General features: G+C 41.9%; 3 protein-coding genes across 3 annotated transcripts; all 3 read left to right on the forward strand.

Annotated features, from left to right (window-relative positions):
- Positions 1 to 1,025: 1,025 nt before the first annotated feature.
- LOC139312968 (vomeronasal type-2 receptor 26-like) lies at positions 1,026 to 1,904 on the forward strand (the record flags this gene model as incomplete). Its single annotated transcript, XM_070938214.1, has 1 exon — positions 1,026 to 1,904. A coding segment is annotated over one exon (879 nt), but the record flags the coding sequence as incomplete, so codon positions are not given.
- Positions 1,905 to 32,486: 30,582 nt separating this feature from the next.
- On the forward strand, positions 32,487 to 33,215 carry LOC139308399 (vomeronasal type-2 receptor 26-like; the record flags this gene model as incomplete). Its single annotated transcript, XM_070931917.1, has 1 exon — positions 32,487 to 33,215. A coding segment is annotated over one exon (729 nt), but the record flags the coding sequence as incomplete, so codon positions are not given.
- Positions 33,216 to 51,916: 18,701 nt separating this feature from the next.
- On the forward strand, positions 51,917 to 52,618 carry LOC139308400 (vomeronasal type-2 receptor 26-like; the record flags this gene model as incomplete). The annotated part of the gene is made up of 1 exon (XM_070931918.1): positions 51,917 to 52,618. A coding segment is annotated over one exon (702 nt), but the record flags the coding sequence as incomplete, so codon positions are not given.
- Positions 52,619 to 72,089: the final 19,471 nt, after the last annotated feature.

Consider the following 72,089-nt stretch of genomic DNA (forward strand, 5'->3'; position numbering starts at 1 on the left):
TGGCAATCTATTTCTTTAGAACAGAATCTGAAAATAGGAGGAGGAATAAAGAAGGGAAATCGTAATGGGGAATAGAATGAGTGCAGCAAGTTCATTGCTTAAGTAATTTCAAATACTTCTCTTTTAGACCATCCCCTTTGCCAGATGTGGCATAAAGAGGTGCCATGCAGGAGAGAGGAAAAGAGTTCCAGAGGGAAAGCAGGTTTGCTGCTACCACTGTGACGCTTGTTCAGAAGGGACCATTTCTAATCAGACAGGTAGACAAGACTTCAAAAGTAGATCTTCCAAGATCAAAGAAGACATTCATTAAATCTATTTTGTTTTTTGTGATCATTTTTGATATGGTTGACATGCACTCATGCTTTTCAGCAGAACCTTTCAGTTGGTGGTTCTAAATTGCCCTGGCCACAGAAGTCACCTTTCCCAATCCTCAGCAGTTCCATGCAGGATAGTTTTAGAGCAGAATTTATGAATCTCCAACTTGCATTTCAACTCCTCCTGTAATATCTGATTGTGAAACCCAAATTCTAGTCTTTTCCTGAGGAAGTGGGGTTTTCAGTCCAAGCTTTAATTCTTATTACTTAATGCATGTTTCATCCATCAATATTATCAACCTCTGAGGAAATAGACCTGTCAGAGAAAGAGGAGATTCATCTATCTGTGCCTCTTTGATAGAGTAGGAGCGATCAAATAAGTCTGAATGAACACATCTGAAGCACAAAGCAGAGAGGTTAAGGCAAGGATAATGTACACATAAACAAAACAGCAACATTCCTGGATAACAGATCTATCGATCTTCTGTGGGTTCCATTATAAAGTAGGGGAGAAAACAGGCAGCAATCTCAAATTGAAAGACACATTATTCATAGAATTGCATAGTGAATAGATAGCTGAAATTGAACTAATCCTCGTTGCTGGCTAATCTATCCTAGAATCATTATAAATGCAGCATGATTTGCTTGAATGAATGAATTCTTAAACAAAGATTCTTGATTTCAGATGCTGCTCACTGTGAACCCTGCCCAGAAGTCCAATATCCCAACAAGGACAAGGACGAATGCATTGCCAAGAAGATCCACTTCCTTGCCTATCAAGACACCCTGGGATACACTTTAGTTTCTCTCACTCTTTTTCTCTCTGTGAGCACATCTGCAGTCCTGGTGATTTTCTATAAACATCATGACACACCGATTGTTAAGGCCAACAACAGAGAACTCACCTACATCCTCCTGGTCTCCCTCCTGCTCTGCTTCCTCTGCTCCTTCCTCTTCATTGGTCAACCAGGGAAGGTCACCTGTCTTATACGACAATCTGCCTTTGCCATTCTCTTTTCCCTTGCAGTTTCCTCTGTGTTGGCAAAAACTATCATGGTGGTTCTGGCCTTCATGGCCACTAAGCCAGGGAACAGGTCAAGGAAACTCTTAGGAAAACCACTGACTAACTCCATTGTCTTAGCTTGTCCCCTGGTCCAAGCAGTACTTTGTGCCACCTGGCTTGGAACCTCTCCTCCATTTCTCAACTTGGACTTCCACTCCTTGTTTGGAGAGACCATCTTAGAATGTAAGGAAGGTTCAGCTTTAATGTTTTACATGGTTCTAAGCTATCTAGCTTTTTTGGCCCTTGTCAGTTTCACAGTGGCATTTCTAGCTAAGAAATTGCCTGATAGTTTTAATGAAGCCAAGTTCATTACTTTTAGCATGCTGGTCTTTTGCAGTGTCTGGGTCTCCTTCCTCCCCACCTACCTGAGCACCAAAGGAAAGTCCATAGTGGCCGTGGAGATCTTCTCCATTTTGGCCTCTGGGGCTGCTCTCTTGGCCTGTATTTTTTTCCCCAAATGCTACATTATTCTGCTGAGGCCCGATCTGAATTGTAGAGAAAATATAGTAAGAAACAAGAATTTCTAACTAATGCCAGGATCTGCCTCATTTATATTTCTCTTTGTGGCATGTTTAGAATATGATGTCATCAAAGAGTAATTTCTCCATTAAAAAATTCCTTATCAAATGCTGCAACTGGTTAGAATTTACCTGTGGTCAACAGCAATCACCCAGCCTTTTGTTTATCATGCCTTCAAAATATCCTCGTGTTGTCCAGTGCCTAATGTTGATGGAAAACTAGTTATTAGAGATGTATTCATTATTTCAAGGAGGACATTTTCTCATTCCATTCTTTTTAATTTAATTATTTTTTAAAATAGTGTTTTAAAGAGTTGGAATCAGTGTTTTTAGGCCTATATGGTTGTTTCCTTCGACGTCTGAGGCTTTATAGAGTTCTCTACCAGTATTCACTTCTTTTTAAGAACATTTCCCTTTCCATAAAATGGCCTCTCATGTGGCAAATAGAAAGAATGGAGGAATGTGTGCTAGCTGGCCCATAAAATAGCAATTCTCTGGCTTTCAATAAGCTTTATCAACATTTCTATGGCAACGTAACTGATATACTTTTTTATTAAGAGAATATTTCTCTGTTGAAGATAGTAACAGTAGAAGAGTGGCAACATAATTGATAGTTTGTTAATTATGAATAGGTATGATTACACCACCTTATGCATAAATCATTTTCTCCTTCTTTCTCAAATGTATAAATATGAGTGCAATCTTTGGTCTTCAAGGGTTCCTCCCACTATTCTCTGGAGAAAATGTACCCTGGGCACACTCTTAACAAGCAATACTGCTGTGAGAATTGATTATTGATTTTTGGTCCTGCATTTGGAGCCTGAAGGCTTAAGCAGTTGTAATAACTACATAAACATGACAGATAGTGCTTGTTTAGCAACAATGATGAAAGAGTAACTTTGCAACCAGAGACAATGACTGAACGATCCAAGGACAGAGGCATGGGAATAGAATGCAAAGGGCCACCAAATAAGCATCAAACTTTAGAACTATTACCAAAACAACTAATGTCTAAGCTGGGACAGGCCTGACATTCTGTCCACCAGCAAGGCCAGCAAAGGCATTATGCAACCGGTGGTCCCAACGGGAGAGCCATAGATGATGCTTCCTAAATTAAAGGCTCTGTCACTCCAGGAGAGATTGAATTTTTTCCCCTCCCAGATAGTTGTACAGAGAGCACAGTCCTGCCCTGCATTGACAGCAGGCTACAGCTTGTGGGCCCCTCTTTGCAAACTGCACACCTCAGGCCATGGAATTGATCAGCAAACAGAAGCACTGAATTGGCTGCTGAATGGTGAGAACAGAAGCTGTCTGGCCCATGTGCTCACCCTTTGCATTGAACCAAAGTGGGGCAGCTCAAAGGGAGTCAAAAGGCCATCATGATCACTCCTGCCACAGCCTGGGATATCCAGTTTGCAAAGAGGGGAGCATCAACCATTGCAGCTAGGGAGGGGTGAATGCCATGGGTCAGCTGGGGTGAGGGGGCTGGGATGAAGTGGATGTAGCCAATTGTCCCAGACTTCACATTGACCATGTTCACAGGTCTCTGAAGCATAAACAGATGATGTTCTTCATAAATGTTGGGACAGATTCGCTTAGCAAGCACTTCCAGCATGATTTTGGTAGCAGCCACCAGTGGCCTCATTCAGTTGTGGTCCCTTGGAATATGGTGGCCGCTTCTGTCATTGCACCATGTGGCCTTGTGACAAAGTGATTCGTTCTTCTTCCCTCTGGCTGTTTGTGCAGCATTGCAGAAAACTCTGGAGCTCCAGTGAAGGTGAAGTTTCAGGTGGGGGTCAACAACGGTGATTTCATTTATTTATTTCATTTTCCGAGTGCAGAACATCTTATATCAAAAGTAGAAATATGCTATTTAATGTTGGCCTATTGACCTAAATTTTAAAACATCAAAAACTATATAACAAATATATAAATTAAACACAGAAGGAATTTAAAAACCGTATGTGACATTATACAGGCCATCCTCGTTCAAAGTTACAAAGGCACTGAAAAAAGTGACTTATGACCATTTTTCACACTTACGACCATTGCAGCATTCCATGGGCATGTGGTCAAAATTTGGGCCCTTGGCAACTGGCTCATATTTATGACGGTTGTAATGTCCCGGGGTCACGTGATCCCCTTTTGCGAACTTCCAACAAGCCAGGTCAATGGGGAAGCCAGATTCATTTAACAACCATGTCATTAACAGGGGGGCATGGATCTAGTTCACAGGGGGTCACAACTACATCCCAAGGACTCTGTCGAGATCCTTTGGATCAGTCGGATCAAAAACTGTTCCTAAATTACTGCAAAAGTCCTTTCCCCAGCCTTCTCCATAGGATCCACACCATGCTTGGCCTCCAACTGGGAAGAGATCCAAGCAATTTTATCCACCAGAATTCCTCTGTGAGTGTGAGAAAAAAAATCCCCTCACAGTTGCTGTGCCTATTAATGGCCTTTGGCTTAGATAATTGAATAGGCCAATCAGAGTGCAGCTCCTGGTTTTGAATCTCCGGGGCTTTTTCTATGCCTTCCCTAACTGTCACTAACTGTCACTAACTGTCAGCATATAAGGAGCTGCTTGCCAGCAGGCTAAACCAGTTTGGGATCAGAGGCAGAGCTGAAGTCCCTAAAGCCTCTCCCTTCTGAGGAAGAAAGGCCCAAACTCCAATCGTACAGGGCGATTGGAGAAAGAGCTGACAAGATACTTAAGGAAGAGACTGACAAAGGATATTCTGTTGAATAGGCTTTGTTTATTTTCATAAATAAAACAGTTTAGTTTAAAAATCTTCATGAGGGTCATTTATTTAATAGATTGTAAACATAGAAAGTTACGGTCCACCATCTTTATAACATCCTGTGAGGCCTGAAGGAAAACCTACACATGACCCTTACCCAGAAGGTTCCAGATCATCTTTAAAAAGGCCACGGGTGTCACTCAGTGTTATAAGAAGTGCAAAAAGAATGGAGAAATATTGACATTTTGAGGCTTGTAGTGCCATGAGGTAGGCCTTAATAGAAGCTCTAGCTCAGGTATGTCAAACACATTTGAAGATCATTTGACGGCCGTGGCCAGGGGTGCCTTTTTTCAGGTTCGCCTGATCTGCCAGTTGCGTCCCTTTCTGGATCGGGACGCCTTGCGCACGGTCACTCATGCCCTAGTTACCTCCCGTATGGACTACTGTAATGCTCTCTACATGGGGCTCCCCTTGAAAAGCACCCGGAGGCTCCAACTGGTCCAGAACGTAGCCGCACGGGTGATTATGGGCGCAGCTCGTTACGCCCATGTAACACCTCTCCTACGCGAGCTGCACTGGCTCCCGGTGGTCTTCCGGGTGCGATTCAAGGTGTTAGTTATCACCTTTAAAACGCTCCATGGCTTAGGACCTGGGTACCTACGAGACCGTCTTTTGCCACCAATAGCCTCCCACCGACCAGTTCGTTCTCACAGGGAGGGACTACTCAGGATACCGTCAGTCAAATTATGCCGACTGGTGACTCCCAGGGGGAGGGCCTTCTCTGTGGGGGCTCCAACCCTTTGGAATGAACTGCCCCCGGAGATACAGAATATCCCTGATCTCTGTACTTTCCGCCATGCCCTCAAGACCCTGATGTTCCAACAGGCAGGGCTAAACATACAAACATGTGAATGATTTTTTAAATGTTATCTAATTCTGGGTTTTATTTAATTGACCAAACTAAGTAATAATTTTAATTAGCAATTTTATGATGTTTGTGTGTCTATATTTTTCTTGACTGTACACCGCCTTGAGTCCTACGGGAGAAAGGCGGTATAGAAATATAATAAATAAATAAAATAAATAAATAAATAAACACAAGGCCAATCCCACCCCAGTCCACACACAGGAGGAGCCGAGTGCACAGGGTCCAACAGCGTCTGGCAGTAGTCACAGCCGAATGGAGCCCACTGGGGTTTATACAATCTATTAAGGCAGTATATCAGCAACAAACAGCACAAGTAATAATTAATGGTAGCTTAACAGAAACCTTTACTATAGAAAAGGGAACAAGACAAGGATGTCCTTTATCTCCATTATTGTTTATTTGGACTCTGGAACTTTTGTGGAATAAAATACGTGGTTCAGATAAAATAAGGGGAATTAAAATTAGAAATGAGGATTACAGGGTACGAGCATTCGCAGATGACCTGGTTGTGACTTTGACCCAACCAATAAATTCGGTTATAGGTTTAATGGATATAATTAACCAATACGGACAAGTCTCTGGATTTAAAATTAATGCAGAGAAAACAAAGATAATAATTAAAAATAGGGTTACAAGTCAAAAAGAAGACATTGAAAGAATAACAGGATTTGAATCAGTTAAGAAGGTTAAATATTTAGGGGTTTATATTACAACATCAAATGTGAAATTATATAAGTATAATTATGAAGTACTGTGGCAAAAAATCCAGAAAGAGTTGGAAAGTTGGAAAAAATTGCAATTATCATTGCTGGGAAGGATAGCTGCAGTAAAGATGAATATTTTGCAAAAAATTTTATTTCTTTTTCAAATGATACCAATATTGAAAAAAGATGGAAATTTGAACGAATGGCAGAAGGGTATTATCAATTTTGTGTGAGCAGGAAAGAGACCAAGGATAAAGCGGAAAATAATGCAAGATATACGTGAAAGAGGAGGTCTTAAAATGCCTAATTCAAGATTGTATTATGAGGCAGCTGTGCTCTCAGCAATTAGTGATTGGATTAATTTAACAGAAGAGAGAATATTGAATATTGAAGGGTATGATTTGTTATATGGATGGCATGCATATTTACTATATGATAAAGAGGTGGATAAGAATTTTAAAAGTCATATATTAAGAAATGCATTGTTACGTGTATGGAAAAAGTATCAATATAAATTAAATAACAAATTCCTGTTTGGACAATACCTAGACATATGATAGAAAAAATGTGTGGAGCAGAAACAAGATGTGACTACTTAGAAAGAGCTTCTTATTTTGGAAAGAGGTATATTGCAATTAAAATCTTTAGAGGTATTAAAGGAAGAAAGGAAAATTCAAACCTGGTTTCAATATGGGCAATTGTATACTAGGTGGAAAGAAGATCAGAAAATTGGTATTGTGCAAAATGAAGAAAATTTAATAAAACAAATCAGGGATCAAAGTCCAATGCATAGTAAAAGGTTGTATAATGCACTGATAGAAATAGATTCAGAAACTGAGTTAGTGAAGGATTGCATGATAAAATGGGCACAAAACTTTGGGGAATCAATATCTATGGATGTATGGGAGAAAATATGGGTTAGAAATGTGAAGTTTACTCAAGCCCAAAATCTAAGAGAAAATTTTTACAAAATGTTTTATAGATGGCACTTAGATCCTCAAAAGCTAGCCTGTATGTACCCGAATTTACAACCTACATGTTGGAGATGTAAATGTGATGATGTAACGTATTTTCATGTATGGTGGACACGTAAGAAAATTAAGGCTATTTTGGATTAAGATATGGTGGATTATACAAAATATATTTAACAGGAAGATAAAATTTACTCCACAGTTGTTTTTACTGGGTATAATTGAAGGATGTACAGTTATAGAGACTACTTTGATTTTGAATTTAATAACAGCAGCTAGACTTTTGGTGGCGCAATATTGGAAGAAGGAAGAAATACCTACTATTGAAGAATGGACATTAAAAGTAGCTAATCTGGCAGAAATGGCTAAAATTTCTGCATATTTGAAGGACCGTTTGAATGAAAGATATGTACTGGAATGGAGAAGATGGATTGACTATATACAAAACAAATACGGGACTAAAAAGTTGCAAATAGCTTATGAATGAAATATTTAGATGATTTTTTCCTCTCTACTTTGATATCTTAGTACCTATGGCAGAGTTAAAGAGTAAGGGGAAGTTAAGAGTTTATAGTTAGTTTGCTTATGTTAGCTTATGTTTGTTAAATGCAATACCCTGTATTTTGCTCTGGGAAGTTGCGGGGGGAGGGAGAGGGGGGGAATTTGTTTGTAACACATTTTAAAACTTTTCAATAAAAAAAAAAATCCAGAACATCTGTGTAACATTCAGAAATAGCTGAGATGGACACCTCCCTAATTCACTAAACTAGAAGGAGGTACAGAAAAATCAAGAGTTGTGTGTCAATGTTATTCTAACCAGTCACAATAAAAAAAAGTTGTAGGGAGTCCTAGGGAGTTGAATTGATTTAATTGCCTGGTCTATTTAATGACAAGTACCAGTGTGAAGACCTATTTCCCCAGGCTTTTTAATTGCCTTTTAACTGTAGTTTAATTGTTTTTAATTGTTTTATTGTTTTTAATTCCTATGGTTTTAGATGATACTGTCTTGCTTCTATCTGGTTTATATGTATTTTATTTTCCATTTTATTTGATATTTTTGTAGATGTTTTTATTCAAACTGTATTCTTCAGTGTGTTTTATTGCAAAGTGTCCAGGGACCTTTGGCTATTAGGTGATTAAGATATTTAAATAGGTAAAATAACTTGTCATCTGTTCTTGTAAGATCATAAATCTTACAATCCTATAGAACCTCCTGTACCCTTCAAATAGTATACTGTACTGTCATGGTCCAAAGACTTTAGGCTTATGTTCCCTGCAGCCTTCAACTGTGAAATGTATCCAGAAGTCCTTTGCTCTTACTACACTCTGCAAAACATTACCTACTGAAGCAGCTATCTAGCCAGTTCCCCATTCAGAGGGAGATGGGAAGAAGCAGCACCCTCCTTTACCAGATCATGCTGGTTATCCCTGTTCAGCTTCCACATTTTTCAGCTCACACAGCAATCGCTGGTCATACACCCTCTAACATAAAACCCAGCTTTTTAAAAATCTTTTTAAGGAAGTACATCTACAGTTTTTAATTCAGGAACTCCCCTCCCTACCCTGCCTTGCCTGAACCCAGCCCCAGAGCTGACCTACATGCCCTACACCAGCGTACATTGGGACCCCTCAGCCAGGCCACCACCCCCCTCACCCCCTGCCTCGCCTTCAAGCAGTGGCACCAGCAGTAGCAGAGCCCTCCAGCAGGAGACCCACTGTCCCTCAGCCCCTCCCCCCAGTCTAGGAAGGCCAGACTGGGCAAGGAGAGTGAGCACAGCAGCAGCAGCCTGGAGCAGAAAACAAGTGAGCCCAGGCATCCAATCAGGGAAGTAGGGCACGGCTGTGGAGTCCTGGTGCCCTGGGAACTCAAAAGCCATCTGTAGCCCGCGTGGCCCAAGATGGTCAGTGAGTCTCCTCTGGTGGATCAGCCTGGTCCCACCCCCCAACATGAGGGATATCAAGCTCGCCATGCCCACACTGCTCACACCCACCCAGACACCCACAACCACATGGCTATGCCACACCCAGCTCCCCGAAGGGCAACAACAATCCTGATCTGGCCCTCAGTGAAATGGAGTTTGACATCCCTGCTCCAGCTCAAGTTCAGTCAGCTTCATCCCTCATGTTTCTTCAGCAGAGCTCTGAATGGCTCTTGATCCTTTTCAGCTCCCTCAATCGAATCATGGGGCATGTTGGGAACAATGGATAAAGAGTGGTTGCATGCAAGTGATCCTATCCAAGGCCTCAATAGCTTTCCTATTCCAGGGAGTGGCCAAGGCCTCAGAAGGACCATGCAGCAGAAGCTCAGGTAAAATCCCCAGTTCATTTGGAATTCTATCAGTCACTAAGAGTGGACTGGTCAAAGAGATCCAGCCTCCCTGCAGAGAGGGGCAGCATAAAAGAATCTCAAAGTCATCAGGCCATGATCTGGCCAGGACAAAGGGGACCAGGATAGCTCCTCCTCAGATCAGGTTGGAAGTGGTCTGTTTTGAGTTGAGCCATGAATGATGGTGGCCATGTTGAAATGTCTCTAAGGGCAGCCCCTGGGATGGCAAATGGATATAGCTCTGTAGGGCAATGCGGGGTCCATTAACTGAGGTAAGACTAGGCTGGGCTCAACGGAACACTTTATTAGTTAACAGTAATGTGAACAGCTCAAGTAAAACAGAACAGCAACTGGGGAGTTTGACAGCTATTTATACTATAGCTGTCAAACTATGTAACCAATAGGGGATCAGGATTCTCCCGCCAGCAAGCCTGTGCATCTTGGCCAATCAGGGCCACGCATCGTAAGTGCGAGGACTTAACACCCCCTCCCCCTTGGATGGAGCAGGCGTAGTTGGCCAAGTATGCAGGGCACCTGCGCGTCCGCGTAGACCTTCGCAGTTTGGGGGCAGCCAATGGTGGAATAGGAGGTGCCTGTGTAGTCGGCAGAATTACCAGCAACTTTTCCAGAACTCCGGGGAGCGTCTCGTCGGCAGGAAGTGGGCCTGGTTCTCCTGGTAAGTTGGGCTCTGGTGGCGTGTTTGAAGTAGGGACTTGTGGTGTGCAGTTAGGGACTGGAACTGCTGTGTTGTCATCTTGGTTGGTTGTGTTTTCTGGCCTGGTTGAGTTGTCAGTGCCAGAGTCTGCCATCGGACAGTCTAACTTGGTAGGAGTAGGGGCTGGTGTTTGGTTCCACAGTTCCCAGGAGCCACTTCAGATCACCCCCGAAGTTTTGGGCATAAATGGGGTCGCCCACATTAAAGCTGCGGTGGCGGCCTGTGGAGTCTGGGGTCTTTTCGGGGGAGTAGGATGGGTGCAGGCGGTCAAGTATGAAGGCTATTGCTTAACACATTGTAAGCCACCCTGAGTCTCTGAAGAAGGGCGGCATATAAATCAAATTAAAAAAAAAAATTCTGCTGGGCTCCTGTTGGTAGAAGGGCAGGGTGTTACATGTTGTGCCAACAGGTAGCGAGCCACTTTTTCCGGCCAGTCCCCACAGTCAAATCGCACCAATGTCTCTTTAGCAGATCTCACAGCCCGTTCTACCAATCCGTTGCTGGCAGGGCAAAACGGTGCCACCCTGGCATGGCGAATTCTGTTTGCCAGCCAGGTAGACTTGGAAGGCAGCGGAAGATAGTTGGGGGCCGTTGTCAGAGACCACTACATTGGGTAGGCCATGGATGGCAAACAGTCTCTGGAGTGCCCTGATTAGGGCAGCCGATGCGGTAGATGCCATGGTGATTATCTCTACCCACTTAGAGTAAAAATCTACCACCACTAAGAAGGTCTGCCTGTGGAAGGGTCCGGCGAAATCCACGTGGATTCTGGACCAGGGAGACTTGGGCATTTCCCATTCCTTGACCGGGGCTGCTGGGGGCCCTGGGTGAGACTGTTGGCAAGACTGGCATTCTGCGACCCACTGAGCGGCTGCTTGGTCAAAACTTGGCCACCAGACATAGCTCTGCCCCAATGTTTTCATGCGGACAATGCCTGGGTGTCTGTTGTGGCTCCATTACCTGAGCCTGTGTCATCGGCAGGAGAGGACTCCGAGAGTGAAGGAGAGGAATTGGCAAGGCCTCCTTCTCCAGGACCCTCCTCTCTGGCAATGCCTTCGGTGTCCACCGAAGGGCAAGAGATAGGGCCGGGACCAAGCACGTCCACGCAGCCACAGATGGACAGTGATGAGGGTAATGAGTCTTGTCTGGATCCATGCCAGCATCGCAGAGATAAGCGTGCGCAACAGAAGAAAAGGCGTGCCCGAGATTAGGCTGAGTCACTGGACCACACCCCAAAAGGGAGCATGGTGGCCAGTCAAACCTTGTGACAAACAAAGCTGAAAGCTTTGCCATGTTTGCCAGGACAATAGACTAGTGTGTAAGAGTAGGCAGCAAGGAATTCGACCCAGCATGACATGCGGGGGGGAAAGCACCTGGGGCATTTAAATGTTGCCAGCCAGGAGACCCAAGAGGGGTTTATGGTCAGTGACTAAAGTGAATGGGCGGCCATATATGTAATCATGGAAGCACTTAATGGCTGCCACAGCAGCCAGCGCTTCCTTGTCAATTTGTCCATAGTTGTGTTCGGTCGAGGAAAGGGTGCATGAATAGAATGCAATGGGCGCCTCGGTGCCATCTGGGAGGGCGTGGCTAAGGACGGCCCCAATTCCAAATGGGGAAGCATCGGCGACCAAAACTAAGAGGAGGCTATCACTGTATTGGGCCAAGAGAGCATCTGATGTCAAGAGGGATTGGACGGTGGCATCTGATGTCAAGAGGGATTGGACGGTGGCAAAAGAGAAGGCGTCCCGGGGGCCCCAATGCCATGGAGTTTTCTTGTCTAAGAGACGGTGTAGGGGTTCTGCCACCGAAGCCTTGTGGGGCAGAAAAACGCTGTAAAAATTTAAAAGGCCCTGGAAGGCTTGCAATTCGGTCTTATTAGTTGGGGTAGGAGCTTTTTTGACAGCTGCGACCTTAGATGGTGTGGGGTGGATGCCTGTGGCATCAATCAAGTAACCTAAAAATTCTACCCTGGGCACCCCTATTCTGCACTTGTCTTTTTTGAGTTTAAGGCCGGCCGTTTGGAAATGGCGCAGGACCGCTCTTAATTTGTCCTTTAATTCTGCATGGATAGAAGCTGCTATGAGAACGTCGTCAAAATATGGAACAATCCCCTGCAGTCCCTGCAGCAGTCATTCCATAAGCCCTTGGAATATGCCAGGGGCGACACTTATGCCAAACTGGAGGCGGCGGCACTTCAATGCTCCCCGGTGGGTCACGATGGTTTGGGCTGCAGCAGTGGCATCATCCACCGAGAGCTGCTGGTATGCTTGCGCCATATCCAGTTTGGCAAAAATGGAGCCCCTGCCAAGGGAGTGCAACAGATGTTGCACTACAGGCACTGGGTACGGGTTGGCCTGGAGCGCCCTATTGACCAAACACTTATAGTCCGCGCAGATGCGGACTGACCCATCTGGCTTGATGAGTATGACTATGGGGGTCTCCCAGGGGCATGGTCAGTGGCCTTCAGCACGCCCTGAGCTATGAGCTTATCTAGCTCTTTTTCAACTAGGGGTCTGAGTGCGAAAGGCACCCTTCTCGGCTTCAACCTAATGGGGGCTATTTTAGGATCTAGATTTAGGGATATGGGTGACCCCTTATATTTACCCAATTCGCCATTGAATACGTCAGCAAATTCGGCCATGATGTCCTCGTAATTGTCGTGAGTGGTTGCATGAATGCCAGTTATGCCAAAGCCCAAGGCGCCAAACCAGTCAAGCCCCAGAAGGCTGGGCAAGGGGTCTTTTACGATTATCAGAGGTAGGTTGCCTGTGAAGTTCTTGTGCTCCACCAGGAGCTTGGTGCGACCCAGGATAGGAACGTCATTTCCTTGGTAGTCTCTAAGATGCACCTGGCATGTTTGGAGAGACTTTTTTGTCATAGTTGGTGCCATCTTCTTCAGGGTTTCCCAGGAGATCAAGGATTTTGATGATCATGTATCGACCTCCATTCTGCAGGGGGCCCCTTCAATAGTCACCGTCAGGTAGATCTTGTTGCTGAAACCGCCTCTGGCTTGATGGGCAGACACCGCAGGGAGGTTGTTGCCTTTTGAAATTGTGAAACAGTCACTGTTTGGCTTCGTATTCTTTAGGAATGGTCATCGTGAGGTGTCCTTTTTTTCCGCATCTGCGGCAGATGGTATTTTTAAAACGACAAGCCGCTCTGGTTGCATCTCGCCACAGCCTTGGCAGGGTGGCCCAACGAACTCCTTTTCTGTGGCATTTCTTTTGCCCTTGCTGGTTTTGAGGCGGCTCACGTCATCCTCTTCATCCTCCGTTACCTCAGGGTCCAGTTCTTCAGAATGGACGGTATTGGGCTTACAGGCAGGAGTAGCGGTTTGCGACTTCCGAATTTCTATGGTAGATTTATTTGATAATTCGCAAGCTTGAGCCTCTTCGATGGCTGTTGCGAGGGTGATGTCTTTCTTTTCGAGGAGGTGTCATTGTACCCTCAGGTCTCTCATTCTGCATACAAATTGTTCCAGTTCAGTGAACTCACAATTCAAAGCAGCTCTTCTGAGGGAGGCAATGTAATGATTGATAGACTCTCCCTCACTCTGAAGGATTTGCCGGAATGCGATTTGGCGAGCTATCCATGACGGGGTTGGCGCATAATGGCACTTGAGCTCCTCCCTCAGGACCTCCCATGACACTGACTGGACAGGAACTGGGGCTAGCAGGGCTAGGGCTACAGCGAACATCTCAGGGCTGCAAGCATTTAGGAAGTGTGCCCTTTTTCGTCTGCTGGTCAGCCCCGTAAAATCATTCGCCTCCAGATAGCACTTGAATCGGGCCTCATACGAATTCCATGTCTCCGTTGCTGGGTGGAAGGGGGCAAAGGTTTGAGGTGCCATCCTTATAAGGACGGGGATCTGTTTTACTGAAGCAAAAAGTTTTGTAAAACGACATCTCGTCGCTTCAATGACTCAGTCTGCGCTGTGGCTTAGTGTGAGTGACTTCAGTGGGTGGATCCGCCTGTCTCCTCATGCCCGGGATCCCACCTTCATCGCCAGTGCTCTGTAGGGCGACCCGGGGTCCATTAACTAAGGCGAGACTAGGCTGGGTTCAACGGAACACTTTATTAGCTAACAGTAATGCGAACAGCTCAAGTAAAACAGAACAGCAACTGGGGTGTTTGACAGCTATTTATACTATAGCTGTCAAACTATGTAACCAATAGGGGATCAGGATTCTCCCGCTGGCAAGCCTGTGCGTCTTGGCCAATCAGGGCCACGCATCGTAAGTGCGAAGACTTAACAGATATCTCTCAAGACTAAAAGCCTGGGGAACCCCACAGTCAACTGAGAAATGCCCTACAGAGGCTCAGACATGGAGGTTGCTAGACAGCAGGGAGGCTGGTACAGTAGTAATGATCCCAACTGATCCTGTGAATGAATCTTCAGGAAAAGAATTTCAGACCTGGCAATTTGGGGAGCAGCACCCCAAAAGACCAAAAGAGACACCCGGATGACAATTCCTACGCTTAGGATACAGCAACAGAAATTTTCAAGTCTTGCCAAAAAATTGAAGTTAATATCCTGAGATTCTTCCTCAAATTCCATTTATGCCTTGTGCCACTATTCCCAAGTAGCCCTCCTATTATCTGACCAAACTAGGGCATAAACCAAAATCCATCTTGGGTGCAGGGGTCACTTCCATGTAGGTCAACAACACAATTTCCCCATGACTCCATCTGCTCTGGGAATTACAAGAGACACAAAGATGTTTTCCATTCTACTTCATGAAGAGAACCTGTTGCTAAGGGGAGAGGACAATGGCTTTTCCCTGCAATTAACAGAAGAACAGATACATTCTTCATGTATCCCCTGTGGATTTCTAGACACAAAGATCTTCCAGGATAAAACCTGCTTTAAAAATATCTCTGAGTTCATCAGATGGGGGGCAGAAATGTCACCTTAGCCTGCCTTGCAAAGAGCTCACTCCTGGGTTTGAAGAGACTCACATCCCTTTGTTTCCTCTACGGTCACAGTCCAAGCTCAGGTAAGAGGAAGGATTTTTGATATAAATTTGTCCTGGTGCCAACCAGGTGGCACAGATGGTGTCTGATCTGCTAAAGTTCCAGTGAGATTTCAGCAGGAACCTTCAAATCAGTTTCTGCATAAACCTTGATTTCTGTTCTAGGAGGGAAGGTGAGAAGAATGACCGGGCAGGAGTCATGCTACTTCTGATGCTTCTGATGCTTTTCTGGCTCCTGGCTCCAACTACAGCACAGAGGGCACAAAACATATCTGTGTTCAGGGATTATGGACAGTTAGAGGAAAGTAACTACAGGCCTGGTGATCTCGTTATTGGTGGGAATTTACCCTTGCGAATGACTTTAAAGCCTCCTGCCCTAGATTTTAATACAGTGAATCTTCTTTTAGAAACTGTGTAAGTTTCAGCCTTAGGAGAAACATGCAGATAAATGTTCTCTTTGCTTAAAATTCTGGGACTCCTTTCAGAAATACTTCTTCTAGTGTTTTGAACGGTCCTGGTGTAGTGCGCATTTTGTGCTTCTCTCAGTAAATTAGGAAGCTCTTCAAATAGGCTGGAATTCTCAATCTCTTCATCAGGAAGATGATAAACAATAAAATGAAGAGGGAAGCTGTGCTGGCCTAGTGAAGAAGTTAAATTATAATATTAATCTGAACAGAAGCTTCTGGTAGAAAGTTCAAATAAAAGCTCAACACTCTTCAAGTGTTCAGGGGTTACAAAAATCCCTCTCAGTTTTGGAATCAACATTGCTCATGAATAATGGCCTTCAGTAAAGCTATGAGGTGACTCCCACTGTAGTCCTGTGCTCAGCAATCCTTACCACACCTGAAGAAGCTGCTCCAAAAGGGACCTTAAATAATTATGGTGAAAGAGGAGCAGTTGGAAAGGATTACAGCCACTAAAGCAAAGTGAATATGGAAGGAATCGATATAGAGAGTATAAAACAATCTATGATATATATGGAAAGGCTTGTCTCCTTTCTCACAAAGTCATCCAAGTTTAGTCAAGGGAACTCCTTTGAAAAAAAATCCCAACACAATGAAATTTGGGAGTTTCTCCCACCATCAGTCCCCCCAAACAGTGAAGCAAATTCTACAGCCATGCACAAGCTTTCCTGTCATGTTCACCAATGTTTTTCTCACTACAGTCTCGTATCCAGTAACTACCAGCAGTTCCTTGCATTGATGTTTGCTGTCTCTGAGGTCAACAAGGATTTTCTTCTGCTCCCCAACATCACCCTTGGCTTCCACATCTACCGCCATTTCCAGAGGGAGGAGATTATTTCCTTAAACAGCCTCTCCATGCTCTCCTCACGAGGCCAAGTGGTTCCAGGTTACCAATGTGACCTGCAGGACACTCTGCTCTCCGTCATTGGTGGTCTCAGTGCCAAGACTTCAATGGAGATGGCCTCCATCTTCAGCATCTTTAAGGTCCCACAGGTAAGAGAGCTCTCTTGGATAGAGTATGGAACAGACAAAGATCAGAAGCACAGACAGAAGCCAAAAATAAAACTAAAAGTATTTTTTTTAATTTTAAAAACAAACTTTATTCGTATTTAAAAAACATTTAAAACAAATATAAGAAAAACAAACAAGTTTCTCTTAATCAAAAACACAAATTACATATACATATACAGTACATATACAGTACTCAACTTCATCTATTGACTACTTTCTATTATTATATATACATATATACATACGCACAGTGGCTTATTTCCTTTTCTATCTATCTGACAGTGCAGTTGTTAATTATATTGATTTCTTCTGAATTTCATCTTTAACCATTCCCCCTCCTCTGATTTATCCACCTGTACCATCTATTCCATATTATGAAATATTTTGAGTCTTCCTTATCCTGGAACTCTAGAGTTAGTTTGCCCATCTCTGCGCATATATAAATTTTTTGTATTAGCTCCTGATCAGTTGGCAAGCGATCTATTTTCCAGAGTTGGGCTAACGCTAGTCTAGCCGTCGTTATAATGTGGAGTATTAAATATTTTATATCATTTCTAATATTCTTATTAATCATGCCTAGTAAAAAGACTTTGGGTTTTAATTCAATTTCATGGTGTGTTATTTCTAATATCCATGTTTTTATTTTGTTCCAATATCTCTTAATTTCTGGGCAAAGCCACCAAGCATGGTAAAAAGTTCCCTGTGTTTTTTTACATTTCCAACAGGCCGGATTTACATTTGGATACATTTTTGCTAACCTTGCGGGTGCCAGATACCATCGGTACCACATCTTATAATGATTTTCTTTATAGGCTACCGATTTTGTCATGCTATAGTTGTTTTCCCAGGCTCTTTCCCAATCTTCCAATTGTATGCTGTGCCCAATGTTCCTCGCCCACGCTATCATCTGCCCTTTGACCAATTCTTCTGCCAAATTGTATTCAAGTAAATATTTACAAATTTTCCAAATTAATTTCCCTTCTTTAGACTCTAGTAGTTTGTCCAATCGATTTTGTTTTAAGTCTATTCCTCCCTCCTTTTGGTCCTTTCTGTATCTTACCTTTATTTGTGAATAGGGCCACCAGTCTATTACTATTCCTTGTTCTTTGAGCTCTTCCCTAGTTTTCAATTTCCCCTGAACATCTACTATTTCTCTATATCTTAAGATCTTTTGTTTTGTTAATATATTGGGGTGAGTTATTGCTTCTATGGTTGATAGCCAGCCGGGAATTTTCATATAGTGTTTGTGTTTGGTTTGTTGCCATGTGTTAATTAAAGACTTCCTAATAGTGTGGTTATTGAAATGTTTATATATTTTATTTCCTGAGCTCCATATAAAGGTGTGCCATCCCTTCATTAAGTCATGTCCTTCCAGATTTAACAGTCTTTGATTATCCAAGGTTATCCATTCTTTAATCCATAATAGGCTTGCAGCCTTGTAGTATTTTTCTCATGCCGGGAACCCAAATCCGCCTCTATTTTTGTCGTCTTGTAATATATTTAATTTTATTCCTGGTTTTTTCCCCTCCCACACAAATTTTATAGTTGTTTTGTCTAAATTATCAAAAAAATTCTTATCTAATTTTATTGGAATTGTTTGGAATAAATAAAGGAGTCTTGGAAGTATGTTTGATTTTATCGCTGCTATTTTCCCCAGTAAAGACAATTTTAATTTCCCCCATTTATCTAGGTCCTCCTTTATTTTCTGGACTAAGGGGTCATAATTATCTTCTTTTATTGTTGCCGTTCTGGCCATCAAATTTATCCCTAAATATTTTATTTTTTTAACTACCTGCAGTCCAGATTCTTTTACTAATTTCTCTACTTGTTTTGTTGTCATATTTTTTGTTATCATTTTTGTCTTTTCTTTATTAATTTTTAGACCTGCTACCTTTCCAAATTTTTCAATCTCTTCTATTAATTTTGGGGTTGTTTCTATTGGGTCTTCTATAAAGAAAACAAGGTCATCTGCAAAAGCTTGGACCTTGTAATCCTCTCTCTTAATCTTTAATCCTTGAATTTCTTTATTTGCTCTAATTCTAATTAACAAGTTTTCCAAAGTTAAAATAAAAAGTAGGGGGGACAGCGGACATCCCTGCCTTACTCCTTTATTTATTCCAAATAATTTTGTTGGATCCCCATTCACCAAGACGCATGCTTTTTGGTTCTGATATATTGATGTTATCATTTTAGTAAATCTCTCTCCAAAATTCATACTTTTGATTTGCTGCTTCATAAATTGCCAGTTTACTTGGTCAAATGCTTTCTGTGCATCCAGAAAGATCAGCGCTACCTGTCTTTCTGGATGCACCTCATAATATTCTAAAACATCCATTACCATTCTTAAATTATTTTTTATCTGTCTTGTGGGCAAAAAACCGTTTTGATCCTGGTATATTTTGTTATGTAGTAATGTTTTCATCCTATTGGCAATTATACTCATGAAGACTTTATAATCGGTATTCAATAAAGAAATCGGCCTATAGTTTTTTATTAATGTGGTATCTGCCCCCTCTTTGGGTATTAGGGAAATATATGCTTCTTTCCATTTATTTGGTAGCTTTGCCTCCATTAAAGCTTCATTGTATATTTCTAATAGTATTACATTTAATGATTCTCCAAATGTTTTGTAGAACTCCGTTGGTAGACCGTGTGTCCCCGGAGTTTTATTATTTTTTTGTCTCTTCAACGCTTCTTTTAGCTCCCCTATCGTAATCTCCTTATCTAATAATTCTTTTTCTTCCTCTGTTAGTGTTTGCAATCCCTCCCCTTTTAAATAATGTTCAATTTCCTCCTCTATTACTATGTCCTGTTCATACAGTTTTTGGTAATATTGAACTATTATGTCCTTTTTTTTCTCTAAGCCCTGTTGGATCCTTCCCTCATCATCTCGTAACTTCTGAATTGTTCTTTTTTCCCTTTCCTTCCTCAGCCTATACGCCAACCACCCCCCTGGTTTGTTTGCATGTTCAAAATAATTTTGCCTTATATATTTCAAAGTCATTGCATATTTCCCTTGTTCTAATATATTCAATTTATGTTTTGCTGTTATCTAATTTACCCTTATTTTTTCATCCCCCAGGTTTCTTTGCAATTTACATTCCCAATTTTGAATTTCTTCTTGTAATTTATTATATTCTTTCTCTCTTTCTTTTCTCTGTTTTGCATTATAGGCTATTGTGAGGCCCCTTACATATGCCTTAGTTGTATCCCGTAAGTTTTGTAGAGAGGTGTGTTGTTTTGTATTTTCCTTATAAAACCATTCTAGGTCCTTTTCCATGTATTTCTTATATTCTTTTTCTCGTAATAACTGTGTATTCATAGTCCATCTATTCTTCTTTCTCTGCTGCCCCTTCCACTTCATCATTATTGGGTTGTGATCAGCCCAATTATTTGATAAAATATCTATCTCTTCAATTTCCATCATTAACATCTTGGTTACCCAAGCCATATCCAACCTAGACCAGGACTTATGTGGATTCGAATAATATGTGAATTTTTTTGTTTCGGGGTTAAAGCATCTCCAGCTATCTACCATATTTAACTCTTCCACCATATCTATAAAGGTTCTGGGTAATACGTTTTTCTTATTTTTAGTTTGCTGACCACATTTATAATCTTTTCTTACATCTAGAATAGCATTGAAGTCTCCAATCAGACATACATTTTCCATTTTTTGATCCATAATTTTCTCATGCACTTTTTTTGTAGAATTCTAATTGTTGACTGTTTGGAGCATATATTACTACCAATAATATATTTTTAAACTCAAGTTTTAGCTCTATCATAACTATCCTACCTTCCGTATCCACATACCTTATATTGCTATCTATTCCTTCCTTAATATATACCACTACTCCTCTTTTTTTTTCTTCTGCCAATGATGAGTATGCTGTACCTAATTTCTTATATTGTATATATTTTATATCTTGTTTTCTTATATGTACCTCCTGGAGGCACACTATATCTGATTTTTGTTTCACAATTTTTTTAAAAAATTGGTGTCGTTTGGATGGTGAGTTGAGTCCATTAACATTTGCCGATAGAATTTTTAGAGTCTGTTTCATTTCTTACTGACTTTCCTGTTGTTTCTTCTTTGTTTCTTCCTGTTCCTTTTTTTTGCCTCTTGTTTGTACTCCTTCTTCTTCCTGAATCTCTCCTTCGTCTACTTTCCCTCTTTGTTGTGGGGTTCTTTCACGTTCTCTTCTCTGTTTTCCTTTGGTGTTCCATCCTTCCCCTTCTTTACTGCCATTTGTTGTCTCAATGCCCATCATTTGGTCATATAATTCCCTTGCTTTACTCTGCGAGTCCACCTTTATTTTCTTTCCCTGCCACGTTACCAACATTCCTTCCGGAGTTGTCCATCTAAATGGTATGTATCTTTTATTTAATAATGTGGCCAGAAACCAATAGTCTTTTCGTAAGTCTCTTATTCTTTTCGGTATTTGCTTTAGGGTAATTATTTCTTTGTTTCTGTAGAACATTGGTTCGTCTTTTGTTATCTTGTATACAATATCCCTCACCTTCCTTCTTACAAATCTTATATATACCTCCCGGGGGAGTTTGTTTTGTCGGGCATAATTTGTATGAACTCGGTAGACTTCATCTAATTCATTAATTATTTCATCCTTTTCTCTTTGGAGTGCCTCTGCTATCATCTCCGCCATTACCATCGTCAAATCTTCCTCCCGGTCTTCGCTACATTCTGGAAACGCAGATAAAATGCCGCTTTTTCCATTTCTAATTGGGCCCCGGTGTTCTCAAGTTCCTTATTTAATCCTGTCATTTTTGTATCCAGTGGTTCTAATTTTTCTTCCATCAGTTCGGTTCTTTGTTCTATTTCTTTTATCCTTTGGTCATTTTTTTGAATGATTTCTTGTATTAAATCCATTTTCCCATCTATCTTTTGAATATCGTTTTTGACTTCTCTCTTTACCTCATCCATGTCTTTTCTAGATTGTTCATGATTTTTAGTCATGCATTCTTGCATTTTGGCCATGGTTTCCTGGATTGTTATGAGCGTGGCCTGCATTGTTGGCATATTAGGTGTGCTGGGTTGCTTTTCTGATGCAAACATTCCCTCCAAGATTTTCTGTGTCACTGGGGAGGACGACGTTCCCGCTAGGATTGATGTTGTTTTCTTGGCTGTCTTCAATGTGGTTGTGGTGGTGTTGGTCATTTCTTTCAAAATCCTATATTGTTCCCCCAATATTTTATCAACTTTCTCCCAAATCACCATCCAAATTTTATATAATTTCTTTCTTTCTTTTCCTTTCTTTTTTTCTTATGAAAGTTCAGTTCAATAACCTTTCAATCACTAGATCTCCTTTCTTTAAATCAATTCCTTTAAATAATTAATTATCTCAATGTAATACTCCATAAAAATGTAGTAAAAATATAAATTTAAATACAAATATAGATATAAATATATACAATTATATAGCTTATGTAATTAAAGACTAAACAATTGATCAATTTTTAATATCTAATAGTTGGTTATTCAGTAATCAGTAGCTATCCTACTTATTGTATAAAATAAAAAAAAAGTCATAGAAATCAAGAAAAAAAAATATCCCAATAATTACTTCTAAGTCTCTATGTATATTATAAATTTTAAATATTTTTCTAAATTGTTAAATACTTGCTAATAAATAAATAAATAGATAAATATCACTATATTTCTTAATTAATTCCAATAAATACCAATAATAATTTATCTATGTCTAAGTAAAAAAGGGAAGTAGGAGCAGTATTTTTTCAGTGTTCTTATAAGCCTTTTTCGTTATATTTTCAGTGAAGGAAAAAAAGCAAGTTCTTTTACTACTGTTGGAGATCTTTCCGGTTTCAATATGGCGATCTCTAATCTGCACAGTCACTGTATGCAGTCCTTACTTTGCCAAACTTCCTCTCTCCTTCCGTTAGAGCAGCTAAAAAAGAGGGTGCAAAAGATGTCCGTTCTTCCTTTAGTTTCCACTATTTAAGTCTGTTTCTCCTCACCTTCGTTTTCCCTGTTTTGATATTTTTTAGTCTTTCTTCACTGCTCTGTATTACATCCCCTTCCTTTTTGCTCACCTTTTCAGTTGCCGCCCATTTACGCTCTGAGTTCTTCTTCTCTCTCCCACTGCCCCTCCGGAAAAAAATTTCTCCTCGGTTTTGTGCCAAAATAGATAATTCAAATTAATTCTGCTTTCTGTTCCACCTCAGCACTGTACTCACTCCTTTGCTCCCGATGGTCTCAATCAGCTCGTCGGGTCTTCGGGCCGGCTACGCTCACTGCGGCAGCCAGCTTCTTCCCAAGCCTGGATTGAGGGATCTTCTCGGTACGGTGGAAGATCGCACCTCTCCTCGCCTCCTCCGAAGCTTCCCCTCCTTATTTCCAATCTCTCCGGCACCGGTCTCTGCCAAAAAAGGCACCAAAGCTCAGAAAATCGACAACAGAGAGAGAGAGAGCGCTTCTCTCCTGTGCCGCCACGACTCTACGTCACTGCCGGAAGTCAAAACTAAAAGTATTTTTTGTTGGGGTGGGGAATATAATGAGCTTGTGACTCTTAGTTTATTTTTTATTAAACAGTAGCCATCATTTTAGTGCAATTCTTTTTTTAATTTGATTTATATGCCTCCCTTCTCCAGAGACTCAGGGCGGCTTACAGTGCATTAAGCAATAGCCTTCATACTTTTGTATATTTTATACAAAGTCAGCTTATTGCCCCACAAACTGGGTCCTCAATTTACCTACCTTAGAAAGGATGGAAGGCTGAGTCAACCTTGAGCCTGGCAAGATTCGAACTTACTTTAATTGCAGACAACTGGTGTTAAATTAAAGTGCTTAGTCTGCAGAGCTATCCAGGCTCCATTTATTCTCTGTATCAGGTTGTTGGTTTCTTCTCTTGTCTTCTGATGTACCACAACTAATAAAAATGGCTAAGAAGGGAAGAAGATGAAGTTTGCCAGTCAAAGTGAGTCAGCCTGTCTGCGAGGGCCATCAACCAGACAATGGTAACTACTAAGTCAACATAAAACTTTTACTTTGTCTTTGAATAAATAATCTCACTTTCTCCAGCTTGGTGTTGGCTTTGAGTTCTCTCAGGGAGAGAGAAGAGTTTATCCTTCCTTCTTCCGGATTAATCCCAAGGAATTTCCTCAGTATGTGGGTTTAGTGCAGCTGCTCTTGCATTTCCAGTGGAACTGGGTTGGTCTTTTTGTCCCTGAAGATGAGAGGGGAGAACGTTTCATCTCAACTCTGATGCCAATGCTCCAGGAGAAGGAGATATGCCTGGCCTTTACTCTAATGCTGGAATTAGATGATATTCAAATCGATCAGAAGAAGTTTATTCGTAATTTCCTTACCTTGTCTAAAACAGAAGTGTTTATTCTGTTTGCAGACTCAATGGTTACTAGCACTGTAATAGGGATGATGTATTATTTTGAAAACTATATGAAACTATCATCTAAGAAAGTTTACATCTTCACTTCCCATTGGAAACTTGGCACAGAAGAATCTGAAGAAACATTGCAATATGTAAAGCTTCATCATGGGGTCTTGCATTTTAGGGACCACCCTGGGAATGTCTCTGAATTCAGCCACTTCCTCCTGTCTTTAGACCTCTTGAACCCCCAAGGAGATATCTTTCTTCCTCAATGGTGGGAAGCGGTCTTTGGCTGCAAGATCCATAAATCAGGAAAGATCCCTCCAAAGGGGGAAAAACAATGTACAGGAAAGGAGAATCTGCAGAATCTGCAAAATTACATTTTTGAAACAAGAATGACAGGTGACAGTTACAATATCTACAATGCTGTTTATGCTCTGGCACATGCTTTGCATGCAATGTATGGATCCAGAGTTCGACCGATCATGATGAGGCTTGGAAAGAGGATCTCAAATGTCCAGTCATGGCAGGTAATTTCTGGGTCTTTTGACTCAGTCCACAGATAGAAACTAACCAAGGAGAGAAGCGACCTAGAACTAAGGAGAAATTTCTTAAGGAAGGGTTTACCTTTACAAATCGTAGGTGCCCCATTGCTGGAGCCATTTAAGAAGAGACAGTATAGCCACATGTCTAAAACTGTAGAGGGTCTGTTTCTTGAGCAGAGGGTTGGATTAGAAGACCTCCAATGTCCCTTCCAATAATAGGATTCTGTTTCTATGACAACCACAGCACAGAGCAAGATTCAAAGTGGTCCTAATGGGTTCCTGGTCTGAAATTCATCAGAATTCCGTACATTAAAGGCTAAAATGTTGGACCTCTCTGACTAGTGAAGTGACCAACCAGTTCAGATGCTTCCTTCCACGTGGCCCAGTAGATCAAAACCGGTTTCTGCATTGTGCTGCCTTTGAGAATGAGCTAGAGAAAATCAATGGAATTTTCCATAGTTTTGATAGAAATAATTTATTCACTCCAAACATTCATTTATCAGTCAACAAGACTTTGGAACTATTTCAAAGTGCACGTAGCGAAGTATACAAGAGGAAAATCCTAAAATTAAATTTAGATTGTGGAACTAAAATTCTTGTGTTTTAGTGAAATTGGAGTTGGAAAACATGCCCAGTGATAAAGGGAAACTTAGTTTCAGAGTAAAATACACCTGATTCTTCAGATGGCAACCAAGAAATGGAACTATGATGTTCCATTTGTAGCTCCAGCCCAAATACTCCTATTTCTGAAGATCTCCTTTTTTTCAGATTCTTCCTTATTTGAGGAATGTGCAGTTCAACAACACTGCTGGAGAGGAAGTCTCCTTCTCAAAAGATGGACTGGGATCTTGCCGTTATGATCTTCTCAATTGGGTTTTCCTCCCCAATCAATCTTTTGTCCCCATGAAGATTGGGCAAGTAAATCCTGAGGCTTCCCCAGGCCACGATTTTACCATTAAATCTGATGGAATCGTCTGGGCCACAAAGGTGAGCTACAAGAAAATGTTGTAAGTTCAGGGAAAGATTCATTCTCTTCCTGAGATGCAGAACATCTTCCTAACTTGAAAAATAATAAATTGAGTCAGAAACTATGGCAGATATTTGGTGAATAACCTGCTTTACATGTAACACCTTTGAGGTCTGATTTGTGTCATTCCACAAAGGGTTAGCCTTGGGATCAACATCTGCTTGAAATGCAGGGTGCAATTACACCAAGCAACAGTGATTTCCATGGAACTCAGTTGTATCCTCATGGTTCTTTCTTTTAGAAATGCTGCGGTTCAGTCACAAGCCTTCCTCCTCATGATGAAACCCCAGTTCCAATCTACGGCATCTATTGATGTCTCAGGAATGCCAGTGGCCTGAATCCCTCAGGAGCTGTTCCATATTTCTGATAGACGGTGGCACTGTATCTCTTTAGAAGAGAATCTGAACATAGAAATAGGAATGGGGAAAAGAATGAATGCAGCAGATTCGTTCCTTAAGTAATTTCAAATACTTATCTTTTAGACCATCCCCATTGCCAGGTGTGGAAGGGAGAGATGCCATGCAGGAGAGAGGAGAAGAGTTCCAGAGGGCGAGCAGGTTTGCTGCTACCAATGTGACCCTTGTCCAGAAGGGACCATTTCTAATCAGACAGGTAGACCATACTTCAAATTTAAATCTTCCAGAATCAAGGAAGAAATTCATAAAATCAGTATATTTTTGTTATTGTGACCGTTTTTGTTAAAATTGACATGCACTGATACTTTTCAATAAAACCTTTCTATTGATCTAAACTGCCCTGGCCACAGAGGCCACCTTTCTCGATCCTCAGCGAGGATAGTTTGAGGACACAATTTATTAATCCCCAACTTCTTTTTCTGCTTCTACTTTAACCTCCAGTTGGGAAACCACTTTTCGGTCTTTTCCTGAGAAAGTGGGGAATGCAGTCCAAGGTTTTATTTGGTCATTTAGTGCCTGCTTCTTCCAGCATCTCTATCAACCTCTGAGGAAACAGACCTGCCGGAGAAAGACGAAATCCATCTATTTATGTCTATTCGATAGGGCAGAAAGGGAGGAATGAACAGATTTTTAAAAAGTTTTTTATATTTTTATTTTATACATCTCATTCCGTGAATGGTTTGATTCCTAGGTTTCATATATTTCAATATAAATAATCATAACAATATTTTTCTTAATAATTACAGCCCATTTCATTTCTAATTTTACTAACATATAGTTTCTACTGTTATCTTTCAACTCTAAACCTTCTCATAATTCTATCATACTTCATATCATCGTAATATACTATTAAGATGATATACTACTACTTTTTACTATTTCCTCTCTCATATTTCTACTTCTATTTTAGCCCTCTTTTTTTGCCCTTACCCCTATCATTCTAATAATCAAAGATGTGATCTTTCCTTTTTTCATTATTTAATATTCCAGTATATCAATCATGATCTTTCTCTAGCTTTTCATTAATAATCACATTTTTTAATATACATATTTTCTCCAACCATTCATTTCTTATATTCATTATGTTACTACCAGTAGTGGGTTGCTCCCGGTTTACACCGGTTCTATGGAACTGTTAGTAAAATCAGCAGAAGGCTCTGCCCACTGACCCCGACATCATCAAAATGCTTCTGCGCATGTGCAGAAGCTTCTATGCAGGAAGCTTCATTTCCTTATGTTGTTCTTTTATAAAATCCTTAATGTCTTGATATGTCAGCTCCATATCCTTATATCCACTTATTTCCATTTTACAGTCAGTCCAATTTTTTAAAAAATCCAGGGGTTATCCACGTCCCTTCCAATCACTTTTATTTCTTCAAAAGTTTTGTATTTTGAAGTTTAAAGTAAGTTTGAACTAACTCCTTATAATCCAACAAAGATACAAATTCCCATAGATGCACAGTTCTCCTCTTAGCAGCAGATGGTGATCATGATTCAGCTTGGTATTGCCTCTCTGCATAGTGCTGATAATCCAATTTTAATTATTTTAGATTGTAAATCCAATAGGTGAATGAACAAATAGTAATAAAATTTGATAGTCATAAAATATAAACAATTTCCAGATCAAATTCCAGTATATATAATCTTTAAAAAATACCTTTTCAATGTCATGTCTTCACTTTGAGAGTTCAATTTTTTAACTTAGTTTTCTTTAAAAAGTTTCTCTTCTTAAATATTATAGCTTTTATATATATATAAAAGCTATAATATAATATTGGAAGTGTCTTGGCAATTTTACGTGGAAGAAAACCCGAATAACCAAAGACCTACATACAAACCCCGCGAAAAACTCAGAAAACAGTGTGTGTGTGTGTGTGTGTGTGTGTGTGTGTGTGTGTGTGTTTGTGTGCTTATACCGCAGCTAGCAAATAGTTCCAGTATTCTTCCCCCTCATATTTCTTGGGGATATTTTCAAAGAAAATTATTCTTTTGCCCAGTTCACAAGCCACTCACTTTCTCTGCTCCTGCTCAGTCTTGGGTATTCAGGTTGTCTTCTGCTTCAGGGCAGCCATGTTTGCTGCTGCTGATCCCTGTCATTGGCGGAGTGGGCTTTCCTAGTCAGGGAAGGGAGATGCGACTCCCCTCTACCTGCTAGTCTGTCCCCCTTTGCTTCACCACCCCTCCAGGGAGGCTATAGTCCAAATTTGAACCCTCCAATAATGAGAGGTCAGAGCTGACCACGAAACTCGCGGATCAGGCTTCTGAAGGCACTGGAAGTACAACTGGAAGTCAGGAATGAACAGATTTGAAGTACAAAGCAGAGATGTTAAGGCAGGAATAATGTACTTAAAACAAAACAGCAATATTTCTGGATAACGGATCTGCCGTTCTTCTTTGTGTTCAATTATAAAGTGGCGGAAAAACAGGCAGGAATCTCAGACTGAAAGCCACATTACTCGTGGAAGTGCACAGTGAATGGACAGATGGAACTGAATAAATCCTTGTCTCTGGCTAATCTATCCCCAGAATCATCATAAATGAAGGATGATTTGCTCTTTTTTATGCCCCATAAATAGCACAGGGGATTGTTTCATTACTCCCTTTGTAGGAGGGTCAACAGCAGAAAGGCAACACATTTATTTATTTATTTATTTATTTATTTATTTATTTATTTAATTATTTATTTAATTATTTAATTATTTATTTATTTGATTCTATTTCTATACCGCCCTTCTCCCGAAGGACTCAGGGCGGTGTACAGCCAGAATAAAAACACAAAAACATACACACATCATAAATTTAAATTGAAAATTATTAAAATTATTAAACAATTTCTGGCCAGTTTGATTTAAAACCCAAAGTTAAAATTCCAAATTAAAATTCATCTACATAGTCAGCCCTGCCTGTCAGAAAGCAGGGTCTTGAGGGCGCAGCGAAAAACACGGAGGTCGGAGATCTTACGTACCTCCAGGGGCAGTTCATTCCAAAGGGCAGGAGCTCTCACAGAGAAGGCTCTCCCTCTGGGTGTCACCAGTCAACATAATTTGGCCGACAGCACCCTGAGGAGTCCCTCTCTGTGGGATCGAACTGGCCGGTGGGAGGCTATCGGTGGCAGAAGACAGTCTCGTATGTACCCAGGTCCTAAGTTATGGAGTGCTTTAAAGTTGTAACCAGCACCTTGAATCGCACCTGGAAGACCACTGGGAGCCAGTGCAGCTCGCGCAGGAGAGGTATTACATTGGCACAACGAGTTACACCCATAAACACCCGCACACCGAATTCTGGACCAGTTGGAGCCTCCTAGTGCTCTTCAAGGGGAGCCCCATGTAGAGAGCATTGCAGTAGTCCATACAGGAGGTGACAAGGGTGTGAGTGACCGTGCGCAAGATATCCCGGTCCAGAAAGGGACGCAATTGGCAGATCAGGCGAACCTGAGAAAAAGCCCCCCTGGCCACGGCCGTCATATGCTCTTCTAAGGACAGCCATGCATCCAGGAGGACACCCAGGTTGCGAGACCTCTCTGTGGGGGCCAAGGTTTCACCCCCAATAGTCAGCGATGGCACCAGCTGACTATACCGGGACGCCGGGAGCCACAGCCACTCGGTTTTGGAAAGGTTGAGTCTGAGCGTATTTCTCCCCATCCAGATCCGTATGGCCTCCAGGCAATGGGACATCACGTTAAGGGCATCATTGGGGTGGTCTGGGGTGGAGATGTACAGCTGAGTGTCATCAGCGTACTGATGGACCTTCACCGCAAAACCATGGATGATCTTGCCCAGTGGCTTCACATAAATGTTGAACAGAAGGGGCGAGAGGACCGACCCTTGTGGCACCCCACAAGCAAGGTGCCTCAAAGTTGACCTCTGACCCCCTGCCAACACAAACTGTGAGCGGTCGGAGAGGAAGGAGGAGAACCACCACAGCATGGTACCCCCTATGCCTAACCCCCTCAACCGCTGCAGCATGATACCATGGTAGATGGTATCAAAAGCCGCTGAGAGGTCTAATAGGACCAGGACAGAGGAGGAACCCCTGTCCCGAGCACTCCAGAGATCATCAACCAATGCGACCAATGCCATTTCTGTGCTGTATCCTGACCACAAAGTGAAGGTTGGAATAAGGTTGGACGATAATTCGCTAATACAGCCGGGTCCAGGGAAGGCTTCTTGAGGAGGGGCCTCACCACCGCCTCTTTCAAGGCAGCAGGAAAGGCACCCTCACTCAAAGAAGCATTAATAATCCCCTGGAGCCAGCCTCGTGCAACCTCCCGGGAGGCCAGTACCAACCAGGAGGGACACGGGTCCAATAAACATGTGGCAGTGCTAAGCCTACCCAGAATCCTGTCCACGTCCTCGGGAGCCACAGGGTCAAACTTTTCCTAGATAATACTCTCAAGACCTACCCCCATCTCCTCCCCTGGACTTACCCAATCGGAGTCCAAGCCTTCCCGAATCTGAGCGACTTTATCATGCGGGAATTGCACAAAATCCTCAGCCCGACCCTGCAAGGGATCTTCCCACGCTCCGCCCCCCAAAGAAGGGAGCGGGTCACCCTAAACAGAGCAGCTGGGCGGATCTCTGCAGATGCGATAAGAGCGGAAAAATAATTAGATTTTGCCGCTTTTATTGCCACTAGGTAGATCTTGATATAAGACCTCACCAGTGTTCAGTCAGATTCGGATTGGCTACTCCTCCAATCGCTCTCCAGCCATCTTTTCCGACGCTTCATCTCTCTCAGCTCCTCAGAGAACCAGGGAGCCAATTGAAATCGGCATCAGGTCAGAGGCCGCAAAGGCACGACACGGTCCAAAGCTCTGGCGGCTGCCCTATCCCAGGTGGCCACCAGGTCTTCAATTGAGTCGTGTGCCAGGGTCTCAGGGAATGGCCCAAGCTCTTTTAGGAACCTTTCCAGGTCCATCAGGCACCTGGGATGGAACCACCTCATCAGTTCCATCTCCCTGTGGCAGGTGGAAGCAGCTTGAAAGTCTAAGTGAAGGAGAGAATGATCTGTCCATGACAAGGGCTTGATGTCTAAATCCCCTTTCCTAGATCATTCAACCACTGACCAGAGACAAAAATCAAGTCCAAAGTATGTCCCCCTATGTGAGTGGGGCCTTGAACTAACTGGGTCAGGTCCATGGCCATCATGGAAGCCATGAACTCCCGCGCTGCCTCTGATGCTTCACCAGCGGATGGCAGGTTAAAATCCCCCATGACAATAAGTCTGGGGGTATCCACCACCACCCTGGCAATAACATTGAGCAGCTCAGGCAGGGGCGCCGCTATATGGCAGGGAGCCAGATATGCAGTAAGCAGGCCCATCTGCACCCCACAACCCCACTTCACAAGAAGGGACTCACATCCGGCTATCTGAGGAACAGTGGTCTCCCTCGGACAAAGACTTTCCCTAATAATCACCGCCACGCCCCAACCGCCCCTCCCCTGAGCCCTCGGCTGATGGAATGCACGGAAACCTGTTGGGCACATTTCAATGAGGGGAACCCCCCCTCCTGGCACAACCAGGTCTCCGTAATCCCTGCCAGGTCCACCCCCCCTCCAAAATAAGATCGTAAATGAGGGGGGCTTTATTTACCACCGACCTGGCATTGCACAACATCAGCCGAGGACCCAGGGCCTGAGACTCTGTGCAACCTGGGAAATGAGCAGCGCATTGGGGGCCGGAGTATGCAATTGCTCGTAAGCAGCAAGAGCGTACTCCCGAAACATGATATGTCCCCCTGCGCCCCTCATATTTGCCCCTCCCACTCACTATCTCAATTGAGCTGCCCATCATTTCACCCCCCAGCACCCCGGTCAAACTTCCATCCCCGTCCCCTCCGTGACGCCCATCAGACCCACCACCCTGTTCAGTAGCCATATGGACCCCCCCAGGTCCATCTCCACAGCCCCCTCCCCCCCTCCCGGATCCCCTTAAAAACTTCCCTGATATCCTAATTAAAAAACCCCTCAGCCCCCTTTTTTTTGCATGCCACCTCTCTGGGTCCCAAAACCCGTCATTGAGGAAGGCCCTCGATAATGTGGAGGGCCATACCTGCGAGAGGGGGAAATCTCGCAGTGCAAGAAGACTGGTTGTCGTATACATCTCAAGTGTCAGAGATGGAGGCGAGAAGCATGACTCGGGGTCCATTCAATAGTCTAGAAAGCCAAGGTAGAACATACAGCCATTTCCAGTACAACGTATCACTTTTGCAGGAGGGAAAATGTGTATGGTAGTTGCTCAAGAAATCCTTAGACAAAGACTTTTGATTTCAGATGCAGCTCGCTGTGACCCCTGCCCAGGAGACCAATTTCCCAACAAGGACAAGGACCAATGCATTGCCAAGAAGATCCACTTCCTTGCCTATCAAGACACCCTGGGATACATTTTAGTTTCTCTCGCTCTCTTTTTCTCTCTGATCATTTCTGCAGTCCTGGTGATTTTCTATAAACATCATGACACACCAATCGTCAAGGCCAACAACCGAGATCTCACTTACATTCTCCTGGTCTCCCTCCTGCTCTGCTTCCTCTGCTCCTTCCTCTTCATTGGTCAACCAGGGAAGCTCACCTGTCTCTTACAACAATCTGCCTTTGCCATTCTCTTTGCCCTTGCAGTTTCCTCTGTGTTGGCAAAAACTGTCATGGTGGTTCTTGCCTTCATGGCTACCAAACCAGGGAACAAGACAAGGAAACTCTTAGGAAAACCACTGACCAACTCCATTGTCATAGCCTGTCCCCTGATCCAAGCCATCCTTTGTGCCACCTGGCTGGGAACCTCTCCCCCATTTCTTAACCTGGATTTCCACTCCTTGTTTGGAGAGACCATCTTGGAATGTAAGCAAGGCTCAACTATAATGTTTTACGGTGTCCTTTCTTACCTAGGACTTTTGGCCCTAGTCAGTTTCACAGTGGCATTTCTAGCTAGGAAATTGCCTGACAGCTTTAATGAAGCCAAGTTCATTACTTTTAGCATGCTGGTCTTTTGCAGTGTTTGGATCTCCTTCCTCCCCACCTACCTGAGCACCAAAGGGAAGTCCATGGTGGCTGTGGAGATCTTCTCCATTTTGGCCTCTGGAGCTGCTCTCTTGGCTTGTATCTTTTTCCCCAAATGCTACATTATTCTGCTGAGGCCAGATTTGAATTGCAGAGAAAATATAGTAAGAAACAAGAGTATCTAACTAATGCAAGGATTAGCCTCATTTATATTTGTCTTTGTGGCATGTTTAGAATGTGATAAGATTTCTAATAAATGATGACAGAAAGGAGGAATTTGTCCATAAAAGAATTCCTTATGAAGTTCTGCAACTGCTTACAATATTCCGGTGGTCAGTTTTTTCTTTTTTGTGTTTTCAAAGTGTCCTTAGTGAGTTCCAAAGCCCTTGTTATTAAAGATGTGTTTATTATTTCAGATATTTCTAAGTTTATATGGAACAGGAAAAAACCAAGAATTAGATAGAAACTACTGCAAGATGCTTAGGAAAAAGTGGGGGTTAGGTTTTCCAGATCTGAAATTGTATTTTGAGGGATGTTGTCTGGCCTGATTAAAAGACTTGATGAACCTCCAGAATAAGAGGGCCACGAATTAAGGTTTGGATGGCATGATTATTTATGGTATGATAAAGTTAAAGTTAATGTTTGTTTATTTATTTATTTATTTTGTCGCATTTCTATTCCGCCCCACTCCCAAGGGACTCTGGGTGGCATCGAATGTTGATTTTAGTAATCACTTTGCTAGACGTGCCATACTATGAGTTTGGAATAAATATAAAACAAGGTTCTATACGAAGTTGCCTCTTTGGGTGTCCCCACAAGAAGCTTTTTTAAGAAAATAAATGGTGGCGAAGGCAGACAGTTGGACATATGGTAAAATGTTATCTTTCAACTCTGGTGAAGATACATTAAAGTTGAGGGAAGAACTTGAATTAGAAGGTTATGTTTGCCATTGGTTTACATATCAAGAACTGAAAGAATAATCTAAATAAAACAAAAAAGAGTTGTGGGTTTGATTTTGCTATGAATGAATTGAAAATCTTACTGTGTGGTAGTGATGAGCATGTTATTGCTAAGATTTATAAAATGTTATTGAACTTGAATTTGGAAAGTGACCATGTAAAACATTGTATGATTCTCTGAGTAAGGAATTTTGGATATAATGTGATGCTTGAACAATAGGAAAATATATGGATGAAAGGTTTAAAATTTACACTAAACTGTAATTAAAAACAAAAATTTTATAAGATCATGTATCGCTGGCATTTAACACCGGATAAGTTATGCAGAATGCATAAAGGCATTTCAAATGAATTTATAAAGGAAAGATGAAACTTCTTACCTTTTATAATGGACATGTGTTAAGAAATTTTAGAGTAAGATTCATACTATAATACAGAATATTATTAAAATAAAAATAAAAATGAAACCAGAAACTTTTCCTTTGGGTTTAATAGAAAAAGACTTGGAGAAAAATTTTGATCTTATATATGTTGACAGCAGCAAAACTATTATACGCACAAAAATGGAAGGACGCTTATGGACAAATGGCTACAGAAGCTGATGGAGTTGGCAGAAGTGGCAAAATTGATCGTTTTGTTTAAAGGAAAGAATATAAATATCCTTTGTTTCCACATGGAGACCACTTCTGAACTTTGTGCTTGAGGTGGATAAAAATGAAACTTTGATTTTGGGTTTTACCGATTAGATTGATATGTTTTTATAGAAATAGATAGTTTATATTACTATGGGAAGACAAAAAGTTGTGGTTTGATGTTAATGCATTTTTTTTTTTTACTGCAACAGAGGGAGTCGGAAGTCAATGTTTCTTCTTTTCTTTTCCCCAATTTCTCCTCACTTTTCTCTCCCTGTTTCCCCCTCAACACACTCTGCCTTCCTATTTACTTTTGTCTTTTCTTTTTTATCTTATAACCTAATAAAAAATGTTAAACTGGAAAAAAGATGTGTTTATTATTTCAAGGAGGAAATTTTCTTATTTTGTTCCTTATTTTATTTAGTTTATTTTTAAGGTAGTGTTTTAAAGGATTGGGTTCAATATCAGTGTTTCTAATCATATAGGCTGTTTCCTTAGATGTTTGAGGCTTTATAGAACTTCCCTAACACTACTCAATTGTTTGTGAAATAGCAGAGTTTAAATCCCCCAGCCATCCAGATCTGCAGTACTGCCTCATCAATGTTGGGCAGAATTTCCCTGAAAGGAATGAACAAAGAATGTCATAATTGTATGGAGTAGTTTAGTCATCTCTTGTGACATTTCATCTCATGGACTTCCCTGGTAAACTGCTGTTCTATGAAATCTGTGTGCACAGAAGGTCTCCACAGGAATCATTCTAGAAGAATGACAACATAATTGATAGTTGATAGTTTGTTAATTATGAATATATAATATTCATATATATATATCTATTTCTTATACAAAAATCATCTTCTCTTTCTTTCTGAAATGTATAATATGAGTGCAATCTTTGGTCTTCAAGATTTCCTCCCACTATTCTCTGGAGAAAATTTACCCTGGGCACACTCTTAACAAGCAATACTGCTGTGAGAATTGATTATTGATTTTGGTCCTCCATTTGAAGCCTGAAGATTTAAGCAGTTGTAATAGCTACATAAACATTACAGATAGTGCTTGTTTAGCAACAATGATGAAATAGCAACTTTGCAACACATCATATTGACGGAAATGGGACAATTGGCTGCAGTCACCTTGCCCCGGCCACCTCATCCCAGCCTCCCCATTTCAGCTAACCCACCATGGCCACCCCTCCCCATCAGTCCCTCCCTGGTATCCCCTCCTATCAGCCCTCCAACTGATTCTCCCCAGCCACCCTCTCCCGCTGCCTCATCCTGGCTGATTTTCAAATTGCCTTGGCAGATTTGCAACACGGGACAATTAGCCCTGCGTGTCTCAACTGTTCCCAGACCAAAACCATTCCCAGAAGATCCTTCCCACTGCACCAACCTCCTCCTCTTCTACTGACTCCTGGAATTGGGGCCCATTCCCCATTTTTTTCATCACCTCCCACATGAGAATCATTCTCAGCAAAGAGGGATCGGTGCCATGTGGGTTGCAGACAGTAAGAGGCTCTAGGTCAGATCTGCCATAATGGATGAGAGGGGGGAAATAGGGAAGGGGGGAATGACAGGAAACATAACAGGCAACCAGAGACAACGACTGAATGATCCAAGGACAGAGGCATGGGAACAGAATGCAAAAGGCCACCAAAAAGACCTCAAACTTTAGAAACCAAGATGACTAATTTTAACCTCATTGGACACTAACAAGATGACATATGGGGAAGGGCCTGGGAGTAGGTTAAATCACATGGTCTATACAAGAATCTTCAGATCTGGCTTTGCTTACGCTGTAACCACTTGACTTTTAGTAAAAGTATACCCAACTCTACAAATATAGTCAAGGATTTTTCTTTCCTAAATGTCTAAACTGGGACAGGCCTGACATTCTGTCCACCAGCAAGGCCAGCAAAAGCATTATGCAACCGGTGGTCCCAACATAGATGATGCTTCCTAAATTAAAGGCTCTGTCACTCCAGGAGAGATTGAATTTTTTTCCCTCCCAGATAGTTGTACGGAGAACACAGTCCTGCCCTGCATTGACAGCAGGCTACAGCTTGTGGGCCCCTCTTTGCAAACTGCACACCTCAGGCCATGGAATTGATCAGCAAACCGAAGCACTGAATTGGCTGCTGCATGGTGGGAACAGAAGCTGTCTGGCCCATGTGCTCACCCTTTGCATTGAACCAAAGTGGGGCAGCTCAAAGGGAGTCAAAAGGCAACCATGATCACTCCTGCCACAGCCTGGGGTATCCAGTGTGCAAAGAGGGGTGCGTCAACCATTGCAGCTTGGGAGGGGTGAATGTCATGGGTCAGCTGGAGTGAGGGGGCTGGGATGAAGCGGATGTAGGCAATTGTCCCAGACTACACATTGACAATGTTCACAGGTCTGTAAAGCATAAAAAAATGATGTTCTTCATCAATGTTGGGACAGATTCACTTAGCAAGCACTTCCAGCATGATTTTGGGAGCAGCCACCAGTGGCCTCATTCAGTTGTGGTCCCTTGGAATATGGTGGCCGCTTCTGTCATTGCACCATGTGGCCTTGTGACAAAGAGATTTGTTCTGCTTCCTCTGGCTGTTTATGCAGCATTGCAGAAAACTCTGGAGCTCCAGCGAAGGTAAAGTTTCAGGTGGGGGTCAACAACGGTGATTTCATTTATTTATTTTATTTTCCGAGCGCAGAACATCTTACAATAAAAGGCAGAAAATGTGCTATTTAAAATTGGCCTGCTGATCTAAATAAAACAAAAATTAAAAACTATACAATCAATATAAAAATTAAACACAGGAGGAGATTAAAACCCTTATGTGACATTATACAGGCTGTCCTACAGCCTGTCCTACAGGCTGACATTATACAGGCACTGAAAAATGTGACTTATGACCGTTTTTCACACTTATGACCATTGCAGCATTCCCATGGGCATGTGGTCAAAATTCGGGCCCTTGGCAACTGGCTCATATTCATGACGGTTGCAGTGTCCCAGGGTCCTCTTTTGTGAGCTTCCAACAAGCCAGGTCAATGGGGAAGCCAGATTCATTTAACAACCATGTCATTAACAGACGGGCATGGATCTAGTTCACAGGTGGTCACAACTACATCCCATGGACTCTGTCAACATCTTTGGGATCAACCAGATCAAACTGTTCCTAAATTACTGCAAAACTCCTTTCCCCAGCCTTCTCCATAGGATCCACACCATGCTTGGCCTACAACTGGGAAGAGATCCAAGCAATTTTATCAACCAGAATTCCTCTGTGAGTGTGAGAAAAAAAATTCCCTCGCAGTTGCTGTGCCTATTAATGGCCTTTGGCTTAGATAATTGATAGGCCAATCAGAGTGCAGCTCCTGGTTTTGAAGCCCCGGGGCTTTTTCTATGCCTTCCCTAACTGTCACTAACTGTCAGTATATAAGGAGCTGCTTGCCAGCAGGCTAACCCAGTTCGGGATCAGAGGCAGAGCTGAAGCCCCTAAAGCCTCTCCCTTCTGAGGAAGGAAGGCCCAAACTCCAATCGTACAGGGTGACTGGAGAAAGAGCTGACAAGATACTTAAGGAAGAGACTGACAATGGATATTCTGTTGAATAGGCTTTGTTTATTTTCGTAAATAAAACAGTTTAGTTTAAAAATCTTTGTGAGGCTCATTTATTTCATAGATTGTAAACATAGAAAGTTACGGTCCACCATCTTTATAACATCCTGTGAGGCCTGAAGGAAAACCTACACATGACCCTTACCCAGAAGGTTCCAGATCATCTTTAAAAAGGCCACAGGTGTCACTCAGTATTATAAGAAGTGCAAAAAGAATGGAGAAATATGGACATTTTGAGGCTTGTAGTGCCATGAGGTGGGCCTTAATAGAAGCTCTCGCTCAGGTATGTCAAACACAAGGCCCCTCCCACCCCAGTCCGCACACAGGAGGGGACGAGTGCACAGGGTCCAACAGTGTCTGGCAGTAGTCATAGCCCATGCTGGGCAGGTGGGTCCAAGCACTGGGACTGCCAGGTTGGCCCTCCAAGCAAAAGGGGGAGGCAGAGCCATGGGGGGGGGGGCACGTGATCAGACCTGCTGAATGCACCAGGTGGCTGCCCACTCACTCACCCACTCTGTCCCACCATTTGTTTTCTCTTGCCCACGGCCATCCCAGCTGGGACGGGGCAGGCAGATGCGTGGCCCCCTTGCAGACCAAATCTCCTGCCTTCCCCCAGGCATCTGCTTCCACCTCCTCCTGTTGCTTCCACCATGGGGCTCAGCCTGTGCTGTCCAAACCTCTTCCTCCAGCTCCACCAGACATGTGGGATGAGCCTCCCACCCACTTCCCCACCCACAATGGCCCCAGTATATGGGAAGGGCACGGAGACCCATCCCCAAGAGGCAGCCGGTATGCCCCTCCCTACTCTGCCTTGCCTGAGCCCAGCCCCAGAGCTGACTTACATGCCATACACCAACGTACTTTGGAACCCCTCAGCCAGGCCACCACCCCCATCTCACCCCCTGCCTCGCCTTCAAGCAGTGGCACCAGCAGTAGCAGAGCCCTCCAGCAGGAGCCCCACTGTCCCTCAGCCCCTCTTCCCAATCCAGGAAGCCCAGACTGGGCAAGGAGAGTGAGCCTGGAGCAGGAGGCAAGTGAGCCCAGGGAGCCCCTCAGGGAAGTAGGGCACGGCTGTGGAGTCCTGGTGTCCTGGGAGCTCAAAGGTCAGATGACTCATGCTGCCATCTGTGCACCCCCCGTGTGGCCCAAGAGGGTCAGTGAGTCTCCTCCGGTGGATCAGCCTGGTCCCACCCCCCAACATGAGGGACATCTAGCTCGCCACGCCCACCCTGTCCACACCCACCCATCCACCCACAACCACACAGCCATGCCGCTCCCCTAAGGGCAACAACAATCCTGATCTGACCCTCAGTGAAATGGAGTTTGACACCTCTGCTGCAGCTCACATTCATGATTTAAATTTTAAATTTGGTTTTAAATTTGAGCCGAACTCAGTAGCTTTCCTATTTGAGGTAGTGGCCAAGGCCTCAGAGGGATCACACAGCAGAGACTGGGGTATAATCCTCAGTTCCCTTTGGAACCCCATCAGTCACTAAGAGTGGACTGGTCAAAGATATCCAGCCTCCCTGCAGAGAGGGGCAGCAAAATAGAATCTCAAAGTCATGATCTGGCCAGGACAAAGGGGACAAGGATAGCTCCTCCTCAGATCCCATTGGAAGTGGTCTGTTTTGAGTTGAGCCATGAATGATGGTGGCCATGTTGAAGGGCCTCTAAGACCTGCCCTGGGGATGGCAAATGGACATCTCTCAAGACCATAAGTCTGGGGAACCCCACAGTCAACTGAGAAATGCCCTACAGAGGCTCAGACATGGAGGCTGCTGTGCAGCAAGAAGGCTGGTACAGTAGTATTGATTCCAACTGGTCCTGTGAAGGAATCTTCAAGAAAAGAATTTCAGACATGGCAATTTGGAGAGCAGCACCCCAAAAGACCAAAAAAGACACCCGGATGACAATTCCTACCCTTAGCATACAGCAACAGAAATTTACAAATCTTGCCCCCCAAAATGCAGTTAATATCCTGAGATTCTTCCTCAAATTCCATTTATGCCTTGTGCCACTATTCTCAAGTAGCACTCCTATTATCTTCTCTGCAGGGGTCACTTTCATGTAGGTCAACAACACAACTTCTCCATGACTCCATCTGCTCTGTGAATTACAAGAGACACAAAGATGTTTTCCATTCTCCTGCATGAAGAGAAGCTGTTGCTAAGGGGATAGGACAATGGCTCTTTCCTGCAATTATCAGAAGAAGAGATACATGCTTCATGTATCCCCTGTGGATTTCTAGGCACAAAAATCTTCCAAGATAAAATTTGCTTTAAAAAATATCTCTGAATTCACCAGCTGGGGGGCAGAACATGTCACGTTAGCCTGCCTTGCAAAGAGCTCACTCCTGGGTTGGAAGAGACTCACATGCCTTTGTTTCCTCTTTGGTCACAGCCTAAACACAGGTAAGAGGAAGCATTGTTGACATAAATTTGTCCTGGTGCCATCCAGGAGGCACAGGTGGTGTCTGACTTGCTAAAGGTCCACTGAGATTTCAGGAGAAACCTTCAAATCAGTTTCTGCATAAACCTTGATTTCTGTTCTAGGAGGGAAGGAGACGAGACTGACAGTCATGCTACTGCTGTTGCTGATGCTTTTCTGGCTCCTGGCTCCAACTACAGCAAAGAGTCTGAAAACCATCTGTGTGTTCAGGGGTTATATCGACTTAAAGGAAAGTTACTATAGACGTGGTGATCTCATTATTGGTGGGAATTTGCCCTTGGAAACCATTGTAATGTCTATTGTCCCAGCCTTTGATACAATGAATTTTCCTATTAAAAGTGGGTAAGTTTCAACTGAAGGGGAAATATGCAGATAATTGTTTTCTTTGCTTTAAATTCAGGGAGTTTTTTCAGAAATACTTCTAGAGTCTGTACTGTCCTGGTGCAGTGCACATTTTATGCTTTTCTCAATAAAATAGCAAGCTGTTGAAATATGCTGGAATTCTCAATCTCTTCATCAAGAAGATTAAACAACAAAAATGAAGAGGGAAGCTGTGCTGGCCTAGTGAAGAAGTTGAATTGTAAAAAAAACCCAAACCCAGTAAAATTTGGGAGTTTCTGCTCCCAAATTTTCCCCCAAACAGTGAAGCAAATTCTAAAGCCATGCACAAGCTTTCCTGTAATGTTCTCCAATGTTTTTCTCACTACAGACTCATCCTCGGTAACTACCAGCAGTTCCTTGCATTGATGTTTGCTGTCTCCCAGGTCAATAAGGATTTTCTTCTGCTCCCCAACATCACCCTTGGCTTCCACATCTATGGCGATTTCCAGAGGGAGAGGTCTATTTCCTTAAACAGCCTCTCCATGCTCTCCTCACGAGGCCAAGTGGTTCCAGGGTACAAATGTAACCTGCAGGACACTCTGTTCTCCGTCATTGGTGGTCTCAGTGCCAAATCCTCGAGGCAGATGGCCTCCATCTTCAGCATCTTTAAGGTCCCACAGGTAAGGGAGCTCTCTTGGATACAGTATGGAGTAGACAATCTCTCGGCTTTCCAATCCATGTCTATGTAAACGCTGAAACAATCAAAGCCAGTTCACTGTGTTTGGATGATCTGTGTTTGGCTTAATTCACTATACACGGGAATCAGGAAAAGACGAGAATGCTCCATACAATGTCGGCATTGAGAGCAATCACCTCAGCACAATTTAAACAAGCTGCATCGCCCGCACCCCAACCTCGTAATGCGTCTCAGCTGTTGGGCAGCCACTTCCTGCTCACTCAAACCAGGATATGGGATCATGACGCTCCCAAAGCTACAATGATGTTGATTCATTGGCCACATATCCCCTCATCTCGCACCCATTCAACCATCACCAGTAGTCCATTACTGCCTCCACCACAACTGAAACCTAGCCACCCGGTGCACATCCCCTCCTGGAATCATTGCAGGAGCGTTGTTCTCGTGACAAGCCATAGCTGGGCTCGACACAAACATCAGAAGCATACTCAGAAGCGAAAGAGGTAGTTTTTTCTGGGAGGGGGCATATAACGAACATGTGACATCAAAATGTGTTGCTGGGGGATCTTCCTAAAAAGGGGAGAAGATTAATCTTGCCACTCAAAATGAGACAACCTGACTGCTGGGGCCACAAACCACACAATGGTGACCCCTAAAGTCAAATATCTAACTTTACTTTGTTTTTGAAAAAAGAATCTCTTTTTCTCCAGCTCGGTGTTGGCTTTGAGTTTTCTCAGGGGGAGAGAAGACTGTATCCTTCCTTCATCCGGATTAATCCCAAGGAATCTCCTCAGTATGTGGGTTTAGTAAAGCTGCTCCTGTATTTCCAGTGGAACTGGGTTGGTCTTATGGCCCCTGAAGATGACAGGGGAGAACATTTCATTTCAATTCTGATGCCAATGCTCCAGGAGAAGGAGATCTGCCTGGCCTTCACTGAAAGGTTGAAATTAGATAGTATTCGGATTATAATGAAAAAATTACTTCTCAGTTTACAGACTTGGTCAAAAACTGAAGTGATTATTCTGTTTGGAGACTTCGATTGTAGTACTGGTGTACAGGCATTTTTGTCTCTCCAGGAAAAATTGATCAAGACAACATTGCAGAATGTTTGGATCTTAACCTCCCATTGGAAACTGAGTGTGGAGGAATCTGAAGAGACCTTGCTATTTCTAAAGTCTTTCCATGGAGTCTTGCATTTCAGGGACCACACCAGGGATGTCTCAGAATTCAATCATTTCCTCCTGTCTTTAGACCCCTTGAACCCACAAGCGGATGTATTTCTCCCTCCATGGTGGGAAATAGTCTTTCGCTGCAAGATTCACCAACCAGGCAAGATCCTTCCAAAGGGGAAAAAACAATGTACAGGAAAGGAGAATCTGCAGAATCTGCCAAATTACACTTTTGAAACCAGCATGACAGGTGAAAGTTACAATATCTACAATGCCATTTTTGCTGTGGCCAATGCTTTACATGCAATGTTTGCATCCAGAGCACAATTGACCATGATGCAGCTTGGAAAGAGGATCTCAATTGTCCAATCATGGCAGGTAATTTCTGTGGCTTCCTTAGAAAGGAAAACATATTAAAAGCAATTATTAGAAAGAGATGAAATAAGAACAATGTTTTGTTGGAAGAGTTTGGAGAGGGGGAGAAGAGAAGTAAACCAAATGAGCTGTCCATAAGATCCATAGAAGAAAGACCTTCGTAAAGTCCTGAAAGGCTTCAATGGTTGCCAGAGTTTCAGGAGGTAACCATGACAGGGAGTAGATGTCAGCTGAGACCAAAAGAATAATCTGGCTGCATTTGAGAAAGAAGCTTCCAGAAGTCATTAGAAATCCTACTTGAGACAGTTGCATAACAACCTCCGTTTCCCTCAGCATATAACCCAAATCCAACTTGTAGAAAGACACTCAATTCCTTTTACCCTTGGTTTATGTTTCTATCAGTTAACATCCTGTTTGACCCCACCCAATTTGTCCAGTTTTACATTTATTGTACTGCTCAGGTTGTAGTGTGAATGCAGCAAATCTTGGTTCACCTGAGCACATAAAGCAGGACTCAAAATAGTCTTAATGGGCTGTTTGTCTCAAACACATCAGACTTTTCTGCATTAATGGATAGACATTGAACTTCTCTGGACAGTGAATTGAAAAACCAGGGCAAGCCCTTCCTTTTCCTTGATGCCCATTTCATCAGACATTGTTCTTGCATTGTGCTCTGTTCAATTCTCAGACAGAGAAAATCAGAGGAATTGTACTCTGTTCTCATACAAATTATTTAATTGTTGCTAAAGTGAATTTATTGGTTACAAGACCCCAGGACAAAGTACATATTTAAAACTACATGTAATCAAGTATTACAGGAGGAAAACCATATACGACCTCGTAGACAACCCTCACTCTGTCAAGGACCTTGGAGTACTCATCTCAAATGATCTAAGCACCAGAGCTCACTGTAACAACATTGCCAAAAAGGCATTAAGAGTTGTTAATCTAATCTTGCAAAGCTTCATTTCTGGTAATATTATACTGCAATCTAGGGCATACAAAACCTTTGCTAGACCAATTCTTGAATACAGCTCATCTGCCTGGACTCCACACTTTATTTCAGACATTAATACAATTGAGCGAGTCCAGAGATATTTCACGAGAAGAGTACTCCACTCCTCTGCTCACAACAGAATACCTTATGCTACCAGGCTCGAAATCTTGGGATTAGACAATTTAGAACCACGCCGCCTTCAGTCTGACCTAAGTGTAGTATACAAAATTATCTGCTACAATGTCCTACCTGTCAATGACTACTTCAGCTTCAACCACAATAATACATGAGCACACAATAGATACAAACTCAAGGTAAACCACTCCAAACTCAATTGCAGAAAATACGACTTCAGCAACAGAGTGCTCAATGCCTGGAATGCTTGGGGTCCTGAAAGAGCTTCCTCCTAAAATGTTAAGAGACAGAAAGCAGTTTGGTTTTTTGGTGAATGAACTAAGAAACCAGCAGCTCCAGTATAGATGGATGTCCCATTTGGGATAATAGTGACATACGCTGGGCAAAGACATCGTTTAAACACAGTTGGAAAGGCAAAAGATTTTTATGCCAATGTTTTAAAGGCTGGAAGGCCACCCTCACCAGGGGGTGCTAGAAAGCAATTGGAAATTACACAACAAGAGAAAGATGGAGGGCAACCACAAACTTACGCTCAAGCACTAGCTGGAGGAGCCAATTTGGAAGAAGATTTACTGTTGAGTGGGGGTCCACCACCAACCCTTGAGTCATTAACGATGATACAGCTGCCAAAAGATCAACGATTGACAAGAGCTACTTAGAAACAACATCTGGCATAACAGCCTCAAGATTCAACCCAACAAGTCCAAAAAACACAAGCAGTGGGAGGAGTTAGGCCGAAGTCTAAAATGGTGGAGGAGGTTCAGCTGATGCTCTCAAAGCTTGGAGCGCCCAGAGATGGCAAATAAATTTTTATCTTGGAATGTCAACGGTTTAAATTCTCCACAAAAAAGAAAGAAAATATTTCACTATTTGAAGCAATTTCAGAACGATGTCATTTGTTTGCAAGAAACACATATTAAATCCTCAGATCAAAAGTATTTGATAAATTCGAAATTAGGTACACATTTTGTGGCATCAGCACCAGAGAAGAAAAATGGCCTAGTTATATACTTTAAAAGAGGCTTAGTGGCCAATTTAATTGAGGCTGACACTCAAGGTAGATATATTGCAATCGAATTAACAACACAGAATGGGAAGCTGCTTGTAATTGGAGTATACGCACCTAATCAACAACAAGATAAATTTTATAAACTTTTACATACTAAAATATTACAATGGGATTATAGATCTTTACTTATAATGGGTGATTGGAATGGGGTAATAAATACTCAGAAAGATAAAAAAAGTCTTTCCAAGATATCCATGCGTGCTAAGTTGCCTAAATCTTTTTTTGATATTTTGGAGGATATGGAGCTCAGAGACATTTGGAGAGAAAGGAACGTATTGGAGAGTGATTTTACTTTTTTTTCAGATAGGCATCAATCTTTTTCTAGGATTGATTTTATATTAACTATAAATGATCTTTTTTCTAGGGTGAAGAATATGAAGATATGTCTAAGAACTTTAACTGATCACAGCCCGGTTTGGGTGGAACTAGAGCAGGAAAAGGGGAAAGAAGGTCTTGGAGGTTAAATGAGAATTTATTTAGATATGAAGATAACTTGTGTGAGCTTAAAAAAACAAATGAAAGATTTTTTTGTTAACAATATGAATAAAGGAACTTCGATGGAGATGGTATGGGATGCGTGTAAGGCATATATGAGAGGAACATTAATTTTTTTGAATAATAAATATAGATTAAAACAACAAAACAGACGGAAAGAGATAGAGGAGGAAATTAAAAAGAAAGAACAATTGCTTATAATTAACCCGGGAGATAAAAAGGCAAAAGATATGATTAATATTTTAAGAGAGCAATTTAATATGTTAATGGCTGGGCAAGTAGCAACCAGCATACAATACGCCAGACATAATACATTTTGCAATGCTAATAAACCTGGGAGATGGTTGGCTTACACGATGAGGAAAAAACAGAAATCACGTGTTATAGACAAGATAGAATTTAGAGGTAAAGAGATTTATCAACAGAATTTAATAAAAAAGGCTTTTTTGGAGTTCTATACAAAGTTATATGCTAAAGATGCAATTCAAGATGTTGATATTGATAGATATTTAAAAATGGAGGTTCCTGAATTAACGCTGGAACAGAGAGAGAGATTGAATCAGCCAATAACTTCCGAGGAAATTGTTGGGGCAATTAAACAATTAAAAATAGGTAAGGCTCCGGGAACAGACGGACTAACAGCTGTTTATTATAAACATTTACAACCTGAAATGTTAGAACCACTCAAAATTTTATTTAATAAAATACAAGTAGGAGGAGGAGTACCACCTTCTTGGAAAACAGCCTTTGTCTCACTAATTCCAAAGGAGGACCAAAATTCCATTAAACCTGAGAATTTCAGGCCAATTTCACTTCTGAATACTGATTATATGATTTTTGCTAAAATATTAGCTAATAGATTAATGCCAGTTATGCAACAAATAATTCACAATGATCAATCAGGGTTTATAAAAGGGAGACAAATGAGATATAATGTTAGACAAATTGTAAATTTACTGGAATATTTGGAAAAAAATAATCAAGTCCCTGCAGCGTTTATATTTTTGGATGCAGAGAAGGCATTTGATCGTTTGAACTGGCAATTTTTGTTCAAAATAATAGAGAAAATGCACTTTGGGGAATATTTTACACAATCAATTAGAGCGATATACCAGCAGCAAACAGCACAAATTATAGTTAATGGAGGTTTAACAGAGGCTTTTAAAATTGAGAAAGGAACAAGGCAGGGGTGTCCTCTGTCCCCACTATTATTTATTTTGACTTTGGAGGTACTATTGAATAAGATACGTGATTCAGAAAAATTGAAGGGTATTGTAATTAGACATCAAGATTATAGATTAAGAGCATTTGCAGATGACTTGGTTATTACTTTATCCCAACCTATAGAGTCGGCTCCATATATATTGGATATAATTGATCAATACGGGAAAGTATCAGGATTTAAAGTTAATTCACATAAGACAAAGATGATAGTTAAAAATATGACTATACTTGAAAGAGATAAACTAGCAAGATTAACAGATTTTGAAATAGTTAAAAAGGTTAAATATCTAGGGGTATACATAGCAGCTTCAAATACAAAATTATACAAAAACAACTATGAGGTACTTTGGCAGAAGGTACAGAAGGATATGGAAAATTGGAAAAAAATACAGTTGTCTTTATTGGGAAGAATTGCAGCAATTAAAATGAATGTTTTACCTAGATTTTTATTTTTGTTCCAAATGATACCTGTGCTTAAGAAAGATGAAAATCTGAGAGAATGGCAGAAAGGTGTTAATACTTTTATTTGGGCTGGGAAAAAACCCAGAATAAAAATGAAAATTATACAAGATACACGTGAAAGAGGGGGTCTTAAAATGCCTAATTTAAGATTATATTATGAAGCAGCAGTTTTATCACAAATTAGTGATTGGTTTAATTTAACTGAGGGGAGAATTTTGAATTTAGAAGGTTATGATTTGTTATATGGATGGCATGCTTATTTGTTATATGACAAAAAAGTGGATAAAGTATTTAAGGTTCATATATTAAGAAATGCTTTGTTAAGGGTTTGGAAAAAATATCAATATAAGTTAAATTATAAGATACCTTTATGGGCAAATCCTAGACATGCAATAGAAAATATAAGTATAGAACAAAAACAGGAGGTGATTACCTATAAAGAGCTTCTTATTAAGGAAAGGGGGGTAATGTATTTGAAATCTTTAGATATACTGAGAGAAGAAGGTATAATTTATACATGGTTTCAGTATGGTAAACTTCAAGCTAGATGGAAGGAAGATCAAAAAACTGGCCTTGTGCAAAATGAGGAGAATTTGGTAAAACAAATTAGAGATCAAAAACAAATGCATATTAAAAGGTTGTATAATGTTCTATTGGAAATAGATTCTGAGACGGAATTGGTTAAAGACTGTATGATTAAATGGGCACAAAATTTTCAAGAGCCAGTAATGATGGAGACTTGGGAAAAGATTTGGATTAGAAATGTGAAATTTACACAACCACAAAATTTAAGAGAAAAATTTTATAAAATGTTTTATAGATGGCACTTAGATCCTAAAAAATTATCATGTATGTATTCTAATGTGCAAGCTAAATGTTGGAGATGTGACTGTGATGATGCAACTTATTATCATATATGGTGGACTTGTAGAAAAATCAAAGCATTTTGGATAAAGATTTGGTGGGTGATGCAGAATATTCTTAAAAAGAGACTGAAATTTACTCCACAGTTGTTCTTACTGGGTATAACTACGGACTGTACAGTTGCAGAGACTAAATTGATTTTGAACTTGATAGCAGCAAGATTGTTGGTAGCACAACACTGGAAGAAGGACTTTTTGCCTACTATTGATGATTGGATATTGAAAGTAACTAATTTAGCTGAAATGGCTAAAATTTCAGCATATCTGAAGGATCACACACAAGAAAGGTATATACAGGACTGGAGAAGATGGATTGATTATATACAAAATAAGTATCAGACCAAAAAATATCAAATAGCTTATGAATGATCTCTTTTATTTGTATAAGCGCTATATAAGTGATATTAGAAGTATTATGTTTAAGAAATAGGATTTTATATATGGAGGGTTAAGAATTTTTTTTTTAGGGGGTGTTAGTTTAATGATTGGTTATGCAATTCAGTTTATTGTTAAAGGTCAATAGAAATACCTTGTGTTCTGCTCTGGGAAGTCGGGGAGGGGGAGGGGGGGGTTGGGAGGGGGGGTTGTGGGGAAATTGTGTTTGTTTTAAAACTTTTTCAATAAAAAAAAATAGATACAAACTCAAGGTAAACCGCTCCAAACTCAATTGCAGAAAATACGACTTCAGCAACAGAGTGCTCAATGCCTGGAATGCAATACCTGATTCTCTGGTTACTTCCCCAAACTCCCCAAACTTTAACCTTAGATTTTCTACTGTTGACCTCACCCCATTCCCAAGACGTCTGTAAGTGGCATGCATAAGCATACCAACAAGCCTAATGTCCCTGTCCTAATATTCCTTTTTATTTAATCTTTTCATGTATCCAAATTATGTTTATACTTTTACCTGTTATCTTATATATGATTGACAAATAAATAAATTTAATTAATTAATTAATTAATTAATTAATTAATTTAAAAAATATGATTAATTTTGAAATGTGGCACTAAAATCTTTCAGTGTACTTATTCTGATAAAGCTTGATTTGAAGAAACCATGATACAAAGGACCAAAGGAAAAGCATTTGTAGTTTCAGAGTTAAATATTTGGTGTTACTGCAGATTCCTCAGTTCTCCACCAAGAGAACTCCTCTAGCTTTTCAGACATGAACTCATCTTCTCAAGATGGTCACCATGTTCTGATAGAAGCCATAACCATAGCTCTAGCCCAAATACTCCTATTTCTGAAGGTCTCCTTTCTTTCAGATTCTTCCCTATTTGAGGAATGTGCAGTTCAACAACAGCGCTGGAGATAAAGTCTCCTCCTCAGAAGATGGACTGGGAACCGCTGGTTATGATCTTCTTAACTGGGTTTTCCTTCCCAATCAATCTTTTCTCCCCAAGAAGGTTGGGCAAGTAAATCCTGAGGCTCCCCCAGGACAAGATTTCACCATTAAATCTGATGGAATCGTCTGGGGCACAAAGGTGAGCTGCAAGGAAATGTTGTAAATTCAAGGAAAGATTCATTCTCTTCTTGAGATGTACAACGTCTTTCTAACTGGAAAAATAATCAATTGAGTCAGAAACCTTGGCAGTCATTTGGTGTAAAATCAGCTTTGCATGTAACACGTTTGATGCCTGATTTGTGTCATTCCACAAAGGGTTAGCCTTGGGAACAATGTCTGCTTGAAATGCAGGATGCAATTACAGCAAGCAACAGTGATTTCCATGGACCATTGATGTTCAGTGTATCCTCATGGTTCCTTTTTTAGAAATGCTGTAGTTCAGTCACAAGCCTTCCTCTACAGGCTGAGATCCCAGTTCCAATCTCCAACATCTGATGGTAGGTTGGGACTGCCAATGGCCTAAATCCCCCAGCAGCTGTTCCTGGTTTTTGATAGATGGTGGCAATCTATTTCATAGAAGAGAATCTGAAAATAGAAGTAGGAATAAAAAAGGGAAATAGGAATGAGGGAAAGAATGAATGCAGCAAGTTCATTGCTTAAGTAATTTCAAATATTTCTCTCTCAGACCATCCCCTTTGCCAGATGTGGCACAAAGAGGTGCCATGCAGGAGAGAGGAGAAGAGTTCCAGAGGGCAAGCCAGTTTGCTGCTACCAGTGTGACCCTTGTCCAGAAGGGACATTTTCAAATCAGACAGGTAGAGCAGACTTCAAAAATAGAACTTCCAGGATCAAAGAACACATTCATTAAATCTATTTTCTTTATTGTGATCATTTTTTAATTTAATTTAATTTGATTTTTATTTTATATGCCGCCCTTCTCCGGAGACTCAGGGCAGCTTACAATGTGCTAAGAATAGCCTTCATTCTTTTGTATATTTATACAAAGTCAGCTTATTGCCCCCACAACTGGGTCCTCAATTTACCTACCTTAGAAAGGATGGAAGGCTGAGTCAACCTTGAGCCTTGGCGAGATTCGAACATGCAGTAATTGCAGGCATCTGGTCTTAATAACCAGCTTAATAACAGGGTGCGTTAGACCACTGTACTACCAAGGCTTTTTTTGATATGATTGAGTTCTGTTTTCAGCAGAACTTTTCAGTTGATGGATCTAAATTTCCCTGGCTACAGAAGTCACCTTTCCTAATCCTCAGCAGTTCCATGCAGGATAGTTTTAGGGCAGAATTTATGAATCTCCAACTTGTTTTCAACTCCTCCTGTAATATCTGATTGTGAAAACCAAATTCTAATCTTTTCCTGAGGAAGTGGGGTTTTCAGTCCAAGCTTTAATTCTTATTATTTAATGCATGCTTCATCCATCAATACTATCAACCTCTGAGGAAATAGACCTGCCAGAGAAAGAGGAGATTCATCTACCTGTGTCTCTTCGATAGAGTAGGAGTGATCAAATAAGTCTGAATGAACAGATTTGAAGCACAAAGCAGAGAGGTTAAGGCAAGGATCATGTACAGATAAACAAAACAGCAACATTCTTGGATAACAGATCTATCGATCTTCTGTGGATTCCCTTATAAAGTAGGGGAGAAAACAGGCAGCAATCTCAAACTGAAAGCCACATTACTCGTGGAATTGCATAATGAATGGATAGCTGGAACTGAACTAATCCTCGTCACTGGCTAATCTATCCTAGAATCATTATAAGTGCAGCATGATTTCCTTGAATGAATGAATTCTTAAACAAAGATTCTTGATTTCAGATGCAGCTCAATGTGAACCCTGCCCAGAAGACCAATATCCCAACAAGGACAAGGACCAATGCATTGCCAAGAAGATCCACTTCCTTGCCTATCAAGACACCCTGGGATACACTTTAGTTTCTCTCACTCTTTTTCTCTCTGTGACCACATCTGCAGTCCTGGTGATTTTCTATAAATATCATGACACACCGATTGTTAAGGCCAACAACAGAGAACTCACCTACATCCTCCTGGTCTCCCTCCTGCTCTGCTTTCTCTGCTCCTTCCTCTTCATTGGTCAACCAAGAAAGCTCACCTGTCTTATACGACAATCTGCCTTTGCCATTCTCTTTTCCCTGGCAGTTTCTGCTGTGTTGGCAAAAACTGTCATGGTGGTTCTGGCCTTCATGGCCACCAAGCCTGGAAACAGGTCAAGGAAACTCTTAGGAAAACCACTGACTAACTCCATTGTCTTAGCTTGTCCCCTGGTTCAAGCAGTACTTTGTGCCACCTGGCTTGGAACCTCTCCTCCATTTCTCAACTTGGACTTCCACTCCTTGTTTGGAGAGACCATCTTAGAATGTAAGGAAGGTTCAGCTTTAATGTTTTACATGGTCCTCACCTATCTAGCTTTTTTGGCCCTTGTCAGTTTCACAGTGGCATTTCTAGCTAAGAAATTGCCTGATAGTTTTAATGAAGCCAAGTTCATTACTTTTAGCATGCTGGTCTTTTGCAGTGTCTGGGTCTCCTTTCTCCCCACCTACCTGAGCACCAAAGGAAAGTCCATGGTGGCTGTGGAGATCTTCTCCATTTTGGCCTCTGGGGCTGCTCTCTTGGCCTGTATTTTTTTCCCCAAATGCTACATTATTCTGCTGAGGCCCGATCTGAATTGTAGAGAAAATATAGTAAGAAACAAGAATGTCTAACTAATGCCGGGATCTGCTTTTTATATTTATATTTCTCTTTGTGGCATGTTTAGAATATGATGATTTCTAAAAAAAAAAATGTCTTCAAAGAGGAATTTCCCCATTAAAAAATTCCTTATCAAATGCCACAATTGGTTAGAATTTACCTGTGATCAACAGCAATCACCCAGCCTTTTGTTTATCATGCCTTCAAAATATCCTCGTGTTGTCCAGTGCCTAATGTTGATGGAAAACTAGTTATTAAAGATGTATTCATTATTTCAAGGTGCACATTTTCTCATTCCATTCTTTTCAATTTAATTATTTTTTAAAATAGTGTTTTAAAGAGTTGGAATTAGTGTTTTTAGGGCTATATGGTTGTTTCCTTAGACGTCTGAGGCTTTATAGAGTTCTCTACCAGTATTCAGTTATTTTTAATAACATCTCCCTTTCCATAAAATGGCCTCTCATGTGGGAAATAGAAACAATGGAGGGATGTGTGCTAACTGGCCCATAAAATAGCAATTCTCTGGCTTTCAATAAGCTTTATCAACATTTCTATGGCAACGTAACTGATATACTTTTTTATTAAGAGAATATTTCTCTGTTGAAGATAGTAACAGTAGAAGAGTGGCAACATAATTGATAGTTTGTTAATTATAAATAGGTATGATTACACTACCTTATGCATAAATCATTTTCTCCTTCTTTCTCAAATGTATAAATATGAGTGCAATCTTTGGTCTTCAAGAGTTCCTCCCACTATTCTCTGGAGAAAATTTACCCTGGGCACACTCTTAACAAGCAATACTGCTGTGAGAATTGATTATTGATTTTTGGTCCTGCATTTGGAGCCTGAAGGCTTAAGCAGTTGTAATAGCTACATAAACATGACAGATGGTGCTTGTTTAGCAACAATGATGAAATAGTAACTTTGCAACCAGAGACAATGACTGAACGATCCAAGGACAGAGGCATGGGAATAGAATGCAAAGGGCCACCAAATAAGCATCAAACTTTAGAACTATTACCAAAACAACTAATTTTAACCTCATTGGACACTAACAAGATGACATATGGGACATATGGGAGTAGGGGAAATTACATGGTTTATACAGAAATCTTCAGATCTGGCTTTGCTTACATAATAACCACTTGACTTTTAGTAAAAGTATACCCAACTCTACAGATAGAGTCAAGGATTTTTCTTTCCTAAATGTCTAAGCTGAGACAGGCCTGACATTCTGTCCACCAGCAAGGCCAGCAAAGGCATTATGCAACCGGTGGTCCCAACTGGAGAACCATAGATGATGCTTCCTAAATTAGAGGCTCTGTCACTCCAGGAGAGATTGAATTTTTTTCCCTCCCAGATAGTTGTATGGAGAGCACAGTCCTGCCCTGCATTGACAGCAGGCTACAGCTTGTGGGCCCCTCTTTGCAAACTGCACACCTCAGGCCATGGAATTGATCAGCAAACCGAAGCACTGAATTGGCTGCTGCATGGTGAGAACAGAAGCTGTCTGGCCCATGTGCTCACCCTTTGCATTGAACCAAAGTGGGGCAGCTCAAAGGCCACAGCCTGGGGTATCCAGTTTGCAAAGAGGGGAGCGTCAACCATAGCAGCTAGGGAGGGGTGAATGCCATGGGTCAGCTGGGGTGAGGGGGCTGGGATGAAGTGGATGTAGGCAATTGTCCTAGACTACACATTGACCATGTTCACACATCTGTAAAGCATAAAAACTGATGTTCTTCATCACTGTTGGGACAGATTCACTAAGCAAGCACTTCCAGCATGATTTTGGTAGCAGCCACCAGTGGCCTCATTCAGTTGTGGTCCCTTGGAATATGGTGGCCGCTTCTGTCATTGCACCATGTGGCCTTGTGACAAAGTGATTTGTTCTGCTTCCTCTGGCTGTTTATGCAGCATTGCAGAAAACTCTGGAGCTCCAGCGAAGGTAAAGTTTCAGGTGGGGGTCAACAACGGTGATTTCATTTATTTATTTTATTTTCCGAGCGCAGAACATCTTACAATAAAAGGCAGAAAATGTGCTATTTAAAATTGGCCTGCTGATCTAAATAAAACAAAAATTAAAAACTATACAATCAATATAAAAATTAAACACAGGAGGAGATTAAAACCCTTATGTGACATTATACAGGCTGTCCTACAGCCTGTCCTACAGGCTGACATTATACAGGCACTGAAAAATGTGACTTATGACCGTTTTTCACACTTATGACCATTGCAGCATTCCCATGGGCATGTGGTCAAAATTCGGGCCCTTGGCAACTGGCTCATATTCATGACGGTTGCAGTGTCCCAGGGTCCTCTTTTGTGAGCTTCCAACAAGCCAGGTCAATGGGGAAGCCAGATTCATTTAACAACCATGTCATTAACAGACGGGCATGGATCTAGTTCACAGGTGGTCACAACTACATCCCATGGACTCTGTCAACATCTTTGGGATCAACCAGATCAAACTGTTCCTAAATTACTGCAAAAGTCCTTTCCCCAGCCTTCTCCATAGGATCCACACCATGCTTGGCCTACAACTGGGAAGAGATCCAAGCAATTTTATCAACCAGAATTCCTCTGTGAGTGTGAGAAAAAAAATTCCCTCACAGTTGCTGTGCCTATTAATGGCCTTTGGCTTAGATAATTGAATAGGCCAATCAGAGTGCAGCTCCTGGTTTTGAATCTCCCGCGCTTTTTCTATGCCTTCCCTAACTGTCACTAACTGTCACTAACTGTCAGTATATAAGAAGCTGCTTGCCAGCAGGCTAACCCAGTTCGGGATCAGAGGCAGAGCTGAAGTCCCTAAAGCCTCTCCCTTCTGAGGAAGAAAGGCCCAAACTCCAATCGTACAGGGCGACTGGAGAAAGAGCTGACAAGATATTTAAGGAAGAGACTAACAACGGATATTCTGTTGAATAGGCTTTGTTTATTTTCGTAAATAAAACAGTTTAGTTTAAAAATCTTTGTGAGGCTCATTTATTTAATAGATTGTAAACATATAAAGTTACAGTCCACCATCTTTATAACATCCTGTGAGGCCTGAAGGAAAACCTACACATGACCCTTACCCAGAAGGTTCCAGATCATCTTTAAAAAGGCCACGGGTGTCACTCAGTGTAATAAGAAGTGCAAAAAGAATGGAGAAATATTGACATTTTGAGGCTTGTAGTGCCATGAGGTAGGCCTTAATAGAAGCTCTAGCTCAGATATGTCAAACACAAGGCCCCTCCCACCCCAGTCCACACACAGGAGGGGACGAGTGCACAGGGTCCAACAGCGTCTGGCAGTAGTCACAGCCCATGCTGGGCAGGTGGGTCCAAGCACTGGGACTGCCAGGTTGGCCCTCCAAGCAAAAGGGGGAGGCAGAGCCGTGGGGGGCAGCATGTGATCAGGCCTGCTGAATGCACCAGGTGGCTGCCCACTCACTCACCCACTCTGTCCCACGGCCATCCCAGCTGGAACAGGGCAGGCAGCTGTGTGGCCCCCTTGCAGACCAAACCTCATGCCTTCCCCCCAGGCATCTGCTTCCACCTGCTCCTGTTGCTCTCCAAACCTCTTCCTCTAGCTCCACCAGACAAGTGGGATGAGCCTCCCACCCACCTCCCCACCTGCAATGGCCCCAGTATATGGGAAGGGCAGGAAGACAATCCCCAAGAGGCAGCCAGGACTCCCCTCCCTACTGAGCCCAGCCCCAGAGCTGACTTACATGCCCTACATCAGCGTACCTTGGAACCCCTCAGCCAGGCCACACCGCCTCATTCCCTGCCTCACCTTCAAGCAGTGGCACCAGCGGTAGCAGAGCCCTTCAGCAGGAGCCCCACTGTCCCTCAGCCCCTCTTCCCAATCCAGGAAGCCCAGACTGGGCAAGGAGAGTGAGCCTGGAGCACGAGGCAAGTGAGCCCAGGCAGCCCCTCAGGGAAGTAGGGCACAGCGGTGGAGTCCTAGTGCCCTGGAAGCTCAGAGGTCAGATGACTCATGCTGCCATCTGTGCACCCCCCATTTGGCCCAAGAGGGTCAGTGAGTCTTTCCGGTGGATCAGCCTGGTCCCAGGGACATCAAGCTCGACATGCCCACACTGGCCACACCCACCCATCCACCCACAACCACATGGCTATGCCACACCCAGCTCCCCTAAGGGCAACAACAATCCTGATCTGGCCCTCAGTGAAATGGAGTTTGACACCCCTGCTCCAGCTCATGTTCAATCAGCTTCATCTGTCATGTTCCTTCAGCAGAGCTCTGGATGTCTCTTGACCCTTTTCAGCTCCCTCAATTGAATCCTGGGGCCTGTTGGGAATAATGGACCAAGAGAGGTTGCATGCAAGTGATCTTATCCAAGGCCTCAGTAGCTGTCTTATTCCAGGTAGTGGCCAAGGCCTCAGAGGGATCACACAGCAGAGCCTGGGGTATAATCCTCAGTTCCCTTTGGAACCCCATCAGTCACTAAGAGTGGACTGGTCAAAGAGATCCAGCCTCCCTGCAGAGAGGGGCAGCAAAATAGAATCTCAAAGTCATGATCTGGCCAGGACAAAAGGGACAAGGATAGCTTCTCCTCAGATCCCATTGGAAGTGGTCTGTTTTGAGTTGAGCCATGAATGATGGTGGCCATGTTGAAGGGCCTCTAAGACCTGCCCTGGGGATGGCAAATGGACATCTCTCAAGACCATAAATCTGGGGAACCCCACAGTCAATTGAGAAATGCCCTACAGTGGCTCAGACATGGAGGTTGCTGTGCAGCAAGAAGGCTGGTACAGTAGTATTGATTCCAACTGGTCCTGTGAAGGAATCTTCCAGAAAAGAATTTCGGACCTGGCAATTTGGGGAGCAGCACCCCAAAAGACCAAAAGTGACACCCGGATGACAATTCCTACCCTTAGCATACAACAGAAATTTACAAATCTTGCCCCCCAAAATGCAGTTAATATCCTGAGATTCTTCCTCAAATTCCATTTATGCCTTGTGCCACTATTCACAAGTAGCACTTCTATTATCTTCTCTGCAGGGGTTACTTTCATATAGGTCAACAACACAACTTCTCCATGACTCCATCTGCTCTGTGAATTACAAGAGACACAAAGATGTTTTCCATTCTGCTGCATGAAGAGAAGCTGTTGCTAAGGGGATAGGACAATGGCTCTTCCCTGCAATTATCCGAAGAACAGATACATTCTTCATGTATCCCCTGTGGATTTCCAGACACAAAGGATAAAACCTGCTTTAAAAAATATCTCTGAATTCACCAGCTGGGAGGCAGAATGTGTCACGTTAGCCTGCCTTGCAAAGAGCTCACTCCTGGGTTGGAAGAGACTCACATGCCTTTGTTTCCTCTTTGGTCACAGCCCAAACACAGGTAAGAGGATGCATTGTTGACATAAATTTGTCCTGGTGCCATCCAGGAGGCACAGGTGGTGTCTGACCTGCTAAAGGTCCAGTGAGATTTCAGGAGCAACCTACAAATCAGTTTCTGCATAAACCTTGATTTCTGTTCTAGGAGGGAAGGAGACGAGACTGACAGTCATGCTACTGCTGTTGCTGATGCTTTTCTGGCTCCTGGCTCCAACTACAGCAAAGAGTCTGAAAACCATCTGTGTGTTCAGGGGTTATATCGACTTAAAGGAAAGTTACTATAGGCCTGGTGATCTCATTATTGGTGGGAATTTGCCCTTGGGAACCATTGTAAAGTCTGTTGTCCCAGCCTTTGATACAATGAATTTTCCTATAGAAAGTGGGTAAGTTTCAACTGGAGGGGAAATATGCAGATAATTGTTTTCTTTGCTTTAAATTCAGGGAGTTTTATCAGAAATACTTCTAGAGTCTGTACTGTCCTGGTGCAGTGCACATTTTATGCTTTTCTCAATAAAATAGCAAGCTGTTGAAATATGCTGGAATCCTCAATCTCTTCATTAAGAAGATGATAAACAACAAAAATGAAGAGGGAAGCTGTGCTGGCCTAGTGAAGAAGTTGAATTGGAATATTAATCTGAGCAATAACTTCTGGTAGAAAATTGAAATAAAAGCTCAGCACTCTTCAAGTGTCCAGGATACAAAAATCCCTCTCAGTGTTGGAATCAGCATTACTCATGAATAATGGCCTTCAGTAAATCTATGAAGTGACCCCCACTGTACTCCTGTACTCAGCAATCTTTACCCCACCTGAAGAAGCTGCTCCAAGAGAGACCTGAAAGAATTACATTGAAATGGGAGCAGTTGTAAAGGATTTCAGCTACTGAAGCAAAGTGAATATGGCAGGGATGATAGAGAGTATAAAACAGTCCATGATATTTATGGAAAGGCTTGTCTCCTTTCTCACAAAGTCATCCAAGTTTAGCCAAGGGAAATCCTTTGAAAAAAAACCCAAACCCAGTAAATTTGGGAGTTTCTGCTCCCAGAATTCCTCCCAAAACAGTGAAGCAAATTCTACAGCCATGCACAAGCTTTCCTGTAATGTTCTCCAATGTTTTTCTCACTACAGACTCATCCTCGGTAACTACCAGCAGTTCCTTGCATTGATGTTTGCTGTCTCCCAGGTCAATAAGGATTTTCTTCTGCTCCCCAACATCACCCTTGGCTTCCACATCTATGGCCATTTCCAGAGGGAGAGGTCTATTTCCTTAAACAGCCTCTCCATGCTCTCCTCACGAAGTCAAATGGTTCCAGGGTACAAATGTGACCTGAAGGACACTCTGTTCTCCATCATTGGTGGTCTCAGTGCCAAATCCTCGAGGCAGATGGCCTCCATCTTCAGCATCTTTAAGGTGCCACAGGTAAGGGAGCTCTCTTGGATACAGCATGGAGTAGACAAACTCTTAGCTTTCCAATCTACATCTATGTGAACACCGAAACAATCAAAGCCAGTTCATTGTGTTTGGATTATCAGTGTTTGGCCTAATTCACTATACACGGGAATCAGGAAAAGACGAGTATGCTACATACAATGTCGGCACTGAGAGCAATCACCTCAGCACAATTTAAACAAGCTGCGCCGCCCACACACAAGTTAAGTTCGTTGCTTAAGTAATTTCAAATATTTCTCTTTCAGACCATCCCCTTTGCCAGATGTGGCATGAAGAGGTGCCATGCAGGAGAGAGGAGAAGAGTTCCAGAGGGCGAGCAGGTTTGCTGCTACCAGTGTGACGTTTGTCCAGAAGGGACCATTTCTAATCAGACAGGTAGAGCAAACTTCAAAAATAGATCTTCCAAGATCAAAGAAGACATTAATTAAATCTATTTTCTTTATTGTGATCATTTTTGATATGATTGGCATGCACTCGTACTTTTCACTAGAACTTTTCAGTTGATGGATCTAAATTGCCCTGGCCACAGAAGTCGCCTTTCCCAATCCTCAGCAGTTCCATGCAGGATAGTTTTAGAGCAGAATTTATGAATCTCCCACTTGCATTTCAATTCCCCCTATAATATCTAATTGTGAAACCCAAATTCTAATCTTTTCCTGAGGAAGTGGGGTTTTCAGTCCAAGCTTTAATTCTTATTACTTAATGCATGTTTCATCCATCAATATTATCAACCTCTGAGGAAATAGACCTGTCAGAGAAAGAGGAGATTCATCTACCTGTGTCTCTTTGATAGAGTAGGAGCGATCAAATAAGTCTGAATGAACACATCTGAAGCACAAACCAGAGAGGTTAAGGCAAAGATAATGTACACATAAACAAAACAGCAACATTCCTGGATAACAGGTCTATCAATCTTCTGTGGGTTCCATTACAAAGTAGGGGAGAAAACAGGCAGCAATCTCAAATTGAAAGACACATTACTCGTAGAATTGCATAGTGAATGGATAGCTAGAACTGAACTAATCCTCGTCACTGGCTTATCTATCCTAGAATCATTATAAATGCAGCATGATTTGCTTGAATGAATGAATTCTTAAACAAAGATTCTTGATTTCAGATGCAGCTCACTGTGAACCCTGCCAAGAAGACCAATATCCCAACAAGGACAAGGACCAATGCATTGCCAAGAAGATCCACTTCCTTGCCTATCAGGACACCCTGGGATACACTTTAGTTTCTCTCACTCTTTTTCTCTCAGTGAGCACATCTGCAGTCCTGATAATTTTCTATAAATATCATGACACACCAATTGTCAAGGCCAACAACCGAGATCTCACTTACATCCTACTGGTCTCCCTTCTACTCTGCTTCCTCTGCTCCTTCCTCTTCATTGGTCGACCTCGGAAGCTCACCTGTCTCTTCCAACAATCTGCCTTTGCCATTCTCTTTTCCATTGCAGTTTCCTCTGTGTTGGCAAAAACTATCATGGTGGTTCTGGCCTTCATGGCTACCAAACCAGGGAACAAGACAAGGAAACTCTTAGGAAAACCACTGACCAACTCCATTGTCATAGGCTGTCCCCTGATCCAAGCTCTTCTTTGTACCACCTGGCTGATAACCTCTCCTCCGTTTCCCAGCTGTGACTTTCATTCTGTGTTTGGAGAGGCTGTCTTGGAATGTAAGCAGGATTTAGCTTTCATATTTTACATTGTTCTTGTCTATCTAGGTTTTCTGGCCTTCATCAGTTTCACAGTGGCCTTTCTGGCTAGGAAATTGCCTGATAGTTTTAACGAAGCCAAATTTATTACTTTTAGCATGCTGGTCTTTTGTAGTGTTTGGATCTCCTTCCTCCCCCCCTACCTGAGCACCAAAGGAAAGTCCATGGTGGCTGTGGAGATCTTCTCCATTTTGGCCTCTGGAGCTGCTCTCTTGGTCTGTATCTTTTTCCCCAAATGCTACATTATTCTGCTGAGGCCTCATCTGAATTGTAGAGAAAATATTGTAAGGAACAAGAATTTCTAACTAATACATGAATCAGCCTCATTTATATTATTTGTCTTTGGGCATTTTTAGACTGTGATAAGATTTCAGAAAAAATGATGACATGAAAGAGGAATTTGTCCCTAAAATAGCTGCTTATCAATTGCTGCTACTGGTTACAATATACCTGCTTTCAGCAACAATCACCCAGCCTTTCCTTTGTCATGTTTCCAAAGCATCCCTGTGTTGTCCAGTGTCCTGTGTGGATAGAAAGATAGTTTTTAAAAATGTGTTTATTATTTCAAATAGGAAATTTTCTCATGTTAATCTTTTGCCATTTAGTTGTTTTTTCATAGAGTGTTTTAAAGGTTTTGGTTCAGTATCAGTTTTTTAAAACATATATGGATGTTTCCTTAGATGTCTGAGGCTTCATGGAGTTCCCTAACAGTATTAAGTTATTTTTGACAACATCTCTCTTTCCTTCAAATGGTCTGTCATGTGAGAGAAAGAAAATTAGAAGGAGTGTTTGCTAATTGACCCAAAAAAATAACATACTTTTTTTTTTTTTTAATTTGATTTATATGCCGCCCTTCTCCGGAGACTCAGGGCGGCTTACAGTGCGTTAAGCAATAGCCTTCATACTTTTGTATATTTATACAAAGTCAGCTTATTGCCCCCACAAACTGGGTCCTCATTTAACCTACCTTAGAAAGGATGGAAGGCTGAGTCAACCTTGAGCCTTGGAGAGATTCGAACCAGCAGTAAATTGCAGGCAGCTGTGTTAATAACAGGGTGCTTTAAACCACTGTAGTACCAAGGCTCTTGAATTCTCTGGTTTTCCATAAGCTTTAACAAAACATCTATGGCAATGTAAGGTAATGTAACTGATATGTTCTTTGATTAAAGAGAATACTTCTTTGTTGATGATAGTAGCAGTAGAAAAGTGGGAAAACAACTGATAGACTGTTAATTAGGAATATATATGATTACATCATCTATTTCTTATGCATAACTCATTTTCTCCTCCTTTCTCAACTGTACAAATATGAGTGCATCCTTTGGTTTTCAAGAGTTCCTCCCACTATTCTCTGGATAGAATTTATCCAGGACATACTCATCATTGTCTTATTCTTTTAACGATCCCATAATGCTTTGCATTGTGGAGTCTGGGCAATTGAATAGAGCTAGCAGAGTGTCTACTGATTGGAAGGACCTTCCAGGACCAGTTTAGGTCTGGGAACACTTGAGATGCACATGGCTAATTTTCCCACATGGTAAATCTGTTTAGGGAATTGTCCCACAGTGAATTGCCCAGGGAGAGGCAGTGGCGGAGGGGCGGATATCAACTGCATACAAAGAGAATTTGTATAAGATGTTTTATAGGTAGCACTTTCCACTGGAAAGATTAGCAAAGATGTTTAAAGATAAATCAGTCAAACGTTGGAAATGTCATCAGATACCGGGGTCATACTATCATAGGTGGTGGACATGTGTAAAAGCTACAAAATATTGGAGAAAAAAAACAGAATTATTCTTGTTGGGGATTTTACCAGAAATATATAGTAATGAAAATGTATATTTGATGTAATAACTGCAGCTAGAGTTGTATTTGCACAAAATTGGAAAAATGAAGAGGTCCCTACGGATGAGAAAGTGATTAAGAAAATTTTAGAATGTGCAGAAATGAATAGATTAACACTTGCAATTAAAGAAAAGGAAGAATCTGATTGTTATACTAAATGGGAGTTATTTTATCAATGGTTAGAGAATAAATATGAAAATTAGAAATGAAAGCAGAGGAGTGAAAGAGGGAAACTGTATTAATAGAGTTAAATAAGTTAAGGGGATTGTTACAATAGTATGTTATGTATTAGTATCAATTTAAGAATAGATAAGATAATGAACATGGCTGTAATTTTAATGTTTATTGCACAAAATATTTGTACCCAGATGACACACTCTTTAATGAAAGATGGAATGTTTGTATTAAAATAAAAAACATTTTTTTTAAAAGAATTTATGCAAAGGATCGCCTAGTCACAACTGTCACCTGTTCCTCAAGGAAGAGTTCTGAGACCAGGAGGGCTCTCACCAGCTCAATCTGAAGCATTGCAACCCCTTAATGTCCAAATATGATAAACACTCAGATTGTCAGCTTTGGAAGCCATATTAGGCCAGAAGCTCTAATGCTGCCACCTTCTTGTGTGTTGGAAAGTAGGAGGGGGGATTAAGGAGAGGGGTTGTTAGTAGACATAATAGCATTCTCCTGTCCGTCAAGGTCAGTGTGATCCAGCATCTGGAGAAGGAGTGGTCAGGGGGCTGGATCTAGATAGAGCGGACGTTGATTGGAGCATGTGACTGACTGGGAGGAAAGGGGGGATGGTTTTGGGAGCTTTGACTTACTGAAGGGAAACCCGGGCTTTTCAGATTTGGGTTTCCCAGATGTGCCAGTTTGCCTATTCTAGTAAAGAGAACATTGGAAAATGCTTGCTTCAGAGTCTTTACTTAGAGTTGGGGTTTTCCTGGAATGCTGACCCAGATAGGTTCAGTTGAAGCCTTCGTTCCCCATCCAGATCCCCACAGCATCCAGGCACCATGAAGGAACATCCATAGTACCTGTTAGTTCACCTGGGGTACAGATGTACAAAAGGGTATCATCTGCATACAGATATATCTCATTTTATGGTAACAGGTAGAAGTTAAATGGGAACAAAGAGAGCTCCAAATCCTTTGGCATCTCACAAGGCAGGGGCTGCCTGGTGGACCTCTCATTCTCCCTTGAGATTCATTGGGACTGGCACAGGAGATCAACCAGCAAAAAATTCAAAAGCCATAGAAGAGACTGCAAGGACAAGAATGGATAAATGACCTCTGTCCTGCTTCTACCAGATATCATACAAAAGTGTGACTAATGGTGTTGCTGTCCCAAGCAGATATCAGGCTTGAAACCTGACCGGATGGAGTCTAGATAATCCACTTAATCCAGGATCCTCTCAAGGTGCAGCCCTACCACTTTCTCAATCGCCTTCTCGTAAAAGAGGAGGTGGAAGATTGGATGAAATAATTAGTATGGTGGGGTCTACCAAAGGTTTCTTGAGGAGAGGCCATAACAGCAGCTCTTTAAATGATGCTGGGAAGACCCTCTTCCTCAAGGATGAATTAACCATCATTAGGATCCACTCACATGTCACCTCCTAGGTGGCCTTGACCAGCCAAGGGGGGCATGGATCTAGTTCACAGGTGATTATATCTACATCCCAAGGACTCTGTCAACTTCCTTAGGATCAAGAGGACCAAACTGTTCCTAGATAACTGGGTAAGTCCTTTCCCAAGCCATCTCTACAGGATCTACACCATGCTTGGCCTCCAACAGGGAACAGATCCAAGCAGTTTTATCAACCAGCTGCATGGAGAATTCCTCTGTGAGGCCTGAAGGAAACTCTAACGGAGTTTCCGGATAATCTTTAAAAAGTCAGTGCTCTAAGAAGTGCAATAAGAATGGAGAAATATTGACATTTTGCACCTTGTACTGCCATGAGGTAGGCCTTAATAGAAGCTCTAGCTCAGATATGTCAAACACAAGGCCAATCCCACCCTGGTGCACCCACAGGAAATGGTGAGAACATGGGGGCCAATAGTGTCTGGCAGTAACCGCATCCAACTGGCACACAGTGGGACTCTGCAATCCATGCTGTGCAGGTGGGTCGGAGCACTGGGATCACCAGGCCGGCCCTCCAAGGAGCAGGTGGATGCAGAGGTATGGGGTGGAGGCATGTGATCTGGCATGCAGAATGGACCGGCAGCCACCCACTCACCCACCCACTCTGTCCCACCATTTGTTTTTGCTTCCCCGCGGACATCCCAGCTGGGACGGGGCAGGTGGCTAGGTGGCTTCCTTGCAGGCCAAATCTCGTGCCTCTCTCCATGCATCTGCTTCCACCTGCTGCTGGTGCTGTCGCCATGGGGCTCAGCATGTGCCGTCCAACTCTCCTACTCCAGCTCCACCAGACATGTGGGATGAGCCTCCCCCCACCATCCCACCCACCATGACCCCAGTTTATGGGTAGGGCTGGGAGACCAAGAGGCATCCCCAAGAGGCAGCTGGGACTCCCTTCTCCATTCTGCCCAACCCACGGCCAGCCCCAGTGCTGACCCACATGCTCTGCACCTGTGTGAATCAGGGCCCCACAGGCAGACCACACGCACCTCGCCCCCTGCCTTGACTTCAAGCACTGGCACCAAAAGCAGAAGCCCCCTCCAGCACGAGCCCCCAGCCCCCCATCTCCCCCCAGCCCAGGAAGCCCAGCCTGGGCAAGAAGAGTGAGCACAGCAGCAGCCTGGATCAGGAGGCAAATGAGCCCAGCCATCCCCTCAGGGAAGTGGGGCTTGGCCATGCAGTTCTGGGAGTTCAAGGTCGGGTGCCTGTTGCCCAGGGCCTGCCCACATGGCCCGAGAGGGTCAGAGAGGCTCCTCCAATGGATAAGGGCCTGGCACCCACTCTGGTCCCGCCCCCTTACGTGAGGGACATCGAGCTGGCAATGCCCACCGTGGCCACGTCCCCCCTGGCCACACCCATCCAGACAGATGCAACAATCCAGCCATGCCCACCCTGGATGTGTCTTGATCCTTTTCAGCTCCCTCAATTGAATCCTGAGGTATGTTGGGAACAATGGACTAAGAGAGGTTGCATGTGAGTGATCCCATCCAAGGCCTTAGTAGCTTTCCTATTCCATTTAATGGTCAAGGCCTCAGAAGGACCATGCAGCAGAGCCTGGGGTATAATCCTCACTTCCCTCTGGAACCCCATCACTCACTAAGAGTGGACTGGTCAAAGAGATCCGGCCTCCCTGCAGAGAGGAGCAGCATAAAAGAATCTCTAAGTCATCAGGCCATGATGGCCAGGACAAAGATGACAAGGAGAGCTCCTCCTCAGATCAGGTTGAAAGTGGTCAGTTTTGAGTTGAGCCAAGAATGATGGTGGCCATGTTGAGATGCCTCTAAGGCTTGACCCTGGAACTTCTCTCTTAAATGGACATCTCTCAAGACCATAAGCCTGGGGAACCCCACAGCCAACTGAGAAATGCCCTCCAGAGGCTCAGACATGGAGGTTGCTCTGCAGCAGGAAGGCTGGTACAGTAGTAATGATCCCAACTGGTCCTGTGAATGAATCTCCTAGAAAAGAATTTCAGAGCTGGTAATTTGGGGAGCAGCACCCCAAAAGACCAAAAGAGACACCTGGATGACAGTTCCTACCCTTAGGATACAGCAACAGAAATTTTCAAGTCTTTCAAGGGTCCAGATATTAAGAAATATAAATAGAATTTTCATGCATAAATTGAAATAAAAAAGGATTCAATTTAAAATTAAGAAGTGTGATGATAAAATTGTAAGGTAAATAATCAGATTAAGAGATGAGAATATTTTTTTAAAAAAAAATATGTTTTGATATTGTTTTAAAAGATGTAATGAAGGGAATTTGGGAAAGAACCAGATATAATTGAATCTATAAATGGTTAAAAAATGAATTTTGGTGGTGATATAAAAGAATGGTTCTGATCAGGATATTAGAATTTATGTTAAAAAAGTTTTTTATGTTTTGATTTTTAATCTTAGAAGATGTAATGGGAAATTGTGAATGGAGTCTTTTTTTTTTTTTAAAAAAAAGAAAATTTAAGTGACTGTACCCATCTACGACCAGATCGAGACTTCGCTCTTGAAAGATATATTTTATGTTTATGTTGGGAAAAAAATAAAAAAAATATATTTTTTCTTGCCAAAAAAAAAATGCAGTTAATATCCTGAGATTATTCCTCAAATTCCATTTCTGCCTTATGCCACTTTTTGCAAGTAGCCCTCAAATGATCTGACCCAAATAGTGCATAAGCCAAAATCCATCTTCTTTGCAGGGGTCACTTTCACGTCGGTTGACTAGAAAGCTTCCCCATGACTCCATCTGCTCTGTGAATTACAAGAAGAGACACAAACATGTTTTCCATTCTGCTGTATGAAGAGAAGCTGTTGCTAAGGGGAGAGGACAATGGCCTTTCCTGACAATTATCACAAGGGCAGAAATTCATAGTGTATCCCGTGTGGATTTCTAGATACAAAGTCTTCCAAGATAAAACCTCCTATAAGAAATATATCAGAGTTCTCCAGATAGAGGGGGCAGATGATGTCACCTTAGCCTGCCTTGCAAAGAGCTCACTCCTGGGTTTGAAGAGACTCACATGTCTTTGTTCTTTCTATGATCACAGCCCAAACACAGGTAAGAGGAAGCGTGGTTGATATAAACTTGTCCTGGTGCCATCCAGGTTGCACAGGTGGTGTCTGATCTGCTAAAGCTCCAGTGAGATTTCAGGATCAACTTCAGATCAGTTTCTGCATAAACCTTGATTTCTGTTCTAGGAGGGAAGGTGATAAGAATGACTGGCAGGAGTCATGCAATTTCTGATGCTGATGCTCTTCTGGCTCCAGGCTTCAACTACAGCAAAGAGGCTGCAAACCATATGTGAGCTCAGAAATTATATCGATTTAGAGGAAAACTACTATAGACCTGGTGATCTCATTATTGGTGGGAATTTGCCCTTCGGAACCATTTATAAGTCTCCTGTCCAAGAGTTTAATAAAGTGAATCGTCATTTACAGAATGTGTAAGTCTCAACTGGAGGGGAAACATGCAGATAATTATTTTCTTTGCTTTAAATTCAGTGTAGTTAACATGCGCTTTTCTCAATAAAATACCAAGCTCTACAAATAAGCTGGAATTCTCAATCTCTTCATCAGGAAGATGATAAAACAACAAAAATGAAGAGGAAAGCTGTTCTGGGCTAGTGAAGAAGTCAAATTACAATATTAATCTGAACAGTAAATTGTGGTTAAAAACTCAAAAAGAAGCTCAATCCTCTTCCAGTGTTCAGGAGTTACAAAAATGCCTCTCAGTGTTGGAATCAACATTTCTAATGAATAATGGCCTTCAGTATATCTATGAGGTGACCCCACTGTAGTCCTGTGCTCAGCAATCCTTACCACACCTGTAGAAGCTGCTCCAAGAGAGACCTTAAATAATTATGGTGAAAGGGGAGCAATTGGAAAGGATTTCAGCCACTGGAGCAAAGTGAATATGGCAGGGATGATAGAGAACATAAAACAGTCCATAATATCTATGGAAAGGCTTGTCTCCTTTCTCACAAAGTCATCCAGGTCTAGCCAAGGGAAATCCTTTGAAAAAAACCCAAACCCAAAGAAATTTGGGAGTTTCTGCCCTCAAAAGTCCCCCCAAAAAGTGAAGCAAATTCTATAGCCATATAGAAGCTTTCCTGTAATGTTCTCCAATGTTTTTCTCACTACAGATTCATACCTGGTAACTACCAGCAGTTCCTTGCATTGATGTTTGCTGTCTCCGAGGTCAATAATGATTTTCTGCTGCTTCCCAACATCACCCTTGGCTTCCACATCTACAGCCATTCCCAGAGGGAGAAGATTATTTCCTTAAACAGCCTCTCCATGCTCTCCTCACGAGGCCAAGTGGTTCCAGGGTACAAATGTGACCTGCAGGGCACTTTGCTGTCCATCATTGGTGGCCTCAGTGCCAGGTCCTCAAGGCTGATGGCTTCCATCTTCAGCGTTCTTAAGGTCCCACAGGTAAGTGAGCTCCATTGGATACACTATGGAATAGACAAAGATCAAAATACACACAGACCTCAATAAAACAATAACAAAATTTAACTGGCAGGGGAAAAAACCCAGAATAAAAATGAAATTACTACAAGATATGAAGAGCAGAGGAGGATTTGGATTGCCAAACTGGGAATTATATTATAGTGCAGCAACTTTAGTTTGGTTAAAGGATTGGATTAATTTAAAGAATAAAAGAATATTAGCTATAGAAGGTCACGACCTGCCGAGAGGATGGCATGCCTTTCTGTGGGAAACAGGACCTAGAAAACAATAATACTTTCACAGACACTTGATTAGAGATTTGCTAATAAATAACTGGATTAAAGTTAAAAAGAAACACTACATAAAAAACCCAGTTTGGCTATCCACAATGGAAGTGATGATCCACCCAAACAATTTAGACTTGAATAAAATGTTAAAATATAAAGATATCCATGGAATGTTAAAAACAATACAGGACCTCCAAGAACAAGGGCTACGAGTTGACTGGTGGGCTTATCTCCAATTACAAAACTGATATAAACAAGATACAAAAGATTATGGAATATATCTTAAACCACAACAATTAGACAAATTTTTTATTAGGACCAGACAAAACAAATACTACTAAAATTTACAAATACCTTCTGGAAGTAGAACTGGAGGAAGAAGTAGTGAAAGGATGCATGATTGCATGGAGTCAAAATATTGGACACAACAAAAAACGATCAGATTGGGAGAACATATGGAACAGAAACCATAAACTAACAAAATCAACAGCATATAAAGAAAACACATATAAAATGTTCTACAGGTGGCACTACCCCCTTTGAGATTAGCGAAAATGTACCCTAAAATGAGCCCCATATGTTGGAAATGTAAAAAGAAAGAGGGAACATACTATCATATGTGGTGGTCCTGTCCTGAGGCTCAAAAATATTGACTTAAAATTAACGATTGGCTACAGGAAATTACTAATGAACAATTAGATTTAGAACCGGAACTCTTCCTATTGGGGATCTTCCAAAAAAAATATGTGAAGAGTACAAAATATCTAGTACTACACATATTAACCGCTGCCAGGATTGTCTTTGCTCAATGTTGGAAACAGCCATGCACACCCGCAGAGAAACTTGTCATAGAAAAGGTCATGAGTTGCGCAGAAATGGACAAATTAACACTGAGTTTAAAAGATAAAGAGGCATTGATATTTTACAATGTGTGGAAACAATGGTATAACTAGATAGAATGGAAATAGATTAAAGATAGATAGTTATTAAGTATAAGTAATAGATAAAATAAGAATGTAAATACGCACAATTAAATTTTTGTAAATAATGCATGAATTATTGTCACAAGAAAAACACCACAAATAGTTTTTGTTGAGTGATATAATTTTTTATGTTTTAAATGTAATAAAAGTTTAATAAAGTGTTATTTTTTAAAAAAATGAAAATACACACAGAGAAGTCAAAGATGAAACTAAAATTAGGGAGGTCATATAATGAGTTTATGACTCTTAGATTATCCTTTATTAAAGGGTAGCCATCATTTTAGTGCCATTTATTCTCCGTATCAGGTTGTTGGTTTCCTCTCTTGTCTCCTGACAACCAATAAAAATGGCTAAGAAGGGAAGAAGATGAAATTTGCCAGTCAAAATGAGATAGCCTGACTGGAGGGCCATCAACCACACAATGGTCACTACTAGAGTCAGCATGAAACTTTTACTTTGTCTTTGAAAAAAGAATCTCTTTTTCTCCAGCTCGGTGTTGGCTTTGAGTTCTCCCAGGGAGAGAGAAGAGTTTATCCTTCCTTCTTCCAGATGAATCCCAAGGAATCTCCTCAGTATGTGGGTTTAGTCCAGCTGCTCCTGTATTTCCAGTGGAACTGGGTTGGTCTTATGGCCCCTCAAGATGACAGAGGAGAACGTTTCGTTTCAACTCTGACGCCAATGCTCCAGGAGAAGGAGATCTGCCTGGCCTTCACTCTAATGCTGAAATTGAATAATGTTAAACTCAATCGGAAAAATTTTGTTCTCTATTTCCGCACCTGGTCTAAAGCAGAAGTGTTTATTCTCTATGCAGATTTAGCTGTTACTCTCACTGTAATAGGGGTGGTAGAGTTATTTGAAGATATATTGAAAGTTTCATTTAGGAAAGTTTGGATCTTCACTTCCCATTGGAAACTTGGCGTGGAAGAATCTAAATACTCATTGCAATTTATAAAGCGTTTGCATGGGGTCTTGCATTTTAGGGACCACTCCAGGGCTGTCTCTGAATTCAGCCACTTCCTCCTGTCCTTAGACCCCTTGAACCCCCAGGGAGATGTCTTTCTCCCTCTATGGTGGGAAGTGGTCTTTGGCTGCAAGATCCTTGAATCAGGAAAGATCCCTCCAAAGGGGAAAAAACAATGTACAGGAAAGGAGAATGTGCAGAATCTGCCCAATTACACTTTTGAAAAAAGAATGACAGGTGAAAGTTACAATATCTACAATGCTGTTTACGCTCTGGCACACGCTTTGCATGCAATGGATGGATCCAGAGTTCGACCGACCATGATGAGGCTTGGAAAGAGGATCTCAGATGTCCAGTCATGGCAGGTAATTTCTATGGCTTTTGACTCAGTCCACAGACTCTTAGATCGGAAGCTCCCCATATGAATTTCTTCAGTTTAGTTTAGTTTAGTTTAGTTTAGTTTAGTTTAGGTTAGGTTAGGTTAGGTTAGGTTAGGTTAGGTTAGGTTAGGTTAGGTTAGGTTTAGAGTAGTTATTTATTGTCATTGCACCTTGTACAATTTAAGTAAATGCCATCTTCAGTGTACATTATATCTACAACAATAAAGTAAAAACACACATCCTTCACATTCTATATAATTGACTTGAAAACTTCTAATATTTCATTAATAAATACAGTAGAATTTAATATAGTTACTGTTCTGGTGTAAAAGCTGTTTTTCAGCCTGTTTGTCCTTGTTTTTATTGTCCTGTACCATCTGCCAG

Source organism: Pituophis catenifer, unplaced genomic scaffold, assembly GCF_029215685.1.
Source record: "Pituophis catenifer annectens isolate HBS135680 unplaced genomic scaffold, rPitCat1.0.hap2 SCAF_1, whole genome shotgun sequence".
Lineage (NCBI taxonomy): Eukaryota > Metazoa > Chordata > Lepidosauria > Squamata > Colubridae > Pituophis > Pituophis catenifer.